The sequence below is a fragment of the Mytilus edulis genome, chromosome 7 (assembly GCF_963676685.1).
Source record: "Mytilus edulis chromosome 7, xbMytEdul2.2, whole genome shotgun sequence".
Taxonomy (NCBI): domain Eukaryota; kingdom Metazoa; phylum Mollusca; class Bivalvia; order Mytilida; family Mytilidae; genus Mytilus; species Mytilus edulis.
Window position 1 is genome coordinate 57,070,198 of NC_092350.1, and position 72,089 is coordinate 57,142,286.

Below are 72,089 nucleotides of genomic sequence, written 5' to 3' on the forward strand. Positions count from 1 at the left end.
CATGGCTGGGATATTTCAATAGTTCGGATTTGCGTCTATGGCAGAATTGTTTTAATATATTTTTTTTAAATATCCTTCTTTGTGAAATGAACAATACAATTGTACAATAAACAGCTTTCTAACAATAAAAAAACCAATACAAAGATCTTTTGAGGCAAATACAAAATGAAGAGGAACCTGCTTTTTATAACCAAATCAAAAAGAACAACTTCCTACTATGGCCGTAAAATGAAACTGGAAACGTCTTTGTCAAAAACAAAGGTAGACAACCTTACAAGTGTTTGCGATATCTTTTTAGACGTTTCATTTCTTGTCACAGTAGACAGTTTGACTTGGAATACATCTTTATCCATATAAACCAAACTGCTCCTCCGTCTTTGTCTCATTGTGTCACTTTAAACAGTAGTATTAAATCGCGGCCAATGGGTATACTGGAAACATTCTGCGATTTGCTGATCCAAATTCTGACGCATAATCGTTGGTTGGGCAGCAATGGTCAATTCCTGGCCACCAAGTTGGGCAGACATATTTGATTATTATTCAAATCATGTCATACATAAAAGCTCATAATTTAGTGTGGAAAGAATGGTAGCAAAATTTTGTAATTCGAATATTTAAGCTTTGAACAGGTATCAAGTTATAAGGACTATTGAAAATTTGTAGATATCAAGTATAAAGGCTGGGATATTTCAATAGTTCGGATTTGCGTCTATGGCAGAATTTTTTTTATATATTTTTTTAAAATATCCTTCTTTGTGAAATGAACAATACAATTGTACAATAAACAGCTTTCTAACAATAAAAAACTCTAACTTGTAAAACATATTTGTATACACCGCAAGTATAGGGACACATTATACAATAGAATAAAGCATGCACAGAGTGGGAAGTATGTTTTTCTGGATTTCGATTTTATAGTCCACGGCCATGGGTTGCAAAATTATTCAGTAGAAAGTAAGTCATATTTTGGATTCAACAAACGAGACCGATGATCGTATTTAACTTCTTTAACTCTTGGAAATTATACAGTCCCAAGGGCTAACTTTACATCGTAATGCTTAGTAATTCTAGGAAGAATGTACGAGTTCATGGAAAAGTACGGATACAAAATGCTATAATATAGTGCAATATTTAGAGTAAAATAATTCTTAATAGGGGTTCGCCCACGTCACTTAAAACAACTTGAATTAAGTATCTTTATTTTTTCATGGGTTGACCAACTTTTTGTTCCTACAAATATAATCAATTTAAAAAAAAGGAATAAAATACAACTGTCATATTCATCAGCTAGAACAGGCATTTATAAGGAAGATGTAAGGGATTTTTTTTTATAACGACCTTAACCTTTATTTGTATGACATTTGTTCATAAAAATATTTATAAAACTATGTCCGCAATCCAAATAGACACAATTGTCGTACGTGACCATAATCTCGATCCAGAAATCAAAGTTGTGTAGTTTGTACTTTGTAAATACAACTGTTACACAAAACACGCCTCCTTTTGGAGATATATGCTAATTATAATTTTTATAGTTTTCTTAACCTTCCGGTTCCAAGATATGATATCTATCTGTTCTCCTTGAACAAAATATTGGAATTCCACCAGTGTGAACACACATGGATAGTGACCACATCTACATTTTATAAAGACCCAAAGTGAAAGCAATGAAAGAACAGAATTTTAGTTTAAGTTTTAACTCAAATAAATTAGAGAGATATACATTTTGAAAATATATTCCGCAATGTCCTATGTTTTAACTTTTTTTTAAATATAACTGCATATCAATTGTTCCGTCTATGGTATACACTTGAACGAAACTAAATAGTAAAGGTGGCACTGTTTGAGTCGAAAGAGGAGTTCCTTCTAGAGTTGTTCAAGTATGTGTAACATCTTTGATGCCACTGTTTAAAAACACGCCATCATTTGCAAAAATCAGGTATTCGATGGATAAGGCGAAAAAATTTGATTATTCCCGGCGAAACATCAATTGTAACTGCAGATGAGCAACTTTTTGGTAATGGCTAAGCAGACTCAGTGGGAATGGCCTGCTTTGTGTGAAGAAAATAAGTTTATCTTAATGTTTGGTGGATTGCACATTGTAATGACTTGTTATAAAATTCTGGGTGATATATTGCGTGATAGTGGATAGACAATGTGCTCTTACTGAAGCCGATATTGCAACATCTAGAACGGCAGACTCTTTTTATGTATGGTCAAATGTACAAAGGAATAGAAACGCGCATCAGATAACTGCATGTGTTTTGCTTGAATTGTTATTGTCGGCTTATGAAAGCTAAACGCAAAAAAATATAATTATGTCATGACTCTGTGACGTTCAATGATTTGATAGACTGGTGTAAGGAAAAAGAGTCACCTCGACTACAGTTTGATTCCTGGCGTTCAATTATCAATAAAGTTAGTATGCTCATTTCATGAGTCAGACTTTGTACTTTACAAACAGTCCATATAACTCATGATACGGTATTTTTTTTAGTTCGTGATCGTGTAATTTATGCTTGATCGTTGCCGACCTATCTCAAGAGATATGGCATCCCTTCCAAACATTACCCAAAGGTTGCAATGGAATTTGAAAATGATAATTTCACTGTACAAACGACCAGCAAATTTGTTTTCTTATAGCACAATTGATCAGGCACAAAAACAGAATAATGCAATTGTGAAGGGCGATGTTGGTGTCATAGGTTTGACCAAAGATCCCTTTTAGACATTTGGATGGTAGCTGGACCAGGAGTCAGTAGACTAGAAGATGAATTTGAAAGATCTAGTGGTTTCTACAACAGATGAACGACATAATGAAGACTACGAAAATACGAACAGATATCTTTACAAATGCTTTGTAAAGTGGTGAACGAGTTTGGAAATCCATTTCTAGAAGAGTCGTCAGATTTGTTAAACAAGTTCCCCTATTAATGAAATTTTGGATTTGGGAGCCGGTAAGATATGTATATAAAATCCAAGATATTGGTCCGAACAATACAAAGATCTTTTGAAGCAAATACAAAATGAAGAAGAACCTGCTTTTTATAACCAAATCAAAAAGAACAACTTCCTACTATGACCGTAAAATGAAACTGGAAACGTCTTTGTCAAAAACACAGGTAGACAACCTTACAAGTGTTTGCGATATTTTTTTAGACGTTTCATTTCTTGTCACAGTAGACAGTTTGACTTGGAATACATCTTTATCCATATAAACCAAACTGCTCCTCCGTCTTTGTCTCATGGTGTCACTTTAAACAGTGGTATTCAATCGCTGCCAATGGGTATACTGGAAACATTCTGCGATTTGCTGATCCAAATTCTGACGCATAATCGTTGGTTGGGCAGCAATGGTCAATTTCTGGCCACCAAGTTGGGCAGACATATTTGATTATTATTCAAATCATGTCATACATAAAAGCTCATAATTTAGTGTGGAAAGAATGGTAGCAAAATTTTGTAATTCGAATATTCAAGCTTTGAACAGGTATCAAGTTATAAGGACTATTGAAAATTTGTAGATATCAAGTATAAAGGCTGGGATATTTCAATAGTTCGGATTTGCGTCTATGGCAGAATTTTTTTTATATATTTTTTTAAAATATCCTTCTTTGTGAAATGAACAATACAATTGTACAATAAACAGCTTTCTAACAATAAAAAACTCTAACTTGTAAAACATATTTGTATACACCGCAAGTATAGGGACACATTATACAATAGAATAAAGCACGCACAGAGTGGGAAGTATGTTTTTCTGGATTTCGATTTTATAGTCCACGGCCATGGTTTGCAAAATTATTCAGTAGAAAGTAAGTCATATTTTGGATTTAACAAACGAGACCGATGATCGTATTTAACTTCTTTAACTCTTGGAAATTATACAGTCCCAAGGGCTAACTTTACATCGTAATGCTTAGTAATTCTAGGAAGAATGTACGAGTTCATGGAAAAGTACGGGTACAAAATGCTATAATATAGTGCAATATTTAGAGTAAAATAATCATTAATAGGAGTTCGCCCACGTCACTTAAAACAACTTGAATTAAGTATCTTTATTTTTTCATGGGTTGTATCCCATCGAAATAACCAACTTTTTGTTCCTACAAATATAATCAATTTAAAAAGAAAGGAATAAAATACAACTGTCATATTCATCAGCTAGAACAGGCATTTATAAGGAAGATGTAAGGGATTTTTTTTATAACGACCTTAACCTTTATTTGTATGACATTTGTTCATAAAAATATTTATAAAACTATGTCCGCAATCCAAATAGACACAATTGTCGTACGTGACCATAATCTCGATCCAGAAATCAAAGTTGTGTAATTTGTACTTTGTAAATACAACTGTTACACAAAACACGCCTCCTTTTGGAGATATATGCTAATTATGATTTTTATAGTTTTCTTAACCTTCCGGTTCCAAGATATGATATCTATCTTTTCTCCTTGAACAAAATATTGGAATTCCACCAGTGTGAACACACATGGATAGTGACCACATCTACATTTTATAAAGACCCAAAGTGAAAGCAATGAAAGAACAGAATTTTAGTTTAAGTTTTAACTCAAATAAATTAGAGAGATATACATTTTGAAAATATATTCCGCAATGTCCTATGTTTTAACTTTTTTTTAAATATAACTGCATATCAATTGTTCCGTCTATGGTATACTATTGGACGAAACTAAATAGTAAAGGTGACACTGTTTGAGTCGAAAGAGGAGTTCCTTCTAGAGTTGTTCAAGTAAGTGTAACATCTTTGATGCCACTGTTTAAAAACACGCCATCATTTGCAAAAATCAGGTATTCGATGGATAAGGCGAAAAAATTTGATTATTCCCGGCGAAACATCAATTGTAACTGCAGATGAGCAACTTTTTGGTAATGGCTAAGCAGACTCAGTGGGAATGGCCTGCTTTGTGTGAAGAAAATAAGTTTATCTTAATGTTTGGTGGATTGCACATTGTAATGACTTGTTATAAAATTCTGGGTGATATATTGCGTGATAGTGGATAGACAATGTGCTCTCACTGAAGCCGATATTGCAATATCTAGAACGGCAGACTCTTTTTATGTATGGTCAAATGTACAAAGGACTAGAAACGCGCATCAGATAACTGCATGTGTTTTGCTTGAATTGTTATTGTCGGCTAATGAAAGCTAAACGCAAAAAATATAATTATGTCATGACTCTGTGACGTTCAATGATTTGATAGACTGGTGTAAGGAAAAAGAGTCACCTCGACTACAGTTTGATTCCTGGCGTTCAATTATCAATAAAGTTAGTATGCTCATTTCATGAGTCCGACTTTGTACTTTACAAACAGTCCATATAACTCATGATACGGTATTTTTTTTAGTTCGTGATCGTGTAATTTATGCTTGATCGTTGCCGACCTATCTCAAGAGATATGGCATCCCTTCCAAACATTACCCAAAGGTGGCAATGGAATTTGAAAATGATAATTTCACTGTACAAACGACCAGCAAATTTGTTTTCTTATAGCACAATTGATCAGGCACAAAAACAGAATAATGCAATTGTGAAGGGCGATGTTGGTGTCATAGGTTTGACCAAAGATCCCTTTTAGACATTTGGATGGTAGCTGGACCAGGAGTCAGTAGACTAGAAGATGAATTTGAAAGATCTAGTGGTTTCTACAACAGATGAACGACATAATGAAGACTACGAAAATACGAACAGATATCTTTACAAATGCTTTGTAAAGTGGTGAACGAGTTTGGAAATCCATTTCTAGAAGAGTCGTCAGATTTGTTAAACAAGTTCCCCTATTAATGAAATTTTGGATTTGGGAGCCGGTAAGATATGTATATAAAATCCAAGATATTGGTCCGAACAATACAAAGATCTTTTGAAGCAAATACAAAATGAAGAAGAACCTGCTTTTTATAACCAAATCAAAAAGAACAACTTCCTACTATGACCGTAAAATGAAACTGGAAACGTCTTTGTCAAAAACAAAGGTAGACAACCTTACAAGTGTTTGCGATATTTTTTTAGACGTTTCATTTCTTGTCACAGTAGACAGTTTGACTTGGAATACATCTTTATCCATATAAACCAAACTGCTCCTCCGTCTTTGTCTCATGGTGTCACTTTAAACAGTGGTATTAAATCGCTGCCAATGGGTATACTGGAAACATTCTGCGATTTGCTGATCCAAATTCTGACGCATAATCGTTGGTTGGGCAGCAATGGTCAATTCCTGGCCACCAAGTTGGGCAGACATATTTGATTATTATTCAAATCATGTCATATATAAAAGCTCATAATTTAGTGTGGAAAGAATGGTAGCAAAATTTTGTAATTCGAATATCTAAGCTTTGAACAGGTATCAAGTTATAAGGACTATTGATTTTTTTTAGATATCAAGTATAAAGGCTGGGATATTTCAATAGTTCCTGTTCTGATATGTCGCGCATCAAGGATCTAACGAAATTCGATAGACAGGTCAAATCTGGTGACCTAAGTTCACAAACTTTATATTTGAATAACATTAATTTTTCATCCAATCAGAATCCATCTCTTAAACGAGTTTCGGAACATCATTCAAAATGGCGAACAAAAGTGACATAGACGTAGCGATTGACAAAGTTTTAACTGATTTCAAAATTTACACCCTCTAAGCTGAACAAAGGTCAATTTTGGACTGTTTGATAGAGAAGAAAGACTGTATGGCCATACTCCCGACCGGATTTGGAAAATTGCTTCCCTACCAAATGCTTGTTTCAGTCCGCAGGGAACTTGAAAAAGAAACTTCCTCAGACGATGTTGGAAAAGTGATCGTTTGTTCACCTCTAGTAGCACTAATGGCAGACCAAGTGAACAGAATTAATGCAGTACCAAATGTGACTGCGGCTCATAGGGGTAAGTTACGAAAATGAACCGTTTGAAATTTAAATTAAGAATGTCAAATTTGAACAGGGGGAAGGGGGGTGATCTTGGAGAACGCATTTTGGAAACAAAAATATAGTCAAGACTTTCTGTTGAACTCCCTTTCATATACGTATATATTTATCCTGTCATCAGAGGGGATCAAAGGGTGATTTGTTTTAAAAAAAAATACCAGATGAATAATTCAGAGTAAACTGACTTCAAGAAAGACATGAAAGATGAAAATTATCACTTCATAAGATTATTAATATACCAGCAACCCATTCCCTTCAAACTTAAATGGTTGTTTAATTAGAAAATGATATTGTTAATTTTTTTTCATATTTTTATTTAATAATAAATATAACACCACAATTACTTTGTATACAAGTATTTTAGAAAGTTAAACTGCATAATTTTCACGTATTTGTATGGTCCAAATACTTTATGGAATAGAACACATCTATTATGTACAAAATGTACAACACATCAATTTTATTAATGTCTTAGAATGCTCATGTATACATTTATAATATAAGAATTTTATTTCAAATGTCAAGCACTGTATGACGAGTTATAAGCATAGAAATATCAAATGTGTACATCATGATCGAAATGTTATCAGGATTATCTGCTTTCATATCTTATTTTGCAAAAGATTATTTAATACATACATGTGTAAAAGTAATTAATTTTTAATAACCTTTAAGCTTTATTTATCAATTTGTAGGTGCCTGCAGTAATGGAGATGATGATATTTTGAAAGGCAAATTTGATTATTTGTTTGCCTCACCAGAAACACTAATCAGTGACAAAAAATGGAGAATGACATTACAGCAGATGAATGTGTCTTTGATTGTAGAAGACGAGTTTCACACCATATGCACATAGTAAGGGTAGCTTAAGACAATAGTAATGCAAAGAATGTGCTTTCAGACTATTGCTGATCAATATCAATAACTTCCTGTTACTGGAATGATGATATATATTTAAGTGAAGCCAAGTGGTCGTGTGGTTTAGCGCGTTGCATACAGTGCAGGCGATTTTATGTCACGATATCTCAATATCTCTCCAGGCGAGGAAAGAACAAAAAAATTGGGAAAGCAAATTTACAGATCTAACATTGTTGGGTTGATGTTTAGACGAGTTATATATAAATATATATATATAAATTTATGTGTGTAATTATCTTCCCAGGTTGGACTTAACCATGATAATGTTTCAGAAAAAAAAATAAAGAGAAGGGTATACATATGGTATACATGGTATAGGGTATAGTTGAATAGTGCAACATAGTGAAATTTAAAAAAAAAATCAGAAGATTCTAAGACTTGAAGATAAAAAATTGTCATCAAAATTAAAAATTATAAGATGAAATACAAAGCAAAGGCTTATTTAAAAGTAACAAATAAAACAAACAGGAAAAATAAAGATTGATTGTGGTTAGTTTTATGTCCAGTGGCAAATATTTCATGAATATGAAGCAAGTGACAGTTGTCATTTTTTATATGAGAAGATAAAACCATGAATGTTTTGTGTTCAATTTATTATTATCATATAATGCTGTTCCATAACAGCTTTTTCAGTATTGGTTATAAAGTCTTATACATTTGCGTTTTCTTTTTACAGGGGTGGTGTTGGTTAACAGGAGGAAGAGACTGCATTCAGAAAGTGGTTTCGACACATTGGAGAACTGCGTTCTATGTTTACAACAGCAAATCTGTTAGCACTAAGTGCTACATGTACCACTACAATGCGAAAAAGGGTTATGAGAGAGCTGCACATGCACAAAGATTTAACAACTATTATTTCAAAGTCACCAAATAAACCGAACATAAAATTTTGCGTACAAAAAATTGACAACACAATAGATATGTCAATGGTGTGGTTGGTAGGTGCACTTGAAAAATTAAAGATTGATTTTCCGAGAACTATAATTTATTCCAATACAATAAAACAATTGTCAGAGTTGTATTCATACTTGTGTACCGAAAATCCAGATGCTGTACATTTAATTGATATGTTTCATTCAGAAACACCAGAAGAGAAGAAAAAAAACTATTATAAGCAAACTTAAAGATGGTAACAGCGAATTGCGGATCATTTTGGCAACATCCGCATTGGGATTGGGAATTTTAACTGTATTTTGTATGCTGCACCTTCTTCTGTGGTTGACTTGATCCAAGAGGTCGGTAGAATTGGAAGAAATGGGGATGAAGCTGTAGCGCTGCTGTTGTTTAATAAATATCATTTACAGCAAATGGAATCAAGGGTAAAAAGAATTTATAAGGCAAAAATGTGTGTCCGCTTAAGCATAATGGAAGACTTCCTTACCAAAACAGAACTTGCAATGGTTCATAGTGGAACACATACGTGTTGTGACATTTGTGAAAAGGAATGTACATGTGGCGAGTGTAACAAAGTGATGATTGAGCAGTTTTTTATGGAATAGAAGACAATGAAGAAACTAGCAGTTCAAGTAGTGATACAGAGTTATATTACTATGGTGATGACAGTTAAGTTCCTGCTGAAATATTTGATGAATATTAATAAAAAAAAATTAAAATGTCTAATTGTTATTCTAAACTTACCTAGCTAGAACAGTTTTAACCCACATTAGTAAACTCTGAAATTTCAAATGTGACCAAAAACATTGGTTGAACCACCACTTTCAGACATTCAGAGAAATAAAGAATTCAGAGATTTACACTTGTAAATTATTCATTTCTATTTACATGTACATTGTTATAAAACAAGATACATGTATTGTTTGAGTGCCAATGAGACAACTATCCACAATATTAAGTAGATTTTAGCAACTATAGGTCACTGTTCACACTTCAACAATGAGCAATATCCATACTGTACAGCAAACTACAACAGCTGGTGTGTAGAAAACCTCTCATTCTGTTTGTCAAAACAAATGACTGCCATGATAAATTGACTGTCAGTGTCAAAAAGAGGGCATTCAAAAACTTTCTCACCTAAATAACACTTATGTTAAAAAATAGTTATTTTGATATAGGAAGATGTGGTATGAATGCCAATGAGACAACTCTCCATCCAAATAACAATTTATAAAAGTAAACCATTATAGGTCAATGTATGGCCTTCAACACCGAACCTTGGTTCACACCAAACAATAAGCTATAAACATGATAAAGGGCTCCAAAATACTAGTTGAACTTTAAAACCATTCAAACAGGAAACTAACGGTCTAATCTATATAAAAGAACGAGAAACACATATAAATTACATAAACAAACCACAACTACTGTACATTAGATTCCTCACTTAGGACAGGAGCAAACATTTGAAGCGGGATGAAACGTTTTAATGGTACCAAACGTTCTCCCTTTTTCTGAAACAATAATACAATGTATAACATCTCACCATAGAAAAACATCAATTGGAAGGCTTAACTCCTCAAAAACCGTTAATTAACACACTATGAACGAATAATTTTGATCTGCGATACCTGAATGCAATAACATAGTTAATAAAATTATTAGGGACAATCATTCAAGGCCAAAAGTGTATTGTCCAACCTGGATGATGATCATGAACACAATTTCATATACCAAATATTGTTTACCTACTGTACATGTATGGGTCTATGAAACAGCACAAACCCTGAAAATTATGTCAACGTTACATGACTGCCAGCTAGACATGTACACCTTACAATCATTCTATACACAAAATATAGTTTACCAATATAAGCAATCAATAAACCATGAAACTGGAATCAAGGACAACCAACATGTGAAGTGTAAAATAAAACTTTGATATTATAAGTTATCATATCATATCAATTGAGTGCTAACAGCTTTATACCAAGGACTGATGCCAATCATTACAATGTCTGCAGAAAGTTTAAGCAAGAAAGCAAAATAAAAGTTAACACTAACATTCGTATAAAAAAGTTGTTGTAAGTGTACAATGGTGCATCACAGGTGTGGATCACGCAGACGTATAAATGGAACATGTGGCCTGTGGCGGTAAATCATGGATGACAATCCTTCAAAACAATTGTCATATGGATTTCTGTCGACAACAAGTGCTTTGCATTTAAATGTGCGTCCTGGTTTATTTTCCAGCACATTTAGTTCTTGCAAGTCTTTCATTACCTTCAATACATCTTCTTTGTATGATGGCAGTGATGACACCCTTTCCTTTGATGGATTTCAGTAATTGCATCAAAGTGCTTAGTAATGTCTATAACGATTGGATATTCTTTGGAATGTGCAATAATACTCTACACTGTTTGGTGTCCAGAGCAAGCTACCTTACTATCCCTATTGAGCATTTCAACAAATTCATCCAATGCAATATTGTTATTTTTCCCTCCTTGCAAGTTTATAAACCTATTATTAATCAAACTTTCTTCCTGATCTGGTGGCAGTAATCCTGAGGTTAGAGCAGTCAGGTGTATTGAACCAATAGAGTATTTCGTTTTATTTGTTTTGTTGTAAACTGGGAGTTCATATTTTGCAGATCGGACTGACCTTCCTCCATTGCCCATGTCAACAGCTGAGTCCAAATTTTTGGGCAGTAACACAAGTTTAAACAACAAAGCAATGTAGTCTTGAACTCTATCTTTGTCTTTCGGTTTAACTGTCTTACTTTTCCTTTCAGCTGGAAGGTTATGAACTTTGCTTTCATGTGACTTAAGAGATCCAAGGTATGCATCAGATTTCGGACAGAAGTGACATTTAATGCGTCCATTTTCTAGGTTAGCTAGCCAATAGTTCACTGGGTGATCCCTATCAAAAACTACTTCACGTAAATTCTGACATATATCAGTTGTGTCCTCAAAAAAAACATTGTTGGATTAATATGCTACAAATGTCATTAATCCATGCTTTTTTTTCATCTTTTGTTTTATGCTGGAAGTTTTCTGGAAGAACTTTCTCCGTTTCTGTCATTTTTAAATGGTCCAAAAAAAGAAGTAGGCAGATTGCATCTAAAATGGTATAGTACAGCAGTTTGAAAGGACGGGATGCATTCTTTACTTTTCCTTTAACATTTCTCATATTATTTAAAAGATTTCTGTAGTAGTGCATTGTGCCCTTGTCACTTGCACTTTCGGTGTTATATGTCAGTTTGTATATAGCCTGAAAATACAAATAACAAGATGTTGAAATGTTGACAACAAACTCTCAATACATTTGAAAACAACTGCTGACATTTGACATTTGTGGGTTTTTTATATTGCGTTTTTTTAATACTGTATTATATTTTCTAAATAAAAAGTTCCTTTTAAAACATGTAATCTGTGGTCTAAATTCACAGTTGAGACATTGTGAAAAACATGTGGATCTAATGTCAAAACAGCCCTATGAGGATCACTCAGTGGCCAAGAGGTCTAGCCTATCAACACTAAGTTTGTTCTTGGCACACTCATAGGTTATTCAACAATAACATCTGGTTGTCATTAAAAACAAATAGTGTGAACAAAATCAATCAATTTATTAAAACAGATTTTACTGACTGCATTTAAGCAATGTGTGGACATATGGTGGAAACTTGTCTCGGTTGTAATCATACCACATCTCCGTTAAATAGTTATATCAACCCAACAATGTTAGATCTGTAAATTTGCTTTGGCAAATTTTTGGTTCTTCCCTCGCCGGGATTCGAACCCATGCTACTGTGATATCGTGACACCAAATCGCCTGCACTGCAGCCGTACCGCTAGACCACACGACCACCTTGGCTCATATATATATGGGAATCATGTAACAAAAGACAATTTCTATTACCTCTAAAAAGATCATCAACCTATGAAAATCTTCAATCTTTGATATGAAACCTTTTAACTTTTCCTTTGGACTGTCTGCATTACTCATTGCAGTCTGTGCACTCTAAACTCTTTCATCAGTCAACCTGTCACCTATACAATTCATTTAATTTAAACTGTGTTAATTACAAAACAAAAGGATGATGAGTAAATACCTCTACAAACTTGAAATATCTGTGTTAAGTCATAAAGATTAAAATGTAGATTGAATTTGATATCATGTTCAATTATATTTTTTTAAGTCACAAAAGTGTTTGCCCATGAATTTAACATTTGTAACAGTAGCTCTGAAATCAATACAAGGATTAAGACATACAGGAATGACATGGGTAATACTGAATGCCCCCTCCCCTATGCTACAGGGGGGGGCATAATAACAGGTTGAATATTTTAATGATTTCTTTATGGAATCACCACCTAAAAATACTGGTTCAAAAATCTCTCCATTTCTGAGTGGCACATATTTCTCTGTCAACTGTTTTAACAGTCTTATTAGCTCCTGTGTCTTATTTCATTGCATTTGAACAATCCCAATGGATACTGAAATATAATACAGGATGAAATAGTAAATGTTATAATACAATGTGGATACTAAATATTAAGAAGAGAACTTTTGGAAGTATGATCAGCTTTTATTTCCTCATTTTTTACAAATCTTTATTTAAATGAATTAAGAGCAGTGAATAAACTTTGACAACTGAAACATGTTTTGTTTTTAAATTAAGAAGTTGAATGCAGAATTTAATTTTATATCTTCATGCTTGATAAATAAATATTAATCTTTTAAATAAAAAAATAAGAAATGATGTTCAAAATGTAATCTTTAATCTATGGCATTGGCTACTGAAATTTGTGAGGTAATGTATGCCAAGTAAAAAGTAATTGCAGGATAACAAAAAGGTTCCTTACAACCTGACCACCCCTTTTTCAATGAACCCTTTCAAGATTACAAACCTATTCGAAACTTCATAACCTATAGTTGTTAATGTCTGTGTAATTTTGGTCTCTTGGGGACAGTTGTCTTATTGGTAATCAAACCACATCTTCTTTTTTATAGTTAAAAAATATTAATACCTGAATCGTTTTGATGCCAGAAAAAAAACTGTATTTATGCTCAAAATGTTTTGGATAAATACTCTTCAATGACTGTTCCAATCGTGGTATGTTTGATATCACTGAGGTTGCAAAAATAAAGGTCAATTCTGTCATTAACTGTTCTTGTTCTGATATTGATGGCAAATAAGTTGATATATCGATTTCAGAAATATCTAAGACTGTTATATTCTGAGCAGGGTTTGGGGTGATTCGGTCTACAACTGCAATAAGGTTGAAAAGATGAAGTGACAAAGTTTTCTGCAGTGATGTACGAAAAGATGGTAGAATGTTCTTGTCCCAATTATCTCCGATAAGTTGATACTTTTTTAATCCTCCTTCAGACCAGGCGTTCCTCAAAGAAATAATTTCAGCATCAAGATTGCCCTGCCAACTTTGTAACCTATTATGTATGGTCTTTGGATGTACACTGAGGACTATAGAAGCTAATATCTCAATATCCTAAAACAAAAATCACTCAGTAGAGTTATAACCACCTAACTTTTCTTTTAGCAACTTTGTATTAAAGGGAGATCCAAAGAAACTGTGGCAGTAGCATAACAACTTCAGATAATAATTACATGCAACAGGATATCAATATATATATATTCGCGTAAAATTGCCAATATCCAATTCACTTGGACTTGGTGGATAGCTGTCTCATTGGTAATCATACCACTTCTCATAAATATGAAATGCATGAAAGATTTATTATTAGTATTTCCTCACTCTAGCATGTCTAGATCTCATTATCTCAAATTCAATAGTTTAAAATAATAATCAGTTATCTCTGAACAGAAAAGGACGGACTAATAACCCTTAAATTGAGCTTTGCGCATTCATGACATTACAAAATAGTTTGTGAAGCAAATATTTCCATTCCAGACTGGTTTTTTTTGGTTAGATTTCATAAACATCCAATGACATTCTTTCGATTTTGAAAGATAATAAATTTATCGTCCTGAATATTCATGTAATACTTGCAACTGGAAGTTAGGCAACCATCAATCAATTCATTTTTCTTTATACAATTGATTACAGATTTCTCAACATATTTAAAAAAAATTAACATATATATACCCTTAAAGTGCAGTCACCATGTGTCAAAATGAAGCCCATCATATACTGTACTAATGACATTTCCTGACTGCGTCCATGCAGTCCAATTGCAGCAGAAAGCAAAATATGATGAAAAGCCTTGCTACCAGTTTGTGGTGGACTATCTGCTACTACAGACGAAATGATGGTCAATAATCCTGGACACGACTGACTTAGCTCATCATACAATTTTTTTCAATTGAATGAAAAAATATTTGAGTATCCTTTTTTCTGTAAAATTATTCCAGACCCTCTCTTGCATATTTTGCCACTTTCCTCTTTCACTATTTTTGCAGCTGCATTCATCACCATCATTGGACTTGATTCTGCAATAATATTTAACACTCCCTTTTCTACATTAACTCCTTGAAGGATGGTTTTGCAAATTTTTTTGTGCATTTCCTGATACACATAAGTGTTTTTTGTTCCACTCGGATAGTGCACTGTCAACTGCAAAAAGATAAAGTAAATTTTATAGTCATTGTTTTATGTAAAACAAATGTGGTATCATTGCTATATGATTCAGATACATGTACATGTGTAAGCCACTAGTATAGGTAACTATATGGCTTTCAATAATGAGCAAAACCCACAAATTACATGTATGTTATTTCAGTGTGTAGATGTAAGTAAATTGGCATTTATTATAAAAAAAAAAAGATGTGGTACGATAGATAAGGCAACTCTACACAAGAGACCAAAAAGACATAGAAACCAACAACGACGGGTCAGCTTATGGCCTTCAATAGTGTGCAAGATGTGTATGTATTCCTAAAGTAATCAAAATAAAATATTTTAATTTAACATGTACATGTCTACAAATATATATAAAGACTCTGTCATTATCATGATTACATTTTTCATCATGTTTAAATGAAATGTTCACAGCATACAAAAATAACATAAGCAAATGAAATTTACAGGTACTGAAACCCTTAGATATGCTAAAAATGTATACATCTATCTGTCTATATATTTCAATTTCAAATAAGGAAAATATAAAGCTTGAAAACTGTTTTACCTATATAAACATAATACCAGTACAGAGCTTAGTCAGTATAAATATCCACCAGGGTTGACCACAAATTTAATTTAAATGACTCTATAAATGAATCTATTCCTGAAAGAAAGAAAAAATCATGCAAACAAATGCAAATTTTCAACAATAAAAATAACATTAAAAAGGTCATTATCAATTGCACTGTAATAAGTACAGTTTATCATTTGTATCTAAAAAAGATACAATAAGTAAACACAAAATTAGTACATGTGAATGTACTTTAGTAAGATGAAATATATTCATTTAACAATTGATTTTTACACTTAACCTAGGCTACATGAACACTTATTTGCTGAATAAAATGATAATGACCTCTTTCAAAAACATGCAAAAAAGAATGAAAAAAAGAATATGAGATAGATCCAGTATATATTCATGATATTTAAAAAAATGTCTTTTTACAAATTTGAAAATTCAAAACTTTTTTTCTGAAAAATTGTTCCAAATTGAGGACCTAGATACATGTACGATTACATGCCTCAATACACACCACTACAACTGGATCCATCTTTGTAGTTCTTACTTCTATTTTATTTTTGGTTAATGAAAATATTTCTTAACTAAATATCTTCAAATAAACAAAATCTAAACTATATCAATTTTAATCAACATGTAATTGAAACAACTTGTTTGTGAATCCACCTTTACTTCTCCTTCATATGGCAAATTTTGCTCATTTTCTTTCCCACTAAATCCGAGAGACCTTCTAGCTGTCTTTTCTGCCCCATGTGACACAGTAGATATCTTCACATGTGTATGTTCTCCAATGACTGTCATACAAGTAGATATATTCAGTAAATGCTTACATATCCATGTTTTATATGTTTTAGATTTTAACGAGAGAAATTTATGTATTACTGAAAAATTATTACACCAGGGTTTTCGATATCACAAACTAGTCAAAACATTTACTAAATTTTATCATCGGTATAAAGACATTATTCGTAAATATAGCTCAACTTGCAGACTTTTTATACATTCGGGTATTTCACATCCAATTTTTTATGGAAATATTCTTTATAAAGCTCAAAGGTGTCAGTATTCACCTCAGAAACTTACAAAACCTTTGAATAGACTTATTAAGAAGGGATATAATTACGATACTGTTGTCAAGTCATTAAAGATTGCATATTTTGGCGTTAATATTGAGTCACTGATAAGGTCTTTGCGTCGGAACTAAACACATTTATTCTAAAAACAGTTGTTGGCATGACACGGGTTATGTTCTTCTCATATATGTTATGATGGTATGATACTAAACCCCTAACGGGAAGGATTGTGCCTGATGTTCATATGATGAAATCATAATCTTTCAGTCAGTTTAATTGAAGTCTGGAGCTGGCATGTCAGTTAACTGCTAGTAGTCTGTTGTTATTTATGTATTATTGTCATTTTGTTTATTTTCTTTGGTTACATCTTCTGACATCAGACTCGGACTTCTCTTGAACTGAATTTTAATGTGCGTATTGTTATGCGTTTACTTTTCTACATTGGTTAGAGGTATAGGGGGAGGATTGAGATCTCACAAACATGTTTAACCCCGCCGTATTTTTGCGCCTGTCCCAAGTCAGGAGCCTCTGGCCTTTGTTAGTCTTGTACTATTTTAATTTTAGTTTCTTGTGTACAATTTGGAAATTAGTATGGCGTTCATTATCACTGAACTAGTATATATTTGTTTAGGGGCCAGCTGAAGGACGCCTCCTGGTGCGGGAATTTATCGCTACATTGAAGACCTGTTGGTGACCTTCTGCTGTTGTTTTTTTATTTGGTCGGGTTGTTGTCTCTTTGACACATTCCCCATTTCCATTCTCAATTTTATTTATATACATGTATATCATTGTACAGGATGATAAAGATAGTATGTCAAAAAGTAAGTTAACATATATACCATGTATACATGTACAGTTCGAGTTGTATGTACTTTTAAATGTCATTATGACATTCTTTCATCTGGGACTGCTTCGGTAAAGTCAGAAATGTTTTCGTAATTTAAGTCCCAGGGTTAAATGAAATCAATAACATATATGATAAAAGTTCTCATAATGCATGTACCAAATATACTGGTATTGTACATGTACATGTTGTACACATCATGCACATGTACAAACAGGAATGTATTTATGTTTTAAAGCAAACAATTTTCTTATGAAGGCTATATTTGAGGGGTTGGACATGGGGTTCCCCGATTACAAATATAGCATATTTTTTTAGCACAGGTTTAAAGAACTTATGTACCTGGCATGTACTTCTCCTTCCAGTTCCCTCATTTCCATGTTCACTTCACATGTTTACACCTAGTCCAAATAATTATGACTTCTGGAAAGACTATTTTTGCTTTGACGACTTCATGCGACGATGTAAGGCGTAAAAAAAAATATAATAGCTTTTCAAGATGTCATAATTATTTGGACTAGTTTACACCCACACATATCTTATATTTATCTTTGAACCTACCAGAGGAAAGACTTGTATCATATTCTGTTGGTCTGGGCACAATAGCTACAAACTGCTTGACTATAGTAGCTGGTTCATGTGGTTGAGTAACACCTGCACCCATCAATGGCATCGTACACATAGCGCTAAATGAAAGGAATTTTAACTGCATGTTTCACAATTACTTGAGATGGAAATGTTTTCTGCTGTTTCTGTTTGACAGATGAGAATGGGGACCTGAGAAGTCTTTTCTCTACCGTTTTTAATCTCTTTGGACAGGTCTGATGGGTTCGAATTAAAGATGATTTTTATTTTCTACTTCTTCTTCTTGCCGAAAAACCTTCTCCACGATTTTGTAACATTTTGTGCAAAATCCATTATTTTTATCCTCGTCTGTAACATCGAAAGACGGTATTATATGGAAAGCCTCAGCTGTCATATATTAGAGATTTACAAAACTTTATGCTGAAGCTTAAAATGTAAAGTTAAGACAGCGTGATGTTGAATTAAGTCATCAAAATGCTAACTCTGAATTACAATATGCTAAGTTGAATCTGCGCAATGTTGACTTGCAATGACAAGTGCTGTAGTCGTGATAGTATAATGATAAATCACGATGTTGTGATGATATGCCGAACACACGTTACGTTGAGTTTAAAGTAAATGATGTGAAGTTGACGTTGCATGATGTTAGCTTGCAGATTGATAATGCTCAGTAATCCACTTCGATTGCTATGATAACAAATAAATTGAACAGCTACAATGTATGGTGCTGACTTGATATTAATAAATGTTTAGCTGAAATAGTACGATGTTATCTCATTGTGATATTGCGATAGGTCTATCATGCAATCTGTTGATTTAAAACACCATGATGTACAGTTGAAAGTACATGATGTTAGGTTAAGATAACACGATGCTACACAACAATATTGAAACGAAAGGCCCACCATACAATGTGTTGACTTAAAACAACACGATGCAGCGTTGAAAGTACATGATGTTAAGCTAAGATGACATGTTGGTTTATCAGTATAATGTCGCGATGGGCTTACCATACAATATGCTCACTCGAAACTACAAGACGTACAGTTGAAATTTTGTAATGTTACGCTATGATAGCATGATGTTATATCAATTTAATGTGACGATGGGCTTACCATCACTATGCTCACTCGAAACTACAAGACGTACAGTTGAAATTTTGTAATGTTAAGCTAAGATTGCATGCTATTAAATCAATATAATGTCACGCTAGGCTTATTACACGATATGCTCATTTAAAACTACACAACGTACAGTTGAAAGTATGTGATGATAAGCTATGATAGAATGTTGTTATGTCATTTGAATGTCACGATAGGCTTACCATACACTATGCTCATTTAAAACTACACAACGTACAGTTAAAAGTATGTGCTATTGAGCTATGATAGCACGATGTTATATCATAATAATACCACGATAGGCTTGCCATACGATATGCTCATTTAAAACTTCATGACGTACAGTTGAAAGTATGTGATGTTGAGCTATGATAGCACGATGTTATATCATAATAATACCACGATAGGCTTGCCATACAATATGCTCATTCAAAACTTCATGACGTACAGTTGAAAGTATGTGATGTTGAGCTATGATAGCACGATGTTATATCATAATAATGTCACGATAGGCTGGCCATACAATATGCCCATTCAAAACTACACGACGCACAGTTGAAAGTACGTGTTGTTGAGCTACGATAGCACGATGTTATATCATAATAATATCACGAAAGGCAAGCCATACAATATTACCATTCAAAACTACACGACGTACAGTTGAAAGTACGTGTTGTTGAGCTAAGATAGAACGATGTTATATCATTATGACGTCACGAGAGGATTATCATACAATGTGTTGACTTGAAACTACACGATGTAAATTTGAAGTAGTTTGGTCTTGACTTGAAACAGTAAAATGTTAAGTTATAAAAACAGAACGTTAAGTCAAAATAAAACAATGATAGGATGATATATACCTGTGCAGAATTGAAGTTATTTGGTGTTGTCTTCGAATAAAGTGCAAATGTTAGATCGTTTTGATGTTAAATTTAAAGACAATAATGATGCTTAAAACATTACAGAATTACATGTATGTGAATTGAAACTGCAATTCTATGGAAAAGAATGAGGAAAAAATCCGCAGGATTTTTCTTCTTCATTTGCAAGTTGATGAATATTGATAACATTTTACTCAAGAGGCAAAAGGATATTCAAAAAAAGTTTTTCCATGTTTTCTTAGTCGGATTTATTTTTTATGATTCAAACCCAGTTTTTTTTTACGAACAATATTTTAGAAAATATTTAATTATCTATGTTGAGTGTTGATATATGCAACATAGTGTTGTCGCTTTATACGACTTATGACTGTAAGGATCAAATTTCTACTCATATAAAATCACATCTATTAAAAGTTATCAGATAATTTGTATCTACCACTCCCCTTTTCCGCGAAATAAAACGTAGGACTTGGAGGATCAGATCTATATGAGAATGTGACCCCCGGGCCTTGATAGAGGTATCTGAAAATTTGAATGTTCTTTTCCCCGAAATAAAACAATAGAATCTGGACTTTATCAAAACCGATGCGAATACGATTTCCATAGAATGTCAGAGACGGTTTGTCGACTAGTTTGTTTAAAATTCGGCTGGTCAAGCAAAGTATGACTTGTAACAAAGCAGTTTTTTTTTCATATTCATATCACATGTTCTCGTCCTGATATGCATGTAATATTTGCCACTGTACGTAAAGCGCACTCTTTTCCCCTAAATAAAACCATAAAAGAATGATTAATCAAAACCGATGCTATTTGAATGTCCATAGATTGTCATAGACGGTTTGTCAACTAGTTTGTTAAAAATTCGGCTAAGCAAGCAAAATATGTCTTGTACAGAGCCAATTAAGATTTATTCATATTCGTATCACACTTACACACTCTCGTCCTTATATGCATGTTATATTTGTCACTGTACACAAAACACAAATACATTATTATCATTTTTTTTTGTGTGTAAATGAGCCACATCTACCTATACCTATTTTGAGCACGTTTATAGATTGAACACCCTGTAATTCATGTTTATTGGAGTTCCTCGAAAATTAAACACATTTCTTCTTTATTTGCAAAATCGCCAAGTGACGGGTGCCAACTACGAAACAGGATCTGCTAACCCTTCTGGAGAATCTGAGGTAGACCTTTTTTAGGGAGCTACCATTTGATTATTATAGGGGGGGCTAGGATGAAATTTGAAAAAAATAGGCAGGACAGGAGTTTTGAGTAAAAAAAAAAAGGCAGGATGAGACACTTGCAAAAAAAAAAAGTCAGGATGACAATTATTGTAAAAAAAGTCAGGATAAACTAAAAAAAAAAAAACAGGACCGGATAGAGTGAAAAATAAAAAGGCAGGACAGAGATTACAACTAAAAAAAAATGCAGGACAAAATTTTTCATCCTAGCCCCCCCCATAAAAATCAAATGGTAGCTCCCTTAGTGTTCCGTGTTGCTCAGTCTTTGGTTTTTTATGTCGCGCTTAATATACTGTTGTTTGGCTTTTGATCTTCTTTCTAAGGTTTATTTCGGCTGATGAGTTTTTGTCATAACATTGTCAGTTTGGTTAAGAGTTTTATTATTCCTTTTGTATCTTTCGACTTCTTTGTCCAATGATTTGTGTGTATTTCTATTCGTTTCTTTTCGATTCTCCCCTCCCCTGAACAGTATAATAGATAGATAATTGAAAACGGAAACCCTTTTCAGAAAAGGAGATATACAAGTCACTCGACGTGACTGTTTTTTTTTTTGACATTACATTGTCAGTCTGTTTTGTTTTTCAAATCAATCGGGAGGGAGAGAGAGAGAGAGAGAGAGAGAGAGAGAGAGAGAGAGAGAGAGAGAGAGAGAGAGAGAGAGAGAGAGAGAGAGAGAGAGAGAGAGAGAGAGAGAGAGAGAGAGAGAGAGAGAGAGAGAGAGAGAGAGAGAGAGAGAGAGAGAGATTAACTGTTGACATAAAATCTACAATCTAATCAAAGCAATACCAAAATAATTTTTGCAGTTTATCAAATTTTACAGATTTTTTGATTTTTTCTTTTCATTGAAAACACATATAAATAGAGAGAAGCTGTAAAGAACCAAGAAACTTACTATGTACAAGAACATGTGTGACGGAAATCATTTATTTGCTTCTTATTATAAGTTGTAGGGAGGCATTGTCCATTAATGGATTTACAAATAAAAAATAAATAATTCCCCGAGTGGATATATTGATAAACCTGGGCACTACATCTTATTTGGTGCTGGAATAATGGTTGAAACTGCTGTCAATGATGGGTTTTTTTTTAGAAAGTTGACGATTTAGACTGGAGGCTCTATGTCAAATTTCATTAGGTTTCATAGACTTCATGTAGGAGTGAAAAGTAAACAACAGAATCTAACATAATTTGTGTGTTTTTGGTTGGCCCCATACAGTAGGATACTTCCACCTATCGATTCATCCGTATAGATACATTCAAATTTTCTAGATTATTATTCAATTAAAAAATTTCATTATATTGTTTGGTGTTGGGTTTTTTTTTTAGGGGTGTTTTATTTGTGTGTTTGGGTTGGCCCCATACAGTAGGATACTTCCACCTATCGATTCATCCGTATAGATACATTCGAATTTTCTAGATTATTATTCAATTAAAAAAAATCTTTATATTGTTTGGTGTTGGGTTTTTTTTTTGGAGGGGTGTTTTACAGTTCTACTCTTTAGCGCATCATTTATCAGATCTGTTGGGTTTTATTTTTAGATTAAGTCCATATTATTTTCTTTTATTTTTGAGTAAGGGGGTTGTATTAACTAAAATTATCTGATAACTCTGACACAGATGTGGAGCTATAAGCTTAAACTTTGGTAGATCCTTTCCCACTGAGAGCATTTGAATTTTGTACGAGGAGATAACACAGATTAAGGCATAAGACTTTGTATTTCCTGTCAATTAAACATATTTTTTTCATCGTGTAAAATGAATTTATACGAGCGAAAAAATAAATAATCACATGAGTATTATTATAAAAAGCCGTTTAATCTTTACAAAAATTAAGAGTTAAAAAGCTCATTATGTATATTCTGTATGAATAAACGGGAATATGGGTTATGCGTAACTGAGACAGCAATTCAACGTCGATTTTTTTTTTATCAAAATGCATAGTGAGGGTGACACACTTAACAGAATTCATCAAAGAATTGTCATTAAATTCGAATTCTTAAAAATTGACGAAAAACATAAGTTATCGCCTTCGGCTCAGGGGATATAAACTCTAAGCCGGGAATGTCACAGTATATACCCTGTCTGAGACCTGAATAACACATATATTACGGATTACCCCTGACTTAATGTTATTTTCCAGTGCAAGTATTTGTTGACAACACATATATGTTGAAAAACCCAACCTGATATGTTCGGCATACGTTCAGGATTTTCTGATTTGCTGTGAACATAATTTTATAGTGTATGTAATAATTTATAATAACACTTTTAGCATTAAATTTAAGTATTAAAAAAGTGTAAATTGCGTGATTTTGTATTAAAAATGTATTTTTGACTAACGCACGTCATTATTTTCCCTCTGTGAGCCTCTGACAGACCCATAGCTTTTGACTACGTCACATAGTAACCAGTGTTATGATGACGTTTTTGAGGTTCCAATTGGGGATAAAAACGTCGTATATACCCCGGCAGTTTCCCGAATATATACTGACATCTCTGTGTTGTTATCCAATCACAAACCTCGACACATTTGTAATCCGTAATATATATATATATTAACACAAAACATAGATAAATATTTTCTTAAATATTGTTCATAAAAAAAAGTCTGGGTTTTAATCATAAAAAAAATTCCAAACTAAACATGTAAAAAATCCGGCAAAACTGTACTTAAGTGTGTCTATATAGCGATCAATATTTGTTTTGCTTTATGGATTTATGGAGAACTTTCTTTGTATATCCTTTTGCTTTTTGAGTTAAATTTCATTAATATTCATCTACTTTCAAATAAAGAAGAAAAAATCCTGGGGATTTGTCCCTCATTCTTTTCCATAGAATTGCAGTTTCAATTCACACAATTCTTTAATGTTTTAAGCATCATTATTGTCTTTCAATTTAACATAAAAACGATCTAACATTTGCACTATATTCGAAGACAACACCAAATAACTTCAATTCTGCACAGGTATATATCATCCTATCATTGTTTTATTTTGACTTAACGTTCTGTTTTTATAACTTAACATTTTACTGTTTCAAGTCAAGACCAAACTACTTCAAATTTACATCGTGTCGTTTCAAGTCAACACATTGTATGATAATCCTCTCGTGACGTCATAATGATATATCATCGTGCTATCTTAGCTCAGCAACACATACTTTCAACTGTACGTCGTGTAGTTTTGAATGCGCATATTGTATGGCCAGCCTATCGTGACATTATTATGATTTTACATCGTGCTATCATAGCTCAACATCACATACTTTCAACTAAACGTAATGAAGTTTTGAATGAGCATATTGTATGGCAAGCCTATCATGGTATTATTATGATATAACATCGTGCTATCATAGCTCAACATTACATTCTTTTAACTGTACGTTGTGTAGTTTTAAATGAGCATATATATATATATAGTGTATGGTAAGCCTATCGTGACATTCAAATGACATAACAACATTCTATCATAGCTTATCATCACATACTTTCAACTGTACGTTGTGTAGTTTTAAATGAGCATTGTGTATGGTAAGCCTATCGTGACATTCAAATGACATAACAACATTCTATCATAGATTATCATCACATACTTTCAGCTGAACGTTGTGTAGTTTTAAATGAGCATATCGTGAGGTAAGCCTAGCGTGACATTAAATTGATATAATAGCATGCAATCTTAGCTTAACATTGCAACATTTCAACTGTACGTCTTGTAGTTTCGAGTGAGCATATTGTATGGTAAGTCCATCGTCACATTAAATTGATATAACATCATGCTATCATAGCTTAACATTACAAAATTTCAACTGTACGTCTTGTAGTTTCGAGTGAGCATATTGTATGGTAAGCCCATCGTGACATTATACTGATAAACCATTATGATCATGTACTTTCAACGTTGCAACGTGTTGTTTTAAGTCAACACATTGTATGGTGGGCCTTTTGTTTCAATATAGTTGTGTAGCATCGTGTTATCTTAACCTAACATCATGTACTTTCAACTGTACATCATGGTGTTTTAAATCAACAGATTGCATGATAGACCTATCGCAATATCACAATAAGATAACATCGTACTATTTCAGCTAAACATTTATTAATAACAAGTCAGCACCATACATTGTAGCTGTTCAATTTATTTGTTATCATAGCAATCGAAGTGGATTACTGAGCATTATACATCTGCAAGCCAACATCATGCAACGTCAACTTCACATCATTTACTTTAAACTCAACGTAACGTTTGTTCGGCATATCATCACAACATCATGACTTATCATTATACTATCACGACTACAGCACTTGTCATTGCAAGTCAACATTGTGCAGATTCAACTTAGCATATTGTAATTCAGAGTTAGCATTTTGATGACTCAATTCAACATCACGCTGTCTTTACTTTACATTTTAAGATTCAGCATAGAGTTTTGTAAATCTCTAATATATGACAGCTGAGGCTTTCCATAGTATTATTTTTTTCACATTGTTCACTCTTACATCTGTCAAGCGAAGTTTATGTTTGAAAAGTTTTACCTCATGTTTTTCACCGGTAGATGATATTTCAGTGTGAACAAACGAAAATGCACACAACAAACACACATTTTGACCATCTTAAACACGTCGAGGTGTTAAAACACTTTCAGTTGCCATCATTACAGTTCATTTATAAATCGATGCGTGTTTTCACTGGGCGCAGCCATTTTCCAATATTTTTATTTATTTCCATTCGAGTATGCTTGGATTAGAACTATTAATTACAACCGGAAAAATCGAAAGGACTAAAAATGCCAAAGAGAGACGATTTCTGATTGGTTGGCTCGATAGGTCACCAGATTTGACCTGTCTATCGAGTTTCGTTAGATCCTTGATGCGCGACATATCAGAACAGGAGCAATTAAAGGATTTAATTTTAATTAGATTGTAAAAAACTCGAACTTGTAAAACATATTTGTATACACCGCAAGTATAGGGACACATTATACAATAGAATAAAGCACGCACAGTAGTGGGAAGTATGTTTTTCTGGATTTCGATTTTATAGTCAACGGCCATGGGGTCCGTGTAACACTTATCAATTCAAAGTTTTAAAAAGTTTTGAAATTTTAGATTTTTAGAATTTTGATCAAAGTTTTAAAATATCAAAATTTCAAATCGTGTTAAAGTTTTGAAATTTTGAAATTTTAACCAAATTATTAAAATATTAAAATTCTAAATATCGTTGATAAATTTGATAGTTTAGGAATTTAACCAAACTTTTAAAATACTTTTTCCTGAGGTAGAAAAGTCTTAGTATTTCAACAATTCAAAGTGATTGTTCAACACCACAAGTTTGTATATACTGGTTGTCATTTGATGTCCTCTTTTTAATAGTTCGTTTTTTTACCATGCATTAAGCTTTAACATTTCTTATTAGAAATACTAATAGTTCGTCTTGCCGTATTCTATATAGCGTTATACATAGTTACATTGTTGACAGTCAGTTGTAAGATCATCCCCGTCCTCCGATTGATAAATAATACATTTATCTTTTATCTATACAATAATAATGAGAGTTATGTCGATTGTATACCGTATAGCGGGTTATTTTCGCGGGGTGTACATTTTCGCTTATTTTCGCGGATAGAACAAAATCGCCAAAATAAATTCCGCCAATTTCAAAGTGTACATGCAAAGGTATTGATAAAAGTTTCGAAACCGCCAAAATATTAACCGCTAAAATATTTCGTATACCTTATTCAATGAAAATCGCGAAAATTTACACCCGCGAAAATAACCCGCTATACGGTATCTGATTGCATATATACCAGATTACATGCAGGGTATCCTAAATTTCAATATTTTGATAGATTTTTTTTCGATTAATTTGATTATCTATGATATAATGATGAATGATTTTTAAATCTCTAGCGGCACATTGAAAGCAGATGCACGACAAGGACAAGATAAGAGTACATGCATATTAGCCGTATTAAATACTAAACCTACTCATTTAAACTGAATGTAAACATGATATGTTGCAATGCAATGTCAAGATATCTGGACACATCATTCCGACTCTGAGCCGATAATTGTTTCTATCTACTTCTTTATTTGGCGTTCTTAAACAAATAAGCAAAAAAAAACGGATTTTAAAGTCTTTGGTTTTAACAAACGACCGCTCGCATTCGATGCGAACACGCTACCGTTGCAGCCCTTATTATGTTTAAGATTTCTCAAATACGCATATTGTGTTTTTCCTTACAGAGTCCAGTGAAACTCAATGTGCGTTAAACAAGAAAAGTAACAAGTTATATTTCTTTATTAATTGACTTATTGTTTTTAACTTGTCATACATATCAAGTAAAAAAAGTTCTTCAGCTTGTCGCCTGCAATTTGATTAAATGGCTCTGTAACAGTTGGCCCTTAAGTTGATCATTGTGAAGTTGACCCTGGTGAATCTAGTTCTGGTCAAACAGGCACTGGTACAGTTGGCCCTACAGTTTACCATTGTGAAGTTGGTCCTGTGGTAACTAGTTCTGAGACAAAACCCACTGGTGTTGGCCCTGCAGTTTGCCCTGCAGTTGGCCCTGGTGGAGTTGTCTCTGGTGAAGTTAGTTCTGGGTAATAACCCACTGGTGTTGGCCCTGCAGTTGGCCATGATGGTGTTCGGGCTGATGTAACTAGTGCTGAGACAAAACCCACTGTAAAATACAGGTACATAAATATTACAATAACTTTAAGGTAACAAAATAGTACTGAATATTAAAAGTAGATTTCAAGTACTGCAGATTTTTGGTACAGAAATAGTACCTATGCAAAAGGAGCTGTGTTTCAACCAACGCGGACAGTTCGATACTGTTCACACAATTCGCTTGCGTTCAACTATGATCCTCTGATTTATTCAATTAATGTTCAGAATGTATTTTTTTTAATTTTCACTTGTACACATCAACGACATACTGAACTCTTTTAAAAGGTACCGAAAATAAAGAATTGAATGCAAGATAATTGCCCGAACAGTACTGACTTGATATAATGTTGAATCGGTGTTTTTCATTTCGAATTCTTCTCAATCCACGAAAATTGGTATCCACGAAAACAAATGAATCCACAGTATTCGTTCTTCCTAGGTATTGCTCACTGAAAAGTCACGTAATGCAAGTAATAACAAGTACAATGAATTCTACATTTTGTAACATTTTTTTGGCAGCCTGATTAAGATATGCTAACATTTAAAGACAGCAGTCATTTATTTGTGATTATTACTTTTTTAGAAAATAAAACTGCTTAAATTTTAAAAGAAATCTTGTCATATTTATATGTCTTCGTCGAAGCATGTGATGGATATCTCAATCCTAAAATGGAATAAACGCGTGTCGAAGGTTTTACTAAAACCTACGGGTCGAGAAAAAAAACGTGTATATGTCCATGCAATTTATGCATTATATAATACTCATACCGAAATATATAAAGAAACGTAATGTGGTCCATGTAATACTGATGTAAAATCACCATAAGTAATACAAATGTAACCGAAATAAGAATCAACAAAAAAAGGTAAATATTGAAGATATTTAGCAGGGTTATGATGTTTTCTTACCTTCAACGAACAGTAATACTAGGCATACACATAAACAAACATAAATCTTCATTCTTCTCTTATTCTCTGGTACTGACTACAAACATATATTTTTTTTTTTATATATCTGTATTGTTATTAAGCTTTTTTTTTTTAGATTAACGACGTCTTGTGTAGACAATTGCAAACCTTAATTAAAGTCATAAGAAACCTCAAATCAAAAAAAATAATGCATATGTTTTTTATAACTCAATGGATAGTTTTCATTATAAAACTTATGTACATATACTTTTTTCTGAAGAAAATTCTTTAATTTATTCATATTTAGAAGAAGTTTACTTTACTTTAATTGCTTGCTTCCAGCAACCAATTCCCCCGACATATTTTCCGTATGCAAAGTGACCTCAGTGTGACCCATCTAGTAAAAATCCGGTGATTACAATACGCATGGATGTCCTTAAAATAAACTATTATCTGAATTTACATGTTAAACACGTGCTCTCTTTCCATGCTTTTTTGTTTATTTTTTGTCGATTGTTGACTAACAGGTGACCATCGTTAAACTTCGGCTTCAAAACACGAACTTTAATTACCTGCCATATTTTCACAACAACACTGACCGATTGAAAAAAAATTGACGATTATACGAAATTTACAAGAAAAAAATGATAAATTCGTGCACAGAAGACTACGTTTATGATGTTTGTATGCATTGGTGCAAGAATTGGAAGAACATAATTTTTCACCGGTCACTCGTTTCTTATGACTTTAACATAAATGTGTTTTTAATCAGCACATGGTGTTCGATTTGGTGTTGACATAACATGTCTATTATTAAGAGTTGAGCTGTTTCACACAGTCATAAATTCTATTATACAATACCATTTTTTGGTTTTGAATAAAGGCAACAGTAGTATACCGCTGTTCAAAACTCATAAATCCATGGACAAAAAACAAAATCGGGGTAACAAACTAAAACCGAGGGAAACGCATTAAATATAAGAAGAGAACAATTAAAACAGTTTTGCGCTAAATTTGAAATATTGTCAGAAAATTAAATATAGTTGTTAAAGAAATGCTCTGTTCTGTTAACCAAGACTGATTCGACTTTTTGTCTATATCTAGACTCAACTTCCAGAATCCCCGAACAATCTTAAACAATGATCAAAACCAAAACCGCAAAACTAGTTATAAACATCTCTAACATAAAGAAATGTAAACCAATCAAAACAAACCAAACAACATCGTGTACAACAACAATAACACAAACAACATAAGAACACAACACGAAAAACAGCAAAAAAAACACTGAATTCATGTCCCCAAGCTCAGGACCAGTACATACACAATCTAGGGGGTGTAAATATGTTGAGAGATGACAAACCCTCTTCTAACCTGAATACATTGAAGAAGGACACAAAAACAAGACAATACACGAGGAACGGTCCGTGTATATCTGCGTCCATTCGTTTTTCGTTTTGAAATATCAAAAACAAAAAAACAAAACACGAAAGTGTTTTCATTTTTCGTTTTTGATTTCTTAAATACCAAAATGAAAAACAAAAGTGTTTTCGTTTTTCGTTTTTGATTTCACAAAATAAAAAACGAAAAACAAAAGTAATTTCATTTTTCATTTTTGATTTCACAAAAACAAAAAAACGAAAAATGAAAGTGTATTCAATTTATCTATCCCACACTGTTTAATTGTCATTCAAAATATGACAATGTTTTCATTTGTCAGCTTCAGAATAGAGAATGAAATTATAACAATGTTGTCGATTTTGTTACATACTCAAACAAAAAGGGTTAACATAGAGTTTTGAATATAATTTTAATTATTTCTCGGTTTATAATGTAAAATGTTTCCTTAATTGTTGTACAGTCATTGATAGTAAATATTGCCAATTTGTAAACACCCCGGTGTTCTTTCAACATAATGTAGACAAAATAGACCGCATGACTTCTGAATTGAACTACGCTTTGAATTAATCAAAGACTTTCAAATTACCTTGTTTATATCTTTGATAAAGAATAAATTATTATAATTAAATATTAAACGAATCACATATTTAAATTGTACAATAAAATATTAATTAAAGATGGAATAAGTAAATAAATTGATGACAATATCACACTAACAAGGGAGGTATAACTGCTGTAAAAACTGACACGAAAACTAGCGAAAAGTAATCAGTGTTTTACTCATGCAATTCATGGTTCTCTTTTTCTTTTGTTTACTCTGTATGCATGTGCACGTTTTTAATTTTTTTTAAATACACCGCGCGGGTATCATTTGTAACCGTAAGTTCAAACAGAATTAAGGAATGAAAAGAGGGCATGCAATGCAAAACCGCATTTTTTATATCATGTGTGTGTGTTGGGTTTTTTTTACCGGGGGGGGGGGGGGGAAGGGGGGGGGGGGGTAATTTAAATTTTCAATTTAGTCTTATTTTAAAGATGTAGGGCATACCCTAATATTTTTTCGATAAAAGGAACAAAATTGACAAGTTTTAAGACCTTCCGAGAGGTTGATTTCTTTCATAAAAAAGGGGGGTGGACATGGACCTCCATTTTGTTGAAAAAATAAGTTGATTGTTTATGGAATCACTGTTACGGCAATCAGAAGTCCCCACTGCTACACCCCATGAAATTCGAGAATTTTATATAAGATCATATAAGGTATTTATGATACCTTACTCGTATCAAATTATTTTTTTTATATTTCCTTATGTATTCAACGAGATATATTGCGATTTCGAAAATATTTCTAAGTACGTTAAGATGTTGAGGATATACTTATTGTAATAATTTGTTTTAGTAAAGATTGTAGGACTTTTGAAAAAAAGCCCTAGTTTGTATATGGATTCCTGGGAAAAAATTCTACCTTTCCCCCTTTTTTTGTTGTTGTAAAAACCATTAGCAAATGTAAGAAAGAGGTCTGGAGAGGAAGATGTCAGCGCATAATAAGCTGAAATATTAGTAAACATTTTATTGAAAAAAGTGTTTTGTAAAATGATTTGTTTTTAAAATGATTTGCTTACAATGCTACCTTAGTCTTGTGCTACGTATACTCCATTGGTCATGTTTTGTTAGATTTTAAAACATATTGTACTGTATCCAGAAAATATTACACCCATTACAAGATGATTAAAGATTAAGTATAGGAAAGTCTTGGATAACCGAAATATTTGTCGTCCATCAACCCTAAAAAGCGTTGTCTTACATGCGCCAATCGTTCATCATGACAATGTATACTATGGTTATACGTTCTATTGAACTGTTTATACATACCAATATCAATTTAGCCCCAGCTCTTTACAAAAAAAAAAGCATGCAATGATCAATAAATTTAAATAATCATAACAAACTTTTACACGGATGAGTACATGTGATGAACTAGTATATATCATACGGTAATTAGAGAAAGGTTCCGATTTAAGTATGAAGAGTTAAGTAAGTTTATGCATACCGCTTAAGAATTTTACTTACTAGTAACTAGAGAAATTCTTAGTGAAATCAAAGTTTATGGAATACTTAAGTTAAGATGTTTTATGCATACGGCCCCTGCAGGTACCACTCTACCCCATCACTACATAACAATTAAAAAAAAACAAATTTCTACGGCAATACTTTTGTCGAAAAATGTGTAAAGGGAAGCTGGGTAGCTGATGTACGCTGGAGAAAAAAATCAAGGTTGCTGTTTGGCTTTTATTTATTTTTTAAATAGGTCCAAAATTGGGGTCGAACACCCAATCCCACCCTTACCAAAAATGTAATAAATATTGTCCCCACTAGGTGCAAAGTGAAGCTGGGTATATGAGGTCTACAAGAAAAATCCTGGGTGTTGTTCTTCTTAGTTTTTTTAATATTTTTAATTACACTAGGTGAGAACGTAAGCTAGAGATCAAGGTCCTACTTGATCAAAAATGCAAGTTAATTCATAGCACAGATTACTAGTAATCGTTTTTAAGCTAATACACAATTTCTTGACCACCATACTTTGAATACAAAAAATAAACCTTTTGTCCAATCATATTCAAGCGAAATCCACTAGTTCAGAGGTAGAATGGTTTGTAAAAACAGTTTTGTGTGGCAAAAAAAGGTTAAAAGTTTCTTTAAATTAACGCAGAATTATTATTCCTTTTCATGAGAACTATTTGACAGGATGCCGATAACAAGGAAAGCTATTTCGCACAATAGTGCAATTTAAAAAAATCATAATCATTTACGATCCTATAAACACTCAAACGTGTTGACTATTTGAAATGTAAAGCGGGCAGTAGGCTGTGTAGTAAATCGAAAACGATTGAGTTTGCCTGTATATAGCTAATGAACCAGAAATGAAATATTAAAATTCATTGAATAGCGTCTTTGACTGATTAATTATATATTAAAAGCTGATGATATATTGGTTAAATATTAATAAATAACATTTGAAGTACGTTTTCAGTCTTTTGCAACATTTATAAATATTTGAAAACTGGCTGCTACCGACTGGCTGATTGAGCCTGGTCTCACAAACTCCACATTTTCATTACAGCCGATTACATTGAGTGTATAGACAAGGGTTATCTCTTTGGTTTGCTTGCTTGTTAGCTGAACCGTGAAGTCATTATTAGGTAAGGTATACTATCCTCCTGTAGAAGGAGCCTAGTCCTACAGACAGATTGATTGGTTATCTGTCAAACTAGTCTTCTCTTAAAGGAGGGTAGTTTACCTAACCTAATGAAACAAGCAAGATAACCAAGGCAGCTACATTTGCCTACACATTCAATGCAATCGGCTGTAATTTCTTTACATTATAGGTTGCAACCCCTTGCCAAATTATTGGGTTCCAACAACGTTTGGAAATTTAAGTCAATGCGCTTTCCCATAGGGTTTTATGCAGAACAAAAACCGGAAATCTATCATGGAAGCTTGCAAATCAATATCAAAATCGAAATCTAACTGAACAATGAAGTTACTCACATTAAAAAAGGTTGAGACATTGAAGGCAAAGTAAGTTTTCATATTGTATATTCTTGAGTGTCTTATTATAATCAGACGGTCATTACAAAGAAATTTAATATCAAGACAAAAATTAATGGAGAGTTTCATTGATGAAATTAACACTACAATACACATAAAGGATTTTCAAATAATCATGACTTTTGCTTGAAGTAAAATGATCAATCAATCAATCAATCAATCAATCAATCAATTGGTCAATCAATAAAATTGAGAATGGAAATAAAACACGTGTAAAAGAGGCGAAAGCCTAACCAAAGTGCACAGCCGAAGGCCACCAATGGGTCTTTAACACAACGAGAAAAATCCCTCAACCAGAGGCGGGCTTCAGCTTGTCTCTAACACATTATATACTAGTTATGTGAAAATGGACGTTACACTTAACTAAGTTAAAAAAAACAACACAAAAAACTAACAAGGACCGGAGTCTCTTGACTTGGGACAGGCGCAAAAATACGGCGGGGTTAAACGGGCTTGTGTGAGATCTCACCCCTCCCACTATACAACTATAGCTAGCTAATGTAGAATAAACAAGCACACACCAATATGCACAAACAAACTTAGTTTTAGATAAATCCGAATCCGATGTCAGTAGCTCTTTTCACAAAAAATCTTAAGTGTAAAATTTATCGTATGTCTTAAATATTCCTTAACAATTCAACTAAATATGTTTATCGTAAGATTGTTTTTACACTTCAGATTGTTTGTGAAAAGGGCTACAGTGGAGGATTGAGCGCTCACAAACATGTTTAACCCCGCCATATATGGCATGTGCCTGATCCAATCCAGGAACATGTACATGTAGTTCAGTTGTTGTCGTTTGTTGATGTCTTTCATATTTGTTTTTCGTAATTTATGTTGTTTTAAAATAGGTCGTGATTTTTCTGTTTCATATTTTTCATTTCATGGACTATTTTTTAGCCGACAAAAGCGTATGGTTTTTTTTCTCGTTGTTGAAGGTTATATGGTTGCCTATATAAAATTGCTTACATCCACAACATTTGAACTTTGTGGGATAGTTAACTCATTTGCAATAGTACCATATCTCCTTATTAAAAAAATGAGGTGAGGGGGGGGGGGGGGGGTGGGCGCTATTTCTTTGGAAAGTGTCAATGTTTTTCTCCCAAGTCACCCAGTTTGAATAGAATATTTTGACATTTTGCTGTGCTCTTGTATTTGTGTTAAGAGCAAACCAGAGCTCACGGCATGGTGGTGGGTAGTTGATGACTAATTATAATCTCTGGATGTCTTTTTGAGTATGACATACGGTGATTTGGTGATGTCTTCATGCCATACATTGTCCCATTACTTTATTAAGACAGCCTATCAGACAACATGGTCTATCAACGTAGCTCTCCTAGCCTTTTGTATAGTAAGACGAGGAACAAGATATAAACTGACTTAGCTTGGTATATACATGTATATTTAATTTAATATACTCATATAGATATAAAAAAAGAAGATGTGGTACGATTGTCAATGAGAACAAAATAACACAGAAATTAACAACTGTAAGTCACCGTACGGCCTTCAACTATGAACAAAGCACACAACGCATAGTCAGCTATAAAAGGCCCCGAAATGACAATGCAAAACAATTCAAACAAAAAAAACTAACGGCCTTATTTATGTACAAAAATTAAATGAAAAACAAAACTGTGACACATAAACAAACGACAACCACTACAGGCTCTTGACTTCGGACAGGCACATATATAAATAAATATGTAAGCGGGATCCGAAATTCAAGTCAAATTGATATTTTAAAACAACATAAAAATTAAAAAAATTAAAAACAAATTAATAAATGTTGAAAATATTTTTGTGTTTGTGATTGAAGTTTTAGAAATATTCGAAAGTAGCTCTAGCGTCTTTGTTCTGCAGCTACGTTAACGGAACACCAATCAAGTAATCGATCTTTATGACTATGGATTCAGTATTCCATGGTATAAAATATCATGTTCTGCTAGTCGTACACTCAATAAGACTTAAGTTGGAATAGATCTACGAAGACTTAAGAACGATAAAATTGAGAATGTGTTGCTTGGCAATTGTGCATGCCCACGGCACAGAAGTCCAGATATTGTTCGTAAGATGTTTTGAGAAGTTACGATTCTACCGGACATGAAAAATTAAACTGTTACAATATATTACAGAACACAAAACTGGCTATCTTTGCTGTAAATACAAGTTAAAAAGCTGACATGGGTTACATAAAAGCTAAAAATCTCAATCCTGCGGCATCAATTATTTTTTTAAAAACATATGGCCTTTAAAATTGGAGGGCTTAACTAGCATGGAGCCGTATCCAGGTCCTAAATAGAAAACAAAGAGATGCGGAGTAAGTGTACACGGACAAAATCACACAAAATTTACAGAAAAATACAAATAAATAATGAACAGGGCTTTAATTCCTGTTCTTCATCTTGAATGTAGCTGGAGGATCTTCAACGAGGAACCGAACCATTGATATTAATTATACAAATTAACATAGGTTAGTGCATCAGACTACACAAACAAAAGTTTCTGGTTCGATCCCTGCTCCGGGGAGAACATTTCCTTTCCACTATTAATAAATATGTTTAAACTAGCAATAGCCACACACTTGACTATGTGGATTACATTTTTTTTTCTTCATCCTACATATGTCTTGATATTGTTCCTACATGTAAAAATTAAAAGTCTCACACTGTATCTATATATTTTGCTACGAGACCAGAACATAATAAAATAAGTAAGACAAAAATAATATTGATCTGACAACCGCTGTTCATGTCTACTTTAAGGTCGACCGGGCTAGTTTTCGTGTCAGTTTTAAAAGTAGTTAACTCCCTTGTTAGTGTGATGGTGTCGTCAATCTATTTATTCGTACCACTTTTATATAATATTGAATTGTACAATTTAAATTTATGATTCGTTTAATATTTAAATATAATAATTTATTCTTTATCAAAGATATAAACAAGGTAATTTGAAAGTCTTTGATTACTTTATCACCGTAGTTCAATTCAGAAGTCATGCGGTCTACTGTGTCTACATTATGTTGAATGAACACCGGGGTACATTAGCAACATTTACTATCAATGACTGTACAACAATTAAGGAAATATTTTACATTATAAACCGAGAAATAATTAAAATTATATACAAAACTCTATGTTAACCCTTTTTGTTAAAGTATGTAACAAAATCGACAACGTTGTTAAAGTGTCATTCCCTATTCTAAAGCACCTTTAAATGAATGACAAATGACAACATTGGTATCTTTTGAATGACAAAAAAAAAACAGTGTGGGAATAATAAATTGAATACACTTTCATTTTTCGGTTTTCGTTTTTTGTTTTTGTGAAATCAAAAAGGAAAAATAAAAACACTTTCATTTTTCGATTTTAGTTTTTGAGAAATCCAAAAAGGAAAAAAGGAAAATACTTTTGTGTTTTGTTTTTTGTTATATGAAATCAAAAACGAAAAAAGAAAACAATTTGTTTTTCATTTTGGTTTTCAAGAAACCAAAAACGAAAAATGAAGACACTTTCGTTTTTCATTTTGGTTTTTAAGAAATCAAAAACAAAAAATGAAAACACTATCGGTTTTTGCATGCGCGTAGCTACGTTTACGTCAAAACGCCCGGGCGTACACTTGGATTTTGAAAATAAAACAAATAATCGACATAGAATAAGAAAAACTGGTCAAAAGCAAATCAGCCTTGTGCTTCTTTTTTCAATGGATTGTAATTTTGAATAAAAATGGACTAAATTTACTCAAATATATCATTTAATATATTCAATCGAATCTTTTTTTGATAAAAATGCAAATGTACTTACATATTACATATACAATAGTTTCTGTCTACTAGTCTTTAAAACTTTGTTGTTTGCAGCTTTTATTTGTGATAGTGACGCTTATGATTTATTACTTATTGTTAAGTTAAGTAAGTTGGATTTATCCGGTTTTGCCGTTGTACAGCCAGACACTGATAATTACAATTTACGTGTCTTTTTTGACAAATGTCTTTATTATGTACGGATTTTTTTTACTATTTATATTCTATGAAGATACAAATGGGTACATTTAAATCGTATTGTCATAATTTTAAAAGACAAATTACTCAAACCATATTGAACGTTTTTTTTTCAAATGGAATGCATTTTTTTCGAGAAAGAAAACCCCATACATTTCAGCATACATGCATTTTAGGGTTTCTGTGTCAAAGAACAATATTGACAGGGAAAATCATGACCTTCAATAAGAAAAGTTCGTGTTGAATATAACGTGTGATGTTTAGCGTTAAAATGATCGAAAAACGACATGTATTTGTGACGCTAAGATATAGGTTTATACTTCTTAACCATTTTAAAAAACAAAAATATGTCGCAATGTTATCAATGTTGTATACGTCACTTAAATAAAGCTCAACACAGAGTGTGTTCTGCAATCATTTAAGTCCGAATTGATGTATTGATTAGGCGATTATAACGTTATTTTGTGATTATTATTCTTCTGATAGTGTCATGTAAAGACTACGGCTTTACCAGGGCATCGAATAAATGAGATTAATTGACAATTAACATATGTGTATACAGTTCTCGTGAACAGTAATTGTATGCAAAAGTTTTGTTTTCTTCCTGACTAATAATTTCGATTTGCGTCTCTTCATCCCTTTTGCAGTTCAAATAGAACTCAAAATAGTTTTATTTTTTTTACAATTGTGAAACAATATTTCTATACGTCTAATTGTTAACCTATAGGGGGGAAAAAACAAAGAAACGTCGAATTTATAATTCGAAAACAAATTGACAACAACATGACAAAAACGAAAAAAAACAAAAAAAAACAGAAACAACACACAGGAGTTATGCAATACAGTCGACTGAATACCTGTCCAAACATAACATACAAAAAACACGTGTGTAAACAAACCTTATATAAATAAAAACGAACTGCTGAAAACATTGAACAATATGGAAAAAATATCTAACAAATGTACAATTAATTTGTCATATGTAACTTCGAAAATTACCTTTAAAGATATTGAACTTCAAACTGTTGTCAATACATACATAATTGGATGTTTATTTTTAATACTTTTAAGCGTATTTGACGTAAGTTATATGATTATCTATTCTAGGCAAAACATTTTTTTTAAATAATTCTACGCGTTATGAACAGTTATTTTTTTTATTATGGATATATCAGTGATGTTTTATGTCAACACAACGGTGATGACTAGTACGTGTGACAGCAGGGAAAACCCTCCAGCAGTGACATTGACCCAGTAATACTAAATTACAAATCCAGATTGATCCAGACATGACCGGCATAAAAAGGGAGAACACTAAGCAGTTATTCTACTAATTGGATATTGTTTACTGTAAACATATAGAAGGTGTTTCATCTGCGATAAGATAACTTGTGATTCAAAGTTATATAAATATAATGCTGTCATATTCAAAAAGTTGCACTTGCATGAGAGAGAAAAAAACAAAAACAAAACATCCATATGTTGTCACATTTGCCAAGCCTTTTTAAAAACGTTAAAATTAAAGTTATTTTTGACGGCAAGCATATTTCTGTGATCAATACATTTTCAGTAAATATGATGCTTAGCTAAACAAAAGATGTAGAAATTTTCGCCTCCTGTGTCTTATTTAGACGGAAATATCCAAAGATTTATTACTATGAAGAAAGAAACCATAATATGGTCCATTTAATAATGAGACAAAATAACCGCAATCATAACAGTTTATGTGTGTAAAAAACTAAATATTGAAAATTATCATATCGTGTATTAAACGTATAATAACAGCAAAATAAAAACTAAAACAATTAACATATTCAATCTTCGTTTGTTTATTGTACAGACTACAAAGAATTCGTACGACAAGGCGATTATGTGGACTACACACCAATTAATCATTTTGTTGATTATTTATACATGTTATAAAAGAGAGATAAATCGTATATCGATTTAAATATCATGTTTTGTTACAGTTGGCTGGGAAAAACTGTTCATAAATAATAATTCAAGATTGATATGTGATTTCACATTTATTTAAATGCATTCAAGTGATTTAAAGCTATTTGCATTTGTTCCCCGGTATACACAATATGTCAAAAATAATAAACATTAAATATGAATATATTTATAAAAAAAGATAATAGTTAAAGACTATGATAACAAAATCTACATATTAGACATAAAATTATTAGCAAAAAGTGAAAAGAAGAAAAGAGGTGGTAGCTATCACATGAAAAATTTCAATCGTGTAAGTCAAAGAAAAAATGGAAACCCATGGCCAAAAAAAACAACGGCGAAAGGTAAATGAAAAAACAGCGGTCTACAAACAAGGTGTAATGGTTACACTAAACCGATGTGATAGTTGGGATATGAAAGAAGTGAAGGAATGTTATAGTCAACACGTATGTTTTATTGATATAACATGTGATTACAGGATTAAAATTTAGTAATTTGCACCAGACGCCCGTTTCGGCTATTAAAGTCTCACCAGTGACGCTAGTATAGAAAAAAAAGTTGAAAATGCCAATTAAGCTAACGGTCGAGAATGGTTGACTAATGTCATTTGCATAACAAATATCATGTTCCTTCCATTCAACTCAGACATCACTAGGTTAATATAATTGCGAAAAAAGAAATGTCAATCTAGTCTGATCTGCGGTCAGTTTCACAAAGCTGTCTTAGGACTTATAATCTACATGGCTTAGGGTTGTCTTGAGACATATCTAAGTCCTAAGTAAATTTCACAAAGTGGTCCTCAATTAGGACATCTCTTACCGTTGGTCATACAGTTAGGACTACACGAGCGGTGTCTTATGATGGTCTTAGGATAGTCATAAGTTTATTTATATAAATAACACTCATTTCATATATCAATTTTGCAAGTTAGGCTAATGTTCTACTCTCCTTTTCCCGCTCATAACTAAATCTTTACGAATAATCTATGTATTGATATCAAGAACGTTCGATTTTATTTCTTTAACTTTATTATAACCGATACAGTGACAAATTAAATTCAACCCACTAGTACAAAAATAAAATGTCATCATGTACATGTATCTGGGTGCATTATTAATAGACTAAGGATTTTCGTATCCCTGCATGCATATAACCTTAACCGTGCATCTTTTTTGGAGCTTTAGTGTCCTCAATATTCTTCAACTTTGTTCTGGCCAGACCTTGACCCGACTAAAATTGGCAATTATACCACATCTTCTTTTTTTTATATAAAAAATCATGCAGAAAAACTATCCGGCAACGTATTGTATTGTATCTAATAATTATCTGTGTATCTATTAAATCATGCGTTTAAACTGTATAGTAATGATAACCCCGTATATTGATTTCTTATAAAAAAAAAACCCGTCTCTTCGAAAACTTTATCATGTAAAATTTCTTTATAATTATTCCTTATGGAACAGATATTTCATAATAATTATTCAGTGAAGAATAAAAATAATATACCGCTTAAATGTTCTTCTTCGTTACATTTTGGAACACTGACATAAGGCGAGGGTTTAGCAGAAAGGATATGAAACATCGAAGGAAAGTCGCGAAAAAAAGAAGTAATGAGAGAGAAAAAAAAAATTCGCCAACCCTTAGAATTTTAAATTTTAAAGTAACTTGATATTATTTTTTGTCAAACTCAAGAGTGACGGACATTTAATTAAAGGTGTGTTTATCCGTGGTCCGAGATTTTGGACGGGTTGCCCTTAATGAAGAACCGACTCTTAAACATTCCTGCAAAATTTCAAAACATTTCGCATTGTAATTTCTGAGGACTGTAATGGTCTTTCCCGTTTGATCTGCCTTTTAAATATTCCAAACAATACACGCTGTCATACACACTCTTGTGCATGTCTCACTGGCGGATCTAGAAATTTTCATAAGTGGGACCCACTGACTGCCTAAGAGGGGGCCCTCTCCAGTCACGCTTCAGTGTTCCCTATATAAGCAACCAATTTTTTTCCCAAAAAAGGGGGGCCTAAATCAGCCTTTGTGTATTTTCTTTGTTTACTTATTTAAGCATAACCAAATCTTTACAAAAACAAAACAAACAAAGATTGAACATTAATTGTAAATTCTCTTGCAAGGATTCTTTGTAAATGTGAACTTGATATATACCGGTTGCGCATCCTCAACAACTACGTGGATGAGTGGCATAAAATACCCGAAACGGAAGCGGTATTTGACAGCAATATTGGTGTCGTTTTGAGGCAACACAAAGAGCCTCGGGCATAATGTTTCTCAAGAATTGTGGACAATGCTTACACTATAACTATAGAATGATGCTCTACATGTTAATAAACTGCCTTTAATTGACCAAGCATGACATTACAGATCCTCGCGATTTTGTCATTGTAGGTAAAATAGAAATACCGCCAGCGTTCTCCGTACGTTTCCTCTATTGACGCAATAAACTGAGAGCTACGTTTAGAATAGAGCAGAAAGAATATTATGTAAAAATAAACTTGCAATTACCGTTTGGGTATCAGAAATACATGTAGGTGGAACATGATATAGGGTGTTTTAACACTTTCAAAGTCAGTGGGAGCCTTTGGAGACATCCAAAAAACAAGAATGTGTCCATAGTAAATACCCCATGCACATTTTCATTTTCTATGTTCAGTGGACCGAGAAATGTTGATCAAAACTCTAATCAGGCATACAAATTAGAAAAATCATATCATAGGGAACATGTGAACTTAGTTTTAAGTTGATTGGACTTCAACTTCACCATATCTACCTTGACCAAAATTTTAACCTGAATCAGGACAAACAGACGAACAGACACACAGAAGAACGGACGCACAGATCGATTCCACAATTACCATATCCTATCGTAGGGGGCATAAAAACAACTAGACTGCAGAGCTTTGTACGGGTTTCGCAGAGATTGGTTGAATGTTGTTTGTTTTTCTTTCAGTGAATAATAGTTCATACATTTTCAGGACGAGGTTCACAAGTGGTGTGACAGTATGATATCGTAATTTATTTTAGTAAAAAAATCAAACTAGCTTATTATTTGATTTTGTTCAAATCTAGATGTGCATACTAGAAAAATCGTTTCTATCCCCTGCAAACACGTATACCTTTCCCATCCTTTAATTATAAACAATGATATCAGAAAATGATTATTCTAAACAAAATTGTATTTTCAATGAACCAAGAATTGTGCAGGATACCTGGGACGTGTTTCATTAGTTTCTTCTGCACATCTCTAGAATGTCTTCTAGTGAAGAGTTTAAAGAAGAATCTTTACGTCTTCTGGGGAAATTCTACGGAAGATCAATAAAACAAAAACAAAATTTGCCGTCGAATATAAGAAGATGTTTTTAGTTTTTTTTGTTAGTTATGCCGTTTGTTTTCTCGTTTGAAGTTGGTATAGTGTGAACAAGCACGTTTTCTTGTGCTTTTCGCACTATACGGACTTCATTTTAGTCTTAGATGCATGATTTTTTTAATAAGTTGTTATTGGCTTTGAACTAGCTGTTAGATAACTACGAGTACTCTCAGATCTCTTCCTACTGTCTGTTTGTTGCCGGGATGAACAAGTACCCGGCCACTTCCACTTGTATTTTGTCCATCTGATGAGTTAAGCCTTTTTCAACTGGGCCTTTTATAACTGACTATGCAGTATGGGCTTTGCTCATTGTTGAAGGCCGTACGGTGACCTATAGTTGTTAATGTCTGTGTCATGTTGGTCTCTTGTGGACAGTTGTTTCATTTGTGCTTTCCTGTAACTCAATTTTGCTAAACAAATCAGGGTACCCCTCCCCCCAATCGGTTTTAAAGAATAAATTCGTCAATGTTTGTATGGAATATGATAAATAAGGACACCCACGTTTGTTTTTAAGTAACCAAACTTGATCGATTACTTTGGAATAAAGTAAAGATATCGGAAAGTTATCAGAATCATTTTCTCTTGTGGTCCTCGAAGAAAATCTTCTGGTCCTAAATAGTATTGCTATTGCAAAATTTCGATGGTCAAAACCTTCGGATCAACCTCATTTCAAAAACTTTCATTGTATTTGGATCTACATGAATTTATACAACGTATACCTGACGTTTGTCAGACTATGTTATTTTGTATTTGATAAATTCGTTGTTTGTTAAATGATTGATACTTCAGTAAATGCAAATACCATTATTTCGGTTCTTTATGTCTATTGTCTTAATGTTAGTTTTTTTGTGTGTGTCACGTACCGATCTTTTGAATTAATCTAATTGCAACTGATTTTTGCAGGTTGTTCTTGTATTGTACTGTTACACCACTGTCGTAGCTTCGGGGATGGTTGAGCGATCAAAAATATTTTGTACTGTTACACCACTGTCCCATTTTAGGGGATGGGTTGGGATCCCGCTAACATGTTTAAACCCTCCACATTGTGTATGTATTTGCCAGTCCCAAGTCAGGATTGTCGTTGTTGTCGTTTGTTGCTTTGTACATGTACGTTTCACATTTGTTGTTCGTTATTTTTTTTTGTACATTAATTAGGCCGTTAGTTTAATCATTTGAATTGTATTACAATCGCGATTTTTCGGGGCCTTTTACAGCTGACTATGCGGTTTGGGCTGTGTTAATCGTTGAAGGCCATATAATGACTTATAGCTGTTAATTTCTGTGTAACTTGCTCTCCCGTAGAGATGCCACATTTCCGTTTTCATTTTAACCCTGCCCTATTTATTTATGTGATTGTCCCAAGTCAGGAGCCTTAAGTGGTTGTCGTTGGTTCATGTCTCGACTCATATTTGATATTTTGTGAATTGTTTTGTGATGTATGATTAAGACTGTTGGTTTTTTTCGTTTGAATTGCTTCACACTTCTAATGTCGAGCTCTTTATAGACGACTCTATAACATCTTGTTTTGTCATTTGTGTGAAGGGCCTTACGGTTGCCTAAATTGCTTACATCTTCTTCATATCTGAATTCCGGTGGATACTGTAGTTGCCTCATTGGCAATCATATCACATCTCGTAGTTATGTAGCTGACTTTAAACTCGTGTTTTATAAAAATGAATGAAATATTTGTCACCGGGCGTTACATATTAGCATCAAACAATCAATCAATTTAAATATGTGTTAAAATGAAAATTATTTGATATTTATTCATTTTTTGGGGTTGGGGATAGAACTTTATATATGAATAAGGTTGTAACTACACTTGGTCAAAACCTCATAAGGAACATTCATGCCATGTTTGGTTTCATTCCATTCATTGGTTTTCTAAAAGAAGACATTTTTATGTTTTTCCCGTAGGGTCCTGTGTTAAACTAAGTCCTCCGGTGGCGACCATTTCGGATGATGGATCGGCTACAAAGCAACAACATTTAGTCAACACCTCATAAGGAGCATTCATGCTATATATGGTTCATTCCATTCAGTGGTTCTTTAAAAAAAGACATTTGTATGTATTATCCGTAGGGTCCTAATATGTTAAACAACGCCCCCCCCCCCTCCGCAGGCGGCCATTTTGGATTATGGATCGGCTACAAAGTAACAACACTTAGTCAGTACCTCATAAGGAACATTCCTGCTATATTTGGTTCATTCCATCCAGTGGTTCTCTAGAAGAAAAGAAAAAAACGACGACGACGGACTATGACGGACTACGACGAACGGCGGACGCCAAGTGATGAGAAACCCTTCGGGAATAAAGTAAATCTGGATTCACTATATATTTGTTTGATCATCTGCTTGGCCTGCTTTTTTCCCCCAGCATATTGGGAAAAAGAATATTTTTCTAGAAAAAAAACATAAAGTCCCCTTCGACTTCGTCGGTAGGGGACTATAAAAAAATATCCCCCCTTTTTTGAAGTTCAGTGGTTGTTCCCTTATTAATTAAAATATTAATTGAAAATAAATGCTAAATCTTTGCTACAAATCAAATACTGAACTAGCATGTATATCACAAAGTCAATAGTTTCCTTACATTCTTTTATTGTTTTAACCTTCATAACTCATATCTGCTCAAATCAAAATGAAAGAACAAGTGTTTTTCAAAATGATGAAATTGGTTTTAACCTCATAAACCTGTTAACCACTGCCTAAGTATTTATTACAAAAATATCTTGAAAATCAACAAAATTCATAGGTTTGTCTTAAGTTTGTTCCTCAAAAAACGTAAACATCATATTTCATGAGATAATCATGTGAACTGGTTTATCTAACCTCATTAACATGTCACTTTGATAGCGTGTGAGAAAAGATTCGTAAATGACCTCAATTTTCTACTCTAACATATATGTATTAGTAAACTTGCTACATGTCACTTCTTCTTATTATCTTTTTTTTTCAATTTTGCCCCTTTATCAATTTTATGCTATAACTAAAGATTACCATTATACTGACATCTGCAGAGCCTTTCATCAAGGACAATCAGTAAAGAACAAGTTTTCAGTAAACATATATAAGTTTAATAGTAAGAATGAAATAAAAGAAAGGGAATTGTAGCAATACTACAAAGACGAAAGAAAAATAACTTGGTAAATTGTGTATTATTAAGGGAAGTTAGTTTGAAATATTATTTTCAAAGAAACTAAGATCAACTAAAACAACATAATATTATAGTTTATATATAAGAACATTGACAAACACATATTCTACGGTAATTAATTATTCTAAATTGTATGATATAATCATAATTAATATACCATGATTATTTGCATGATTTTTTTTTTTTTAATCCATTAAAAATTACTTTATTGTAATATTGATATAACTCTTGAATTCTGTACAATCAACCAGTGATGGAGAAATTACAAGGTTGATGTCTCAAGAAATGTATAATTCATGAGTTCAGAACATTCTGACAACCACCTCTGATACAGAAAGAAATTCGGTTAATACTTATTGCAGATGGATAACCTTTAAACTTCCTAATCTAAAATGTGTACTAAATAAATCACTAATAAAGGACAAAAGCACTAAGAAATGAAGGCGCGAAGTTTCTCTCGCGTATTTCAACACAGTAATCACAAATAGGACAACACGACACCTGGAAAATGAAAATTACTTTTTCGAGAATGTTTCTTTACTAAGGGAACGAATGAAAAGGGGGGTAGGGGTATATTTTTTTCCATAAAATAATATTCTGATTCCTAAGCTGATGAAAAACAAGCTATCAGAGAAAAAAATATATATTATGAATTCTGATTTCCCCCATACCTTGAAGAAAATAATTTGATTGCATGATAGCGTTGAAGAATGAATTAAATTGTTAATGGTTGTTCCCTAAAATACTTGTCATGGAGCCGATGCCTTTGCTGGTGGACTGATAGTTCCTGGGGGTATCACTATCCCAGTAGCCAATACTTCGGTACTGGCATAAAATTCGGATTTTGCATTTTTATTTAAAATTTGCTGTTATTAAATTCTTGAAATAATTTAAAATTAAGGAATGTCCGTATCTCCCTCATGCATAGCTCTGATTCCTTGCCCGACTCTGGCTTTTTTTTGTCCTTTTTGGTTGATAGCTTTTTCAATAAGCTTTGGATTTCAATTATTTTGGCCTCGAGCATCACTGAAAAGACATTGATTGTCGAAATGTGCATCTGGTGCAGACAAATTGGTACCGTTTCTGTCGTCTAATGTTGTCATTTTAATGTTAAAATTAACACTTCCATTAAAGAGGGAGGTTTGGCATGCACAAAACCAGGTTCAACCCACCACGTTTTCATAAAATGCCCTGTACAAAGTCCGGAAAATGGCAATTGTAACATTATAGTTCGTTTCTGTACGTGTTACATTTCGGTGTTGTGTTTCTGTTGTGTTGTAGTTCTCTTACATTTGATACGTTTCCCTCAGTTTTAGTTTGTAACCCGGATTTGTTTTTTTTTCTCTATCGATTTTTGAATTTTGAACAGCGGTATACTACTGTTGCCTTTATTTATGTTATTACTACCACTGGTCCGATGCGTCTGTTGGTGGACTGATAGTCCCCGAGGGTTTCACTTTCCAAGCAGCCAATACTTCGGTACTGGCATGAAAATACAGATTGTGTGTTATTAAAGTTTGCTAATTCAAAATTAAGGAATCTATCTCTCTAATGGAAAGCTTTGCCCGACTTTGGCATACTCTTTTGTCCTTTTTTGTTTATAGCTCTTCATCCTTATAAAAAGCTTTGGATTTTCAATTTCATGTTGGCCATCTTGGAATCACTGAAGAGACATTGAAATAAGTTGACCTATTGCTTATAGTTTTTTAGAAACAGACATAACCAAGAAAACTAAACATTGACCAATGAAGCATGAAAATGAGGTCAAGGCCAAATTACCATGCCAGGCAGATATGTACAGCGTACAATCCTGCCATACAACAAATCTAGTTGACCAATTGCTTATAGTTTAAGAAAAAAAGACCAAAACACAAAACACTGAGCAATGAACTACATGCTAGAATGTACACCTAACATCATTCCATACACAAAGTATAGTAGATATATTGCATACAGTATAGGAAATACAGACCAAAACACAAAAACTAAACTATAACTAGCGATCAAGTTCAATTTAACGGCAAATTCTGAGAAAATATCTGTTGTATTATTAATAGGAGGACACATAAGAAAAGAAGGAAAGGTGTCTGTCAAAATGGTTTTACTTTTGGTCCTTATATAAATGTTTCCAATCATTAATCCGCAAGTCAAATTTAAGACTTAAAACTAGTCCTTTGCAAGATCTGGTTTTGACTAGCCCAAATTTAATTAGACGAGATGACCGTTGTCTTCCTGCGGACAGCGTTCTAGTGTACTAGCACTATAAAGTCCTGCAACTACGGTAGGCTAGCACAAAGCAGTCAAAATTATACATACAACCCAGAGGTGGATCCATGCTTTTTAAAATGGGGGGATCCTAACTCAGGACAAAGGGGGTGATCCAACTTCAAGTCCCCATTCAAATGCATTCATCGTTCAAAAAAGGGGGGTTTCAACCCACGGACCCCCACTTTTCCACCCTGGATGCGCGCCTGCATCCTTTAGGTTTTTTTTTAATTTTTTTTTATTTTAGTTTCGTCTCTTTTTCTTAAACATACAAAATATTTTTCTAATTATTTTTGCAAAATTCACATACACAAACTTAGGCATATTTCGGTTTACACAAAATATTTGACAACTAGATTCACATACACAATTTTGGCATATCAAAATTATCCGCTCTTTACTTGACTACTGATGTACCAGTACAACGTTGCTGTCGCTCACTGCTGTTTGCTTGGTCTAGCTTTCCTCCTGTTCCTACTTTTAGTGGCTCCGTGTTTCTTAATTATATATTTTTACGTATATATTTTATGAGTATGCCATCATTAAATTGTCAACGCGGACCATCGTAAATTGCAAGGTAAGGATGCTGCAATGTCTTGAAGAAGTGTGAACTAAATGTATTTTTTTAGATGAGACTCTTGCGATCGCAGAAAACAAAAGTGAAAAAATCTGAATTTCTCACCCTTTTCATACATCATGGATTATGAAATAGTGACCTATTCCAAACGTTCATCCCTGCCTCTCGTTACATAGGAAGTGCCCCCCTTCTCGAGTATATTATAGTGTAACCCGAAGTCAACATTCGGATATAGTAATACTACGAACTGCTAGAGCACTTTTGTCAGCTCAAACCTAACAAAATTATCTCTTCATGCCTAACACAAAAAAGACAAAGCCGCGTGTTAAGACATTTGAGGCATTGAAATAATACATCACAATGGGTCCTACTTAAACGCACCCGGGAGTGCCCGGGTTAAAAAAAAGCGACCGGGAAAAAGAAAAAGCGTCCGGGGGAAGAAAAAACGCCCGGGAAGAGACAAGGCACCTGGGGAATATATATAGAAATTGTATTTGCATGAGACAACTTTATGTCGATGAAATAAGTTATGCACATTGATTTATTTTTAGATTTTAGACAAGTAGCAGTAAATTAAATTTTCTTAATGACAGGCATGTGTAAAACCTTTCCTCGATCTTCCAATTTTAATTCATGCAAAAGTGTTTAATAAAATACAAAACTTTGAAGAGTTGACACCATGCAGTTGCGAGTATTAGACCTCGGGCACTGATTTTTTTTAATATCGAAAAATACGTTTTGATCGAGGACAATATCAATCATGATTTTTTCTATTTCCTCTTGTTTATATTTACGGCTTACTTACTTATATACAATTTTGAAATCTAAAATGTAACAACACTTTAGACAAAACAAGCAATGATTTTTATTTTTTTTTTATTCAGGAAAACAATTTTTGTTATAAAATATTCTTATTTTCTTCTCACGGGCGCTTAATTTTCTTTCCCGGGCGCTATTTTTTTTCTCCGGGCGCTTTTTCTTAATGCCCGCGTCACACTGTCCCGATTTCGATTTTTATATACGATGGACACCCGAATGCGAAAATTGTAAGTTCGTACGAAGTTGGTCCCGATCTCGTTAAAATACCAAAAAGTGACCGAAGCAAGTACGATGAATAACGAAGTCTATACGATGGTGCCGAAATTATATACGATAGCAAAAGATGGACATACGAAGGTTAACCGAAGACGGGTGTTTAAGCTTCATATCTCAGCCGGAGCCTACACGATCGATCACGAAGGCTACACGATGGATTACGATGATGTCGCGATGGCCATACGATGTCTAAAAGACGTCGTGTACAGCTTACGATGCATTTAAATAAAATGCCGACTTCTTTTTTCTCCTTGAAATAGCATAATACACAGGAAATTGGTTGCTCATTTTTTTACCTGCTGGTTCTAAAGACAATATTAACGGTATTTCCAGCTACTGAATGTTTTGATTGATTTCTAAAACAAATAGTTTATATATCAAATATGCATATTCAATTTACCATTTTCTGCATGTATCATATACAAATATAGTGTCCATATTTGTCCTCAATATGTTACATACGAGGGGATGCCACGCTCGGCACTGCCTTGTTTGTAATCGCCCATAATTATGCCCATGTTTACTGGTCTATCTTAAAGGTAAGGCAATGGGTTCGTTGATCCCGTTTATTCAAAAAGAGCTCTTTCCAGAAGAATATCATAATAATATAGACAAAAGGAAGAATGTGGGGAAAGCAACAAATGCGGCAGAATATGACATATAGGAAACAAAATGGTTATGGAGTAAACATTCGTGTAACAACAACTCAGCCGATACATAAAAAATCAGAATAATGAAGAAAAAGTTGGTTTCCCTATATACGTGTACCTGCAGTGTTGGTGTACGAGGCGCGTTGATGATTTTCATTTATATGTTACTTGATATGAAAAATTGACAACAAATAATATTTTACTTGTAAAAGTAAATCCTGAGCCTGTAATAGCTGCTCTTCTTGTTCCATTTGAATTAATAGAAACAACTCTGTCGCCTTTTTTGTTCTCATAGAATCATATGATATTAGCTCCATGTTTTGGGAACGTCTTTCTTAATTGTCGTATTAGACTGACCAGTGCATATCGTGCATGGCACTTTAAATGTATTTTAGCGCGAAAATTAACTTACATTTAGCTAGATTTATTGCCGTCGTAGTTCCATCTTGTCACCTTCGTACTTTTATTCGATGGCAACACGACGGGATTTCGAGGTCTTCACGAAGTCGTGTTGACATCGTAAGACCTTCGGGTAGCTTCGTGATACATTCGTGTAGACCTCGTAATGTCAAAACTGCCCGATGGAAACGATGGAAACACGAAAGTTATACGATGTTCAAAGATGCATTCTCGGTGACATTACGATGTTGAGGATGGTGATACGAACTCAATACGAACCTTCAACATCGGACGCACCTTCGGGGATTTTTTAACATGTTAACAAATTTAGAACCCTTCCCGAAGTTGTCCCCGAAGGCTAGAAAAAGTGACCGATGGTACTACGATGGTTAAAGATGGCACTACGAATAGCCCGATCTGGATACGATGAGTACCGATTTTGAAAATTTCCATAATCGTGTTGCCATCGGCGTAAAAATCGGGACAGTGTGACGCGGGCATAAACTAATTTCAACCAGAAATCAATGTTTGATTTGTGCTGTTTATGCACACCCAAATTCACACTTGATTATTGATTGGTGGAAAGAAACATTACGTTTAAGTTTAATAACATTTGGATGAGGCAAACTTAAATTACATAATGCATATGGTAATCAATTCTGGGGCAACGTGTATGTATACTGAGCCGAAAAAGTTTAGCAACACTTTTTTTTTCATTTTTTTTTTTCGTTTCAACATTTTTTTTTTTTTAGATATCATTGATATAATCTTCAGTTTTACCTGTAATTTTAAACAATCGTCCTTTTTTCCAGTTGATTGATTTCGCGCCATTTAAGCTTTGCACGTGAAATCGTTGCCTTTTTTACCTGTACCTTTAACACGAAATTTAAAATTTATTTTTCACTGACGTTCAGTAACACATCATTTGTTAGAAAAACACACGTAAGTTTTACAAACATTGCATGGGGCGTCGACCAGGCCTCCCCAAAATTGACCGCCACAGAGCTATTGTGATGGTTGATGCCGGAATGAGTGTTGCCGACGTAGCGGCTCAATTTCACGTGCATAGGGCAACAGTTTGGTGACTAATAAACAAATTTCGACAAACTGGAACTTCAAAGGATATAGACCGCGATCTGGTAGACCCAAAAATACAACACCAAGGGAGGAGCGCTACCTTAGATTAACGTCAACACGTGACAAGTTTATTCCGGCCACACGAGTAGTCCATAGACTCAGGGCAGCTACTGGAGTACGTGTTTCGGCTCAGACGGTTAGAAATCGCCTTCACAGACTAGGGATACATGCACGAAGACCACATCAAGGAATGGAGCTAACACCTAACCATCAACATCAAAGGCTAGTCTGGACAATCCGCCATTTACGCTGGCTTAACAGGGACTGGAGAACAGTGATGTTTACAGATGAATCCTGCTTTACATTGAAGTTCGCCGATGGTCGCATACGGGTATGGCGTCGTAACAATGAACGATACCATGCAATCACTGTGATGCAGAAGGATCGGTTCGATGGTGGCAGTTTGATGGTTTGGGGAGGAATTCATTATGGTGGTAAAACAAATTTAGTGATCGTTCGTGGGATATTGAATGCCAGGAGATATTTTGATAACATCTTGACACCTGTTGTTCTCCCCTTCTTTGCCCAGCGTAATCATAATGGATTCCATTTTCTACATGACAATGCAAGACCACATACTGCTCGCCTGACGATGAATATGTTCCAAACGAACAACATTAACGTTCTTGATTGGCCAAGTCGATCCCCAGACCTCAATCCAATCGACCATGTTTGGGATCTGTTGAACCGACGCATTCGCAAAAATTACGGTGATTTCCAAAATTTACAAGAACTTGAAAATACACTGATTAGAGAATGGGATGAAATTCCACAACGACAAATTCGAAAGATACCTAATGGAATGCGAAAACGATGCCAATCCGTCATCGATGCACGGGGAGCATGGACAAGATATTGACTTTTGATAACTTTTTACCCATTTACCCATTTTGAACCTTCTGCGCTCCATCCCGAGAAATTCTTACTGAATTTGAGTGATAAACATTCATGGTGCTTCTGACTTCAATTAATTTAATTCTATTTTCATTAAAATCATATTTTGTTAAGTTTTTGTTATCAAATAAAATTTCATAATTGTGTTGCTAAACTTTTTGGCTCAGTATACATACAGACGGACAAGGATGGAACTTAACACCTCTTCAGATTTATTTTGTTGAAATTTTTTTTTAAATAATTCTCGTAATACTAAATTAAATTAAGGGATGACGTGCATAAATTTTATGTATACCCTTTCCCGCTTTAATTTTCACTCTAGTAAAGGTGCAGCGTAATCGAGAGCATAATGATTGGCATGAATACTAAACAGATGAGGCTGTTACGATAACAAAACACAAAAAATCATTCAACCTTAGGTCACCGAAATACAAGGAAAGCTACGTCAGAGTATTTTATCTGTCCATGCGTATATGAATCAGGAAAAAAGTTGTGATCGAGTCTTGTTCTTGTCTAACTTGGAAATTAATTAAACATATATTTTTTTTTCGTTTACAAAAGGTAAAGAATTTGTTTATATATATGACATGTATAATTTTTATATATACTTGTATATATACAAGTAAAGTGTAAATAATATATATACATATATATATAGATATGTAAACAAGATTTAAGTAGCAACATACAACGACATAAAGTAATCAGATGCTAAATGTATACATAACAACGAGCTGCATCAATTATTTGACGGTACTATTTATCATATTCAAGCTAATTTAAAACAGTCAGGTTACAGAATTTTCTATTCTAACTAATTTTTATACGACCGCAAAAATTGAAAATTTTTTGGTCGTATATTAGTATCACGTTGGCGTCGTCGTCTGCGTCGTCGTCGTCGTCGTCGTCGTCCGAATACTTTTAGTTTTCGCACTGTTACTTTAGTAAAAGTGAATAGAAATCTATGAAATTTTAACACAAGGTTTATGACCACAAAAGGAAGGTTGGGAGTTAAGGTCCGAACATTTTAGGAATTAGGGGCCAAAAGGGGCCCAAATAAGCATTTTCTTGGTTTTCGCACTATAACTTTATTTAGTTAATAGAAATCTATGAAATTTTGACATAAGGTTTATGACCACAAAAGGAAGGTTGGGATTGATTTTGGGAGTTTTGGTTCCAACAGTTTAGGAAATAGGGGCTAAAAAAGGGCACAAATAAGCATTATTCTTGGTTTTCACCCAATAACTTTAGTTTAAGTCTATAGAAATCAATGAAATTTAAACATAAGGTTTATGACCACAAAAGGAAGGTTGGGATTGATTTTGGGAGTTGAGGTCCGAACAGTTTAGGAATTAGGGGCCAAAAAGGGGCCCAAATAAAAAAAATTCTTGGTTTTCGCACCATTACTTTAGTATAAGTAAATAGAAATCTATGAAATTTAAACAAAAGGTTTATGACTATAAAAAGAAGGTTTGGATTGATTTTGGAAGTTTTTGTCCCAACAGTTTAGGAATAAGAGGCCCAAAGGGTCCAAGTTAAATTTTGTTTGATTTCATCAAAAATTGAATAATTGGGGTTCTTCGATATGCCGAATCTAACTTTGTATGTAGATTCTTAATTTTTGGTCCTGTTTTCAAATTGATCTACATTAAAGTCCAAAGGGTCCAAAATTCAACTAAGTTTGATTTTAACAAAAAATGAATTCTTGGGCTTCTTTGACATGCTGAATCTGTCGTATAAAGCTGCGCCCTGTGGAGCATCTGGTTCAGGTTTTGATTAGTGGTCTTAAATATTTTCATTGTTTACAGAAATTTTGACAGTTTTTACATATAATCATAGAAATAAAGTTTGTATTGATTATCTTAACTACAATACTAAATTCGGTCGAATCGTCATGTTTGAAAACACACAGAAAGACAAGCAAATTCAAAACTCAATTAAAAAAGTATGCCGAGTCATATCTTTTTTAAGAACTCTTTCACTCCGAGGCGGATTTAAGGGAGGGGGCATCACCCCACCTTCGTAAGTTGCTTCGTATACTGTTGCATCATCCACACTTTTTACCTATTCAAATCAAAAGTTTTTCTAGGTAGGTGAAACGCCCCTCCCCTCTTTTCAAATCCTGGATATAAGTTACGGCTTTAATTATCTATTTGGTGAATATACGAACTAGTCGCATTAATTTGTTGTAACGATAAATTCTGATATGTAATGAGAATATAGCTCTGCCAAAACTAAAAAAAACCGCAACAATCAGTGTAGAGGTCCTCATTGTTCCTTTTAATGGCATGTAAGAGGGTATTTTTCTACTGCAGTCTAGCATACTCGCCTTTACCAATGACAAATGAAGTACTTGTACATGTAGAACCCAATGTGCCGTAAATAATTTGCTTTCAAATTTGCATGAACATGAAATATTTACCACGTAAAATAAACAACAATAAATCATCAATCACATTACTAATTCTGATAAGAAAATTAATGTTTACTCTAGTTTTTCATAATAAGGCAGCTTGATATACATATTTGTTTGGTAACTTTAATTCGGAAAAGAAAATCATAAAAACTTCTCCTTGTACAATTTGTTTTTCTTCTTATCCGAATTTGGATAACGATGAAGACGACTTTATATTGAATATAGATATACTAGTACTTATCCGAATTTGGATAAGGATCTTCACATTGCATACTTAACTCTGTGCGTCATGTATTCTTCTTATCCGAATTTGGATAAGAACAGTTAGTATTCCTTGATTATGTGTATTATGCGTTAAAACAGAAATAGGTTTAAATACAGTATTGTATTGAGTTCGTCTAAAAAAAAGTGTTGCCTTCCAACATTCTTATTTCAGAAATCTCGCTTATCCGTAACACCCATTGACTTGAGCATATGGAAATGCTCAAAAGCAATTGGAAGCTGGTTAATACGAATAGGTTAATGTGACAATAATTGGATTTCAGCAGACACAACTGTACATACTGTGGATTCATTATATTTCGTTGGAAACCAATTACTATAGATTTCAATTGTTTAACGAAATGCACGTTTTCTATAGGCTTTGTATGCAGATATCGAAAATATATACCCACGAAATTAAATGAATCCACAGTACATGTATACAGCACAACTAACTAAAAAGATAAATTAAACATAGAAACTAATTTAACAAATTTGCTAACAGTAAAGTGTTCGTAGTGAATTAACAAATACGCAGATAAAACAGTTTTTTGTAGATGATAGTACATACCATATATAGGTTGCACTCTCTAAATAACACACATATTACGTTTTATATAATTGCAAGTGTGAAAAGAAACTCTCAATTGTCAGAATTGCACAACCGGCAACAACTTCCAGCAGGAACGCTTACAGTAAAATAAGGATAGCAGGATGCATCTAAATACTGAGAAGCATCAATATTAAAATGACCAAAAGAAACATGTTTGATTGAACATGTTGAAGACAAATTCAAAACTTTCTACAGAGTGATAAAAGAAAAATACACAGCTTAGATTCTAGAACCTATAACTAAAGACCAATTTGTATTATTTGTGAAATTTACATTGTTTTTGGTAAATCTTATAAATCAGTCTATTAGTGTATTAGTTTGAATTGTTAACATTTTCATGTCGGGGCTTTTGTTGGCAACATGTACCGTATTAAAGTATTAGGTCTTTGACGTACATGCAGATCGAACGTACATAGATAAAGAAAGGCAACAGTAGGATACCGCTGTTCAACATTCGTAAATATATGGACAAAAAAAAATCGGGGTAACAAACTAAAACTGAGGGAAACGCATTACATACAAGAGGAGAACAACGACATTAACATCTTAAATAGACTATTTAAGATGTTAATAGATGTTTGAACAGCTTCTGAATTATAGAATACATTGTAAACACATTGCATGAACATTGCTAATACCTCATAGTGGACAAATATTAAGGTGGATAAAAAACTGAACATTGACAAATATTTTGTTTAATTCTTTAAACTTTTGATATGATAATAAGATCATATAAATAATATCTATATCATTGCACTAGTGTTGATGTGTATTGGATTTTGGTGGTACACCTCCACCTCCCGTTCTCTTTTTGATGCATTTCTTGTAGGAGCAGGTGTAGTTATCACAACAGTCATTATTAGATGTGCAATTTCTTCCTGTACATGTTTTGCAGAATCCAGATATGCAGCTATAACCATAACAGCATGCAAGATATGAGCAACTTGCATATCCACATGCAGGAGCTCTTTTCACCAGCCTAAAACAAAACAATACGTATTTGATAAAAGGTTTATAACAATAGATCCTGTATGTTATAATTGGTGAATATCTGAGCATTTGGTAAGTAAGTTTTACCTGAAGAATGAACCATTCTGCAACGTTTATTACCACACGAGTTTGTGTTTATTATACGTCAAATAGTTATCAAAGGTACCAGGATTATAATTGAGTACACCAGACGCATGTTTCGTCTACATAAGACAAAAACTGCTAAAATGTAAAATGCTAAACATATGCAATGCAATTAACAATTAGCACCTAGCCTTACGTTTGTCCGAAACTGTACGTGCATATCTACTAGAAGTATACTTCGATAGTTTTATCTTTGTTCAATGAGAACGTATCTAGTATACAGCCTCTAAATTCAAATCTACTCAGTTATTTATAAATCATTACTTGTTGTAGTAATCTTTAGTTAAAAACTTCAAAATAGCCTTTCTTGTCTTGATGGATGAACACAATTTCTGAAATTATCAAAGTCAATATCAGAAATGTATGATTTCATTGACATGATTAATATATTATCTAAAAGATCATTATACATTGTCGTATAAGCATGATTAAGTCGTTATTTGTATTCATATTACTGAGGATATATTTATTTTCGTGGAAATCAATTTTCGTTGATTGAGAAAAATTTGATTTCATGGTTAGGCCAAAGGCTGCTAAAATCAAACCATATCCACGAAAATTGAAATTGGTATGCAAAGAATAATAATGAATACATGGTAATCAGGATGGATTAACGGAAATAAAGTATTCACTGTTTGCATGCGGTATGGAAGTAAAGTTAGCATGTGTTTGTCTTCAGAGAGTTTCAAAATAATTCTTCCTCGAGAGAATTTGTAACAGGTTACATTAGCATTAACCAATTGCTATAAGGATTAGATTGAGCAATGATGATTGTTTAGATAATTTTTCAGGCAGGTTTTGAACCTGATCGATGTTTTATTAATATGTTTGTTTTATCAAATTCAAATAATCGAAAATGACTGTACAACCCCGAAGAAAGGCGATAAGTATTTAAACTAAAATAGAACACGTGAGTCAATCGTTCATCCTGACCATGTGCTCTGGTGTTTAATTCAACTTACGTATGTATATGCATGCTGTCTTTAATTATTCCGTCATTTGCCTTGTTGGCTAAAAGTAAAGTAATAAAAATATGATTCGTCGTGCACGAATATACTGTCAATTGTTTCAAAGTCAACAAAATATATATGAAAGGTCATCATACATCTTCGTATTCAAATTACTGTGGATTCATCTATTTTCGTAGGTATCAATCTTAAACACTTTAAATAAAAAATAAATGATATCAATTCTAAGGTTAGTTCGCGTGCACAACAGTGTCATGGGAATAACATTGAGCATGTATGCTCTCAATTATACCAACACTTGTTTAAATATCCCAATATCAGTATTGAAACATTAAACATGTTCAAAAGTTATATATTTGACAAAAATCGTCATATTCTTAGTTCGTTTAATACAATAATATGCATTGTTTCATTTACGTTAGTTTCTAATAAATATACCATATTTTTCATCCTGCTTTTCCCGTTACACATGTGGATGTGCGATGTTACAGAAATAAAGTAATTGTGTTGGAATTGAAGTAAATAATGTTTCGCCCCAATTTCTTAACAATTGAAAGGTATAGAGTTCTACAAATCATCTGTGATCTTTTTGTAAATTATAAACCTTAAGCTAAATAAGCCAAACAAAATATGATTGTTATCAACATGATCAACATACATGATAGGAATAATTCCAAATTATATTTTCTAATTTCATCACACCATCTTTCGACCCATATTAGATGTAGCTGATTTAAACAATATAGTCTATAAAACTAATCAGATATATTAAAGTGAACAATACTAACTGCAATATGTCTCAAGTTAATAAGACAAGGCTGATAAATGAACTAATGTAACAAATAAGAAATAAATCTTCATGTTAAGACTCGATATATTATTTTCCTACCTCCAATGGACACCAGCACCACTAAGATGACTGAACATATAGAGATCTTCATTCTTCTTGTGTATACTCCGCTTGATACTACAACAATTTATGTGATTTTAAACCTAATTATAGCTATCTACTTTCAATTTTTTTTTTCATTCACTCAAAGCATAACTCAGTGTGATGTCAAGCTATATGTATAAAATTCCGTACTTCAGTGTTCATGTTATGTATTTAAAGTGTCATTATGACACATGCTTGATATGCACAACATGTCGACCAGTATTACGATAATTGAATAGTTAACTAAGTTAAAATTATCGAACACTTACGATGACTTATAATATTTTTTTTAGATTCGTATCAACTGTTGATATAAAGATGCATGCTTGACACTTGTAATAGTTTTATAAAAATACGTAAACACTATTTTAGTTACTTTCTTGTCTACTAAAACTAACCCTGTACTTAATTTCTTAACCTAATGTTAAAAACAATTAACTTACGTAAATCAAAGCTACTTTGACTCCTGTGTAATTCCTTCAAAAGATAATTTTGTTTGCAGCTTTTATACATGTTTGTGGTCAAATTAAGTTGAATTATGTTCCTGTTCGGTCGTTGTACTGATAGTTACGGATGAACACAACTGACAACTTCTAAATTTACTTTTGATACATTTCTTTTCTTTTATTTCTTTTGTTTTTTAACTGCGTATATTAAATAGTTTAACATAATTATAATTATTATATAATTGGAAGAAGATGGAATAATAAGTGTTTTGCTTATCACTCACTTTTCGAAAATCTACATCTTCACGTATCGAAGTAAATGCGATCATGTGTTTAAGTCAAGACAATGCCATCATACTAATAATAAGTATTACATGTTGTTTTTTTATGCATTTACAGGATACATAAAGTGATATTCCCCGTACACAGTGTATACAGTTAAACCCACATATGGGCCAGTCACAATGTATGCCTTTTCTTAAACCTTAGTTACCCATATATAACATATACTACATGCATATATAACCCTGCTTTAAGATTATATTCTCGCACCAGCTATGTGTTGAGCATTAGTAATCTTTCATATCTATTTAACACAAGATACTGAATGTAGCGGGGTAAAACATGTCACCGATATATCAAGCCTCCTACAAACCTATGACATTGGTGTATCAGTACAACAAAAGAACAAACTATAAAAATCTGTTGAAAGGCCTAACTCATCAAATGGATACACATAGACAAACATATATATATATATATGATTCTAACCTGCATTGTCCTGCATACATTGTACGTGAAATGTTTTGTAATTTGCAGTGACAATGATTTTCATGATAAAAGTATAAGCTATTAATTTGAAGTCTTAAGTGTAAAACCGGAAATTTTAATTAAACACGTACCGTTTAAATATACTCACCATTTTATCTTGTGTGAGCCTCTGACATTCTTAGCTTTTTTTTGGATTGCGATGAAGTTCCAAACAAATGTCTGTAATGCATCACTATTTACTACCAAAACAAGACAAGATCCGTCTAAATTTTATATAATTGATTGATTGATTGTTGGTTGCTTGACGTCCAATGGCAAATATTTCATGCATATTCGGGACGATTATATAATTGATAGTTCACATAAACTATACAGCTGATTTGATGATTTTCATTTTGATTCCTTTTCCGGTGTCGGCTCTACAAAACTCGGTGTTACAGTGTCTGCAGTGATGCATTTTAGTTATTGTTCTTTTTATTTTTATAAACGGATTTTTTTTATTGTTGCGATTCTTTGGTCTTAGTTTCCGGTACCATTATGAATTGATATCTTTCCATATTCTTATTTGGATAACAACGGTTATAATCCAACTATCGTAATAACTATACTGTCTAACCATCCGCTAATGTGACAAACTTATTAGACATGTTAGACTAAACACTGAATTTTTACTCAAATAAGCTACTTGACGGATATGACATGCGGAACAACATAATCCGCCTTACATAATCGCCTTAAATACAATTACTCCAGTAATTTGGCGGAGGTTCTAAGTTTTTTTGTCTATTTTGTGTTAAGCAGACTGTTGTTTGTATTTTCGTCGTTGTTCGTGTTTTTAATCATGCCCCGTTGTAAGTCATTTTTCGACTGATGAGTTTAAATATCCCATTGATATCTGGTGTATTTAGTTAAAAAAAACGTTAACTGCATTCGTTTATATATTAATGATTTTGGATATTGGCTGTTAACATGTTAATGTGCGTATAGATTTTAAGTTAATTACATGTAGGATATCACATTAAATTTTTCTATGGTGGTGCAGTAAATAACGCAGATCACCTTAACTACCATCATGATATGTTATACATACGTTTTAGCCTTTTATGTATTTTATATAATTCATTGTAAAATTGTCTTTTTTTTGTTTTATATTAAATAAAATCTTTGACTTTTTTTCCAATTGATGTGTGCATCAACATATTCTCACATCTATATTGTAAGATATTGTTTCTATCGATACTTTAATAGATATAAGTGTTGCTTGATTTAATTATATAATAACATACGTACATTTGTATACTAAGTATCTTGCAATGACAAATATGAAACCATTATCATAAAGTAACATATTGACATGTGAACTTAGATGTATATCCGTAATAGACCGTATAATTTGATTCATGGTACATTTAACAATGATAAGGACATGTCACATGATAATTCACAATTTTGAGCAGTCATTGTTTGTGCAATAACATGTGATTTCAAGTAAAATAGAAAAAAAAATGTAGAAAAGGATAGGTTCAGAATATCAGTTTAACCATCATCAACTGTTATAAAGACATCACTGTTTCTGCCATTTTAAACGAACGCCAAGCTTTCAAATTTAACTAACACTTTATGACTGTCATAGATATGACAAGGAACAATAAAAAGTAAACCGTTATAAATTTCATTTGTTGATGTATATATAGAATAAAGGCCTTTTTGTTTTTGATACTGACTTTATCACGGCGAATATCAGGTGAGCCCGAAGTCAGTATCAAAAACAAAAAGGCCTTTATTCTGTTTATCGGTAATTTATCAAAATTGTTATAAAAAATTAACAAACATCTGTTTTAATAAGCAAATATCTTTTGTCACTATTTTATTGCGTATTTATATAAGTAGTGCGTCGCCCATTCATTTGGCGCGTGACGTCAATCAAGTTTAAACTGCCTTGCTTACAAGACGGAAGAAGCTGTCGGAGATTTTTTGCAGAGAAAAATAAGATTTTATCCATTGAACGGTAATGTCATGCAACACAAGATGAATTTAAAGAAGAAGAGCATCACTGTAAATGAACATAGCAACCTTTATTCAGTAAATATCACGTTCAAATCCCACAATGTCTAATTTTCACTTTGAGTTGACCTACTTCCCCATCGGCATTTTTGCCTCCAAAATGTACACATGTGACATATAGGGCGACAATATAAAGATAATTTATTTAAGAATTAGAAAATTTGCATTAAAAAAATCAGACGAGAGGCAGACAGACTTCCCTTGTTATTGTTTGTATTTAAGAAAATGGCTTGCCACTATAGTGTATAGATTTCATTTTAAGTCTAATAAGGTCACTATTCAAAAAAGCAATGTTATTTTTAAACCACTGGAAAATATCATTATTTAGATAGTCCCCCTCCCCCCTCACAAAAAAAACATAATACATGTTATTTCAGTGTGAATATGAATAAAAATAAACTTTCTTAACTTGAATTTCATTTTCAATATTCAGTTATTATATAAAATTTTTGCAAATCAACAGAAATAATATTGGTCCCTAATTATAACACAATTTTTTTATTCATCTTCACTGTCAGATTCAATAACAAATTTTTCATGCGTTTCATAGGTTTGGAATAAGAAGAGTCATTTTCTTTGTCAGGTTGTGCCACTTGTGGGTTATGTCCAAAATACAATTGAAGGTTCCACCTTGAATTATAGTACCAGCAGGAAAAAGTTGATTATAGTTCATTTGGCTAGAATTTTTCATTTTCTGTTGAAAATTATTGTTACATGTATTTGTATTAAAAATTAAAAAATTGTTTTATCTTGAATTGGAAGAAGAACAGCAGTTTCATTTTCATTAGTTGCAGTACATGGTTTATTACAACTTAAGACAGGTCCAGTTTGTTGTTTATTTGGACAAGTTGGTTGTGCAGTGAGAGTTGACACAGTACTTTCATTGGTTGAAGTACATGTAGATGATATATTTCGACTCAAGATGGACGACATTTTCTTTTGATTCTTTAGACTGTTCTTTGCATAATTATTTAAGCTTTGCACCGACTTATGGCTAGTGTGTTGCTTTACCGAAGTTATCGGTACACCTTCATTCAAAAGTCTTGTAATTGCAGTTTTTCTGCCAGAATGATTGGTTAATTTCTTATTTTTTTCTACATTTGATTTAGCCACAGCTTGTTTCATTAAATTTTTGAGGGATTTTTCACCCAAAGGTTGATTCTTGTACCTATGTTTTGCATTGTCAGATCTGTTGACACCTAAATAGAAGGGTGAATCAGGTTGGCAGGTTTCTGTTGGTCTATTGCTACGATACTGAAAAAGAAGGAAGATTTATAAGTGGACATTCATTGATGCATGAACATGTACATGTATATTGCAGGTTATTATTGGTACATGTACATATAAGAGTAATACAATGCATATAAAGAATAATTTTACTGGTATTTTAGATTTTCTGTACTTGTCATAATTGTTATGATACACATAAATAACTTTTGCCGAATTATATCTTGTACACCTAATCCCTGTTTGTCCGCTATCTTTAATTGACCTGTCAAACTCGAAGCAACAATAACAATTATTTGATGACGCCCCAATTGAAATTTTGATGTTTGTAAGACAATGATATGACAAGAAGGGATTTTTTTCTTATTTTTAATTTTTTTTTATACTGGGAGCAAAATTGTTTCTTTATTAGTGCTTGTTTTCAACTGTGAGTGTCACATCTTTCCAAATAAGGATAAGGTTTTTAGGCCAAACAAAAAAGTATAAGTGTTTACTGTAACATGCTGAAAAAAAAGGGTTGGTACTGATTTTTTTTCCGTTAAGACTATGTGAGCAAAGGTGTTATTATAATAGTGATTTGAATCAAAAACAGTAAAAATTAAATGGAAGGGGATAAAAATAAGGTTACGGTAAACACCTTTACATTTTTGGTCTGCGCTAAATATATCACAGATCTGCTAGTAATTGAAAAACAACAATGATAGTTTCCTCGTTTGAATTGTTTTACATTGTCATATCGGGGTGTTTTATAGCTGACTATGCGGTATGGGATTTGCTCATTGTTGAAGGCCGAATTGTGACCTATAGTTAATAATGTCTGTGTCATTTGGTCTGGTGTGGACAGTTGTCTAATTTACAATCATACCACATCTCTTTTTTATAATGTATGAAAAGTGTGAAATTTAATCATTGTTTGTTTTCTAAATTTTCTTTTGGGTGCATAATTATTTAACATTGAATATAACTGGTTTTCACAAGTTTGTGTCAAATTTCTACAATTGTCAATTCTTCCTGGTTACTGTTTATGTGCTGCATTTATATTTGATTGTAGTACTTCTCAATTACTGGATAGATTGCAAATTTTCATCAAAGGAGTTATATGTTGATAACAAATGCAGTTTCAAATGTATTGGTTTGAATAATAGGGCGTGGCAACAGGTCTTTTTCATGTACATGTAATTTCTATTTGATTTAAATTTGCTGTGTAATGGATATGGGATATTCATTGGATTTTCATTTTGTTTACTTGATGACGAGTTGTCTTATTTGTATTCACATAACATATATATTTTTTGTGTTATTGATATTTATGAATGTTTATTTTTTATTTTTGTATGAATACCTTGGCAAATAAAATTTTTATTGAAATATATTGATAATAATGACCTTTAGATATGTTGATATGTGACATTTCCTCTCATCTTGGGGATTGCTCCAGGATTTTGGAGCATATGCTCTTGTATTTTTTGTATTTGAACCATCTCTTGTTTTAGTTAGTCTTTCATTGTAGGTTAAACACTGGTTTTCATTTCTGTCAGTTTCCAGTTTTAAATCTTCCAACTTCAATTGTCTATGTTCGTAAGAACCACGTAGTCCGAATTGAATAGTATTCATATACCAAATGGTACTTAACAAACTGTTCGGATCATCAGTACCAAAACACCCTGATCTGTACAATTCCTCCTCGTCTTCAGACTCCGAAGCTTCTGCAGCATTGGGACGGTTTCCAAGGCCTAGCTGTTTCAAATGCTTTTTTTTGGCGGTTAAGCAATCCCGCGATTTCTTGAATTAGTCATCCCTCATGATATCCAATGAATTTTCTTTCATTTTTAGGTGTTTGTTGATCATTGACTGAAAGCCATCAAGACTTCCAGGTTGATATTCTCTGTCAATTTCTTGAATGTCATTATTGTCTTTTACTTTTACTTCTTTCCGAATACCTACAAAAAATTCGTGCAGGTACTGGTCTAACTCTTGCGGTTGCATTGTATGTATTTATCTAAATTCTGCTTTGACATTTATAAGATCTTGTTGAAAAGTGTTAACAGCTGAGTTCATTTTCCTAATAGTATTTAAATTTTCTCTTTGTTCAATAAAAGTTGCCCTTTCATTTTCATCATTTGTAACAAATCTACTGTGAAATTTTGCGTTTTGTTCAGACATAACGTTGAGATTTTCTTTCGGATATATTGCTTAAAAACTTTTCAAAATCATAATTTGGTAGCTCTGAAATTTGTGTTGTAAAACTATCATCAAGAACATCTAGATCAGGTATTTGTGGTATTTGTTGGAGTTGTAATGTTTGTAGCTGTGTTTCAGTTTCAGTAATATCGACTTCATTTTCTTTACTTCCATTTGGTTTTATTGGCGAGGGGGTTTTAGCTGGTTTAAAGGTGTAAAAATTAATTTGTGGTTGTGCATATTGAACATCAAATTGTGGAACTTCATAGTCATCTTCCAAGTATAATGGGTCTAGATATTCGTTAAAGACGGCAGAGTAGGGATTCATGTTAATGAAAGCAGACGATTTTTTTAGAACGTGACTTACAATACTATTTAGTTTTTTTTTTAATTATCAGTATTGTTGGGTTAAATTTTAAAGAATTTATCTTTTTCATATCATGAATCATTTTATTTAAATACTTTTAGTCTTCGTTTGAAGTAACGCGTTGTTTCGATTTGTTTACATAAGTTACGAGAACGACATAACTTTATAGTTACGGCAAAGCGGTTAATGATATGCGTGACGTAACGCGTTTTCATTGGTTACAAAAAAAAACCATATTCTTCCGCACTACTTTAGCGCATGTCAATTACGAACTGACCCTATAATTTTCATATCAAGGACAGTACACTGATACTGACATTATTAGCGAGTACACATCAAAGGAAAAATGCCCAAATTACCGATAAACCTCATTATTAAGTATAATTAGCTTTCCAGATAAAGGAACACTAAAATGATAATCTGCATTTCATGTGTCTTCGCTGTTGTTTTTGTTGTAGATAAGTGTTTTTGTTGTTTCGTTGTTTTCCTCTTACAGTTGATGTTTTACCTCCGTTTTATGTTGTTACCTGGATTTAGGTTTTTACTTTTAGAAAACATTTTTAAGTACTTAAAAGATAATTTATATTACTTTGAGAAGCAACAATGTTAACTAAGTCAGGAATTTGGTAGGTACAATCATATCGTCAGTTTCTATATATATATATCGGTGTTGTAATTTCTGCCGCAGTTCAGTCTTATAGTTGATGTTGATCATTGTATAAGGTAATTTGCCTGCTATGTCTGTCTTACGTGTCTTATTGGTGCTAGAATATAGATTATATTGTTCCATGTTCAGGACATTGAATCGTTCATTCCTTGGCGATAATTCCAAAAGACCATATTTTCGATTGATAAACTATATGCCATAACAGGTCCGTGTTGTGTTTCATGTTAATGATTGACACAACACATATGAATGTTGAAGTGACGTTATTTGAGCTCTATTATATTCCATGGGTCTACATTTATGATAATGTAAACAAAGGCAACAGAAGTATACCGTTTTAAAAAGTCATATCTCTATTGCAAGAAAACAAGTCCGGGTTACAAACAAAACCAAAGGAAACACATCAAATATAAGAAGAAAACACAGGATAAGTTGAGTCTTATTTCTGTTTTAAATGATGTTAATAAAAAATGTCGGTAAATAACATATTTTTACACGCTGATTTGTTGTTAGTCTGATAATAAACTTTGTTGCATATAAAGTACAGTTAAAACAGTTTGTAGGATAAACAATTGTGTTGACATCAATGAACATAATCTATCAGATGCATGTACTTTAAGCAAATTTAAATATTTTGACAAGTCAAAATTTCCTTCTGACCGGTTTACTTCTCTATTACATTTAATGACAACATTCAAGCTATCATTTAGAGCAAAACGTTATCCCTTGACTTTTTACTATTGACGATAAAGATAATACCAGTAACATATTCTAATGAAGTTTACTAAATGCAACAGTCCTGACCAGTAATCGACAGGGATATAGTTTGCTCTTATAATTTTTAGTTATATGTATATTGTTATGCTTTTACTTTTCTACATTGGCTAGAGGTTAAGGGGGAGGGTTGCGATCTCATAAACATGTTTAACCCCGCAGCATTTTTGCGCCTGTCCCTAGTCATGAGCATCTGGCCTTTGGTAGTCTTGTATTATTTTTTATTTTAGTTTCTTGTGTACAATTTGGAGATTAGTATGGCGTTCATTAGCACTGAACTAGTATATATATTTGTTAGGGGGTCAGCTGAAGGACGCCTCCGGGTGCGGGAATTTCTTGCTGCATTGAAGACCTGTTGGTGACCTTCTGCTGTTGTTTGTTCTATGGTCAGGTTGTTGTCTCTTTGACACATTCCCCATTTCCATTCTCAATTTTATTAAATAGTATAGTCTTGTACACCAATAGAGATATCTTTTTATTATTGAAATCTTCTGAAGATACCAACTTCTTAAAACAAATATTTATTGGCAATGATTTCAGAACCGAATTTACAAAATTAAAAATCTGCACATATCTCTTTATTTTATATCCGACAGGAACCTTGGAGTTTGATATAAAATACACATGATTTGATACTTTACAATGTGCAGTGACTTCCATCATAATTACCAATATCCCATTAAATGAATGGTACGCAGATGTTTTAAACACTCTTTGATTGGATCTTTTCTGAATGATATTTTTATTCTGTTTTTGTCTTGATCTGATTTACATCACCCCTTGGAGTCATTAGTTTCAAATCCTAATTATTTTCCTATTTTCAGTAACTGTTACTAGGTTTCAAAAAACAGTTTCGTTATCAGTCTGTTTATGCCATGAGATTTATAAAGAAACAAGATGTTACGCGCTTTGTTATTCCTTTTTCACAGGAGACGACATCGTAGTTGAATTAGAGGCTAAGAAATATTCGAAACTAATATTTTATGATACATACAAACACTCTGCATAGACGTCCATGTTTTGAAATCGTTAGTTAAGACATTATATTTTAAAAATCATTGAAGGCGATAGAACACATTTATCTGAAAGTGGGAACTTATTAAGGATTTTTTTTCTATTTCATTTTATTCTGGACGGGGATACAGTTGTATAAAAAAGAAGATGTGGTATGATTGACAATGTCCACAAGAGACCAAAATGACACAGACATTAACAACTATAGGTCACCGTATGGCCTTCAACAATGAGCAAAGCCCATACCGCATAGTCAGCTATAAAAGGCCCCGATAAGACAATGTAAAACAATTCAAACGAGAAAACTAACAGCCTTATTTATATATAAAAAAATGTGTCTATTTCTGCTTACCCTAAACAATACAATCCAGATAAGAACTGTCGATCGTCATATTTCTAAAACGGATTATAATTTAACTGTTATATAAATGAAAAAAAAAAAATGAAAAAAATCGGTTCTCAAATTTTAGTATACTTATTAAACATTGAAAAGCCTTATATATTATCGCTGATCATTTCATCGAGATTGATTTTCTCGCTTGAACCGGTACTGCGAAAAGTAGAAAAAACAATCAAATTGAGGTGACCAGTTATATTCTGTTATCGCGAATTTTAAAAATGACGACGTTGTTTACTTCATTGAAAACGGCTCGTGCACCCTTATTTCTAGCGATTATTGTTTAGATCACTCTACTGTTCTAAGAAAAGAAATCATATGTCAATAAGATCAAATTATATCATGTATGTAAGGAAAAACAAGTAAATTAGTGATTTATTCGACGTCATCGTTCCAGATTGCGAATCCACCTCCATTTCGTTTAATACATTTCTTGTAAGAACAGGTATATCCTTTACAACAGTCTGTATTAGATTTGCAATCTCTTTCTGCACACATCTTGCAGAATCCGTTAGTACAGATATACCCATTGCAGCATCGACGAATTCTGCAAATTTTATATGCACATGGCGGTGCTCTTTTTATAAGCCTAAACAAGATAATAGGGTAAAAAATTATTAACACACAGATCCTTTATAACAGCAAATGGTTTAGTTTATTCATTAAACAATTATAATAAGGTCTCAAAGTGTACGATTTAGTGCAAATGAAATCACTGAATGCACGATTCTTATCATAAAAAGCTATACGTTTAACACTAAATATTGTATCAGTTTTATTCTATAACTCTGATGTGGGGGACATTGTTATAACTGTAACACATTAATGGAACTGGACAGTCGGTTTTCTATGAGGACGGTGTAAATTTCTAAATGGACTTTTACTTGTACTATTTTTAATAAATGTTTGAATGTCCCGCTGGTATATTTCGCCCCTATGTCTGTTAACAACATATTTGTAACACTTACATTAAACAAATGTACAATATTTGTAACAACACAGACCTGTTTGAACATTATCATAAATTTCCAGACAAAAAGATTTTTTTTTTCTGGAGCAAATAAGCCACATACATGTTTGCATTAGTCTCAACTTACTTCTTAATATGTCCACTGTCTTTCTGTATTTCTTCATTCGCCATGTTGACTGGAAGAGAAACAAAAAGGTTGTATTAGTGATTCCTAAGAACTATATTTTCTTCATCGATCTTGAATACTCCTGTATTCTACTGTTTTCGTTAGGTAAAGTAAACAACAATAAATTGCTATTCCTCATTAGAATATTGAATAATTCAACAGAAATGTATGTTTGAAACCAAACGTGTATTTTTCTGTTGTGTTGTGTATACATGGTTGTGTATTTACTGCCTCATTTGCAAACGTTGCAACCAACTTCCCGAATTTTCAATAACAATATCATTTTCTTCGAATTAAACATTTTGAATGTGCAATATTACAAAATTGAGAAAAAAGATACCCTGGGATAGTATAAAAAGAAACTAATAATTATGTTAAAAAAATACAAGTCGATAATTTATAAACACCTAACAACTCTTCCGTTTGCTTTTCTGAAAATAATACCCTAAGGAAACAAAAGGTGACTTGAAATCTATTGTCATTTATCAGATTGATGTACAGAAAAAAAATAGTTTTCCTATTCTACTGTCTCAATGTATTTTCCTTTACCCCGATTTCTGTTCATTGAAGCTTGCATGAATAAAGGCAACATCAATATACTGCTGTTCAATGATAACATATTGATTGATTAAGCGAAAACTTATCCGAGTTAAACGTACACACATAAACAGAGGGAAATACATCAACTATAAAAGGAATACAACGGAAATACAGACACGATTAACTGCAACATAAACATGCGCCAAACGGACTAATTTATGACAACCATATACTATAAATTTGAATTTAAGTGAAAATATGTAAGTTTTAGATTACAGATTTAAAGTTAAAGGTGGTAGGACGAAACGATATATACAAAGTTCATATTCATGATATTTTTACGTAATCTGTTACATATAGAAAAAACCTTGTTAGATCATATTCGTACTGGATTAT

The 72,089-nt window shown here is 32.9% G+C and overlaps 3 protein-coding genes, 1 long non-coding RNA gene and 1 pseudogene across 4 annotated transcripts in view; 1 reads left to right on the forward strand and 4 right to left on the reverse strand.

Moving 5' to 3' along the window:
- Nucleotides 1–6,430: 6,430 nt before the first annotated feature.
- Nucleotides 6,431–9,461, forward strand: LOC139483243 (uncharacterized). Its single transcript, XM_071267274.1, has 4 exons — nucleotides 6,431–6,901; nucleotides 7,638–7,797; nucleotides 8,485–8,629; nucleotides 8,997–9,461. Exons 1-4 carry the CDS (start codon nucleotides 6,709–6,711, stop codon nucleotides 9,357–9,359), a joined length of 861 nt encoding a protein of 286 aa, XP_071123375.1. The 5' UTR covers nucleotides 6,431–6,708; the 3' UTR covers nucleotides 9,360–9,461.
- Nucleotides 9,462–10,713: 1,252 nt separating this feature from the next.
- LOC139483244 (uncharacterized) lies at nucleotides 10,714–18,535 on the reverse strand (annotated as a pseudogene).
- A 9,436-nt stretch (nucleotides 18,536–27,971) lies between these two features.
- LOC139481849 (uncharacterized) lies at nucleotides 27,972–38,208 on the reverse strand. Its single transcript, XR_011654713.1, has 3 exons — nucleotides 38,078–38,208; nucleotides 29,268–29,343; nucleotides 27,972–28,368 (listed from the first exon to the last, which is right to left on the reverse strand). It is a non-coding gene; the product is annotated as an uncharacterized lncRNA (long non-coding RNA).
- A 19,544-nt stretch (nucleotides 38,209–57,752) lies between these two features.
- LOC139483531 (uncharacterized) lies at nucleotides 57,753–60,616 on the reverse strand. The gene is made up of 4 exons (XM_071267550.1): nucleotides 60,553–60,616; nucleotides 60,065–60,142; nucleotides 59,170–59,218; nucleotides 57,753–58,052 (listed from the first exon to the last, which is right to left on the reverse strand). Exons 2-4 carry the CDS (start codon nucleotides 60,114–60,116, stop codon nucleotides 57,830–57,832), a joined length of 324 nt encoding a protein of 107 aa, XP_071123651.1. The 5' UTR covers nucleotides 60,117–60,142; nucleotides 60,553–60,616; the 3' UTR covers nucleotides 57,753–57,829.
- Nucleotides 60,617–70,313: 9,697 nt separating this feature from the next.
- LOC139483532 (uncharacterized) overlaps nucleotides 70,314–72,089 on the reverse strand; it is a 4,237-nt gene continuing 2,461 nt past the window's right edge. The window contains exons 2-3 of the mRNA XM_071267551.1: nucleotides 71,115–71,163; nucleotides 70,314–70,606 (exon numbers count right to left, since the gene is read on the reverse strand). Coding sequence (XP_071123652.1) covers nucleotides 70,393–70,606; nucleotides 71,115–71,163 — 263 coding nt within the window. The 3' untranslated portion in view covers nucleotides 70,314–70,392. The remainder of the gene's footprint in view (nucleotides 70,607–71,114; nucleotides 71,164–72,089) is intronic.

Bases quoted from the DNA above. Each gene is read 5' to 3' on its own strand.
- LOC139483243 (XM_071267274.1), top strand. From the start codon at position 6,709: ATGGCCATACTCCCGACCGGATTTGGAAAATTGCTTCCCTACCAAATG. The intron at 7,798-8,484 runs GTAAGGGTAGCT...GTTCCATAACAG, and splicing joins TTTCACACCATATGCACATA to CTTTTTCAGTATTGGTTATA. The intron at 8,630-8,996 runs GTTAGCACTAAG...AGATGGTAACAG, and splicing joins ATGTTTACAACAGCAAATCT to CGAATTGCGGATCATTTTGG.
- LOC139483531 (XM_071267550.1), bottom strand. From the start codon at position 60,116: ATGAAGATCTCTATATGTTCAGTCATCTTAGTGGTGCTGGTGTCCATT. The intron at 59,219-60,064 runs GTAGGAAAATAA...CTTTACTTTTAG, and splicing joins GGTGCTGGTGTCCATTGGAG to CCAACAAGGCAAATGACGGA. The intron at 58,053-59,169 runs GTAAGTTGAATT...GTTTTGTTTTAG, and splicing joins GACAGCATGCATATACATAC to GCTGGTGAAAAGAGCTCCTG.